This window comes from Stegodyphus dumicola, chromosome 7 (genome assembly GCF_044657685.1).
Source record: "Stegodyphus dumicola isolate Sdum_Otavi_A_Nest chromosome 7, ASM4465768v1".
Taxonomy (NCBI): Eukaryota; Metazoa; Arthropoda; class Arachnida; order Araneae; family Eresidae; genus Stegodyphus; species Stegodyphus dumicola.
Genome location: NC_140774.1, coordinates 143,032,879 through 143,101,401, shown reverse-complemented (window position 1 = coordinate 143,101,401; position 68,523 = coordinate 143,032,879). Strand labels below are relative to the sequence as shown.

The following is a 68,523-nucleotide window of genomic DNA, read 5'->3' as shown; positions in this document are numbered from 1 at the left end:
AAGTATTGTTAAATTAGTTACCATTACAAAGGTAAAGAAGTCCGACATCTTTACAGTAATTATCCTGTAAATCTGTCATCTTTTCCCCATTCCATTCAACTCATGTATTCTTTTGTGATTAATCAGGTAACTGTAGAAAGAATAGAACTAATATATATGACATTTTTTAAAAAATAAGGGCTCAATTTTTAAATCTTATTTGTGTGCGACGACGCACCACCAATAAGTAAAATTGAAGTATTTGACAGGCCGGGGAAGATTTAGACTTTCCAATGAAGGGAAGTATTATTGAGTTTCTGAGCAACTTTATCGCCTCGTGCAGACGACATTTAATTTATAAATGAAATATTGCCTCATCTTAAATAAGATGAACGGGGCCCAAAGGCTTAGCACTATTTATCCTCTTGGTTCCTAAGACCTGTAGGCATTACAACGTATAAGATCTAATTCTGGAATTATATATGAGAGAACGCTTTTGTTCCGCTATTAATTGTTGACTTTGATAAGCTTAAAAAGAGATCACAGTTGCAATGATTTCTATTGAAGAAGACACTTCGAAATGGATTTAGGATGAATTTTGCAACTGTCTTGACACTGTCTAACAACACTTTTCACTATTATGGTACATGTTAGGCATCCAAATATACACTGACTACCCATAAGTATTTAGACACCTATGATAGAAAAGAAAAACTAACTTTATTCAAAATCAATAGTTGGTAGAGCCTCCACGAGAGGTGAAGGAACATAGAACATTTATAATTAGAAGCAGTAAAACTTTAGAGGCTACTTAACAATTTGCAATTGTTTTCATTCTTACATGTCATTGTTTACATATTTGGCATTTCTTTCTGAACTTCTTTCTTCATTTCGGAAATTTCCTCCACCCTCTAAACGCTATAGTGAGTCTTTTGGGCAGTAATTACTTTTAAGTATAAGTTTATGATGAGTATAATAATAACTGTTTTTCAATCTGTCATAATCACTTTGTAAATATTGTAATGAAAAATAAATAATGTAACTTATAAAAGCATGTTTATTTTTCCTCTATGTTGATTTTTTTTAAATTAAAAAGAAATTCTGATTAATAAAGCTACCAACAAAAATCTCATGCTATCGTTTCCAGCCAATTCGTTTCGTCCTCTACATATTTCCTATTCTCTGTTTCATCATATCCATGAAAAACGAACTCGGAGTTTTAAAATGCTGCATAGGTACTGTTTCTTGATTATAATATTAAAGAAAACTTTACCCTTAACATAACCTTAAAAATAATACCCTTAACAAAAATAAGTGTCTAAAATACCCTTAAAAAATTAATTCTGATAATCCAATTTTCGGGAAAAAGGTACATGACTGAAAAAAAAGTGTAAAGGAAAGTAAAAAAAGTACATAGATACATTTAATAACAATAATACACGTTTTTTCATGTCTTTCTATATATTACAATTACTGTGCTTGCATTAAGCATATAAAGAATGTGCAGTAAAGTATGTTAAATCGCTACCCAAGGGGTTGTAAGGAATTTTACGTTAATTAACCATTTATTTATAATTTCAGCCTTTACTTCTTCTTTTTGCCATCGAAAGAACAGCTGACCCACTGAATTAGGCGCTCATCAGCCTTTTGGAAGCGGTCGATGGAATTTAAAAAAAAAAGAAAGCTTAGTACTGTGTTCTCCGGGAATTGATTACATTTAAAGCTTAGTGTTGTGTCCTCCGGAAATTGGTCACTTTAAACAAGAAACATTAGAAGAAGAACCAAAACATGGAAAGAAGGTGCATAGTGGGGACTCTTGAGACTAAGAGCAACACTTTTCACTATTATGGTACATGTTAGGCATCCAAATATACACTGACTACCAATAAGTATTTAGACACCTATGATAGAAAAGAAAAACTAACTTTATTCAAAATCAATAGTTGATAGAGCCTCCACGAGAGGTAATTACAGCGGGGAACCTCCGGGACCTACTTTCCACAAGTCTTTGTATGACAGCTAGCGGTATTTTCTTCCACTCGGCTTGGAGAAGACATAGAAGTTGCTTCACCGATTTTGCACAGGTAGTGCACCCCTGAATTCGGCGATGCAACTCGTCCCAGAGGTTCTCGATAGGGTTCAGGTCTGGACTCTGGGCAGGCCAGTCCATTCGATGAACTGCACCATACCAAGCCTTGGTTAATGTCGAAACATGACAACTGGCATTGTCGTCCTGAAAGTAACAGGGGACCAACCCGTAAAACTGCCACAACGTAGGAAGCACATTGTCATCCAAAATAGTGCAGTAGGCATCGGAGTTGAGCTTACCATGAATAGGGACCAAGGGTCCTAGCTCATACCAGGAGAAACACCCCCAGACCATAATTCCACCTCCACCGAACTTGACTGTTGGCACAATGCATTCTGGCAGGAGACGTTCTCCAGGTAGACGCCTGACCCAGACCCTGCCATCCGAACGGTAAAGGTTGAAACTTGATTCGTCACTCCAAAGAACCCGTTTCCACTGATCTACGGTCCAATTTCGATGTGCTTTGCACCACATTAACCGAGCAGCGCTGTTGGACTTTGTGATCAAAAGCTTATGGGCAGCAGCACGACCATGAAAACCAAGCAGATGTGTTTCCTTACGGATGGTATTCGTTGAAACAATACTCCTGGATGCCTGTTGAAACTCCTCGCGGATGAGGGCCATCAGTTGGGTGCGGTTCTTCCGAATTTCTCTGGGCAGCACTCCTCGATCTCTATCTCCCAGTTTCTTTGGTCTGCCGACTCGGGGCACATTCCTACAATCACCACTCACCTTACACTTCTTATTCACAAAATCCACTATAGATTTTGGGTATTTCAGATCGCTAGATATGTCCCTTAACGATCTGCTACATTTGTGATACCCGATTATTATACCTTTCTCGAAATCAGAGAACTCCGAACTGCGAGGCATCTTGCATGCGATTAAAGCCGTTGCTGTTTCCTACACGATATATACCGGCGGAGTCCGCGAAATACCTTAGGACCGCAGATATCGTCATTTGCATAGGTGTCCAAATACTTATTGGTAGTCAGTGTATTAAGGACAGGGTATAGACACAGGTACAGACGTAAAGATTAAATCTGAACAAATACATTGCAAATCATGATATACATTAAATGAGTGCTGGATTAATCATAATATTAAACATAATTAAAAATAAAACAAAAACAAGCAAACAAACAACCAAAAAACAAGACACTAAGTTGTAGGGTTTATATTTATTTTAACTAAAATTTATTTTAAGTTTAAACTACCTTTCCTTTCAAGCCTTACTTTCCCCTGGAACTGCCAATGCCAGAGTATGTAAATTTTAGTAGAACGCGCAAGGATTCAAATTATCAGCGGAAGTATTCTGAGTTAAATAGAAAGGAAACGAGTTCAAGGTGTGCTGTTCTTACTTCACGAGCGCGGAGGTAGTTAGACAGAAATTGAAGAGTCCCGCGTTTCGGCCTGTGTGCTTGCCTGGAAGTATTGTTAGTCGTTCAACGTGATCTTCAAGTTTGCTGAATTATCAGCGGTATTGTAAAACGCGGTGAGGTTAGTTACTTTTAGAGAGCCTCGTAGTTAGAGTCTTCTCTTTAATTTCTTTTCAGATTATTATTTTTATTTGACCGCCGAGTTGGCGCAGTTTGTGAGCGTCAAGAGCACGCACTTGTAATTTATTTTGAATAAAAAGGGACTTAAACCCTTAACAAGACTCTGTCTTTTATCCAGTTTTCAGAGTCACCTCTTGGTTGCGTGCAAGTTGGAGGCGCGCAACGCTACGTTGACGCCCGAACTCTTATCGAACTGAAATGGCCGAAAATTGGATGGAAGCCGCTGGACAACACCAAGAAATGACAAGCCAATTGGAAGGATTTGGATACCTGGTCCAGACTTTGAGAGCGTCAATCAAGCCAAACGTCCATTTCGACGGAAAAAATTCGGTGGCGGTATTTCTAGAAGGTCTAGAAAACCACTTTCAGCTCTACCCTGTTCCTGAAAGACAAAAAGTTGCCATCGCCACATCCGCACTAAGAGGACAGGCCGCGCTATGGTGGAAGAATATAGGCAAATTTTTATTAGGGGAATTAGGAAGCCAGACATATACATTTGAAAATTTCAAAAAATCGTTAGTAAAGGCCTTCCCCATAGTGAAAGATCGAGCAAGGCTGGAAGCCGAACTATATAGTTTCTATCAACGGGATATAGAAGATTTGACGGACTTTATTCTACGAAAAATTAAGCTGACGGATATGCTGTATGGGAAGAAACCCGATGCGGAAATTATTGAAATAATCTTACCAAGATTGTTACACGCTGTTCAAGACTACTTCGAAATTAGAAACCCAAGCACATTGCAGGAGCTCTTCGAATTGGCGGTGAAGTTTCAAAATCGCAGAATAGCGGAAAAAGCTAGAAGGACAACGTATTCTCAAAGTGCCCGAAGGAAATCTTCAAATGAGGAAACCAGAAATGGAAATCGCTCTTATGGGGGAAAGAGCTATCAAGCTAACTCATCGAAACTCGAAGGTCAAGGCCCAAAAAGAAAATTCGAAGATAAACATCCGCATACCCAGAAGGCACAACTTGAAAGGAAAGCTTTAAACGAGTGGAGGGGCCTGTGAAAGGGAGGGTCCAGACCCCGGAAGTTTTAAAAAACCCCTCAAAAAGACATTTAAATACGGTCATCGTAAAAAACTCACATCTACCAATTATACAAGTCCTGATACCGATGTACCAGTAGAAGCCCTCATCGATACAGGAGCAGAAGGGAATTTTATGTGCGAAAATTTCTTCAAAAAGAATTTTTATAGGGTACGATTATTTAAAACCAAAAATACGGAAATTATAGCGGCGCAAGGAAAAACATGTCACTGCATCGGGAAATTATCATTAAACATACAGGTAACAGAGGAAAGCGTCAAAGTATTAATTTTTGTAGTGAAAAATCTGCAAAACCCTCTTATTTTAGGTATGGAGTTTTTAAGGGCCGCGAGGGCCAAATTGAATTTTCAGGACAGTTCCGTGGTGCTGTAGGACTAAACCTTATCGGTACGACAAACAAAAAGACGTAATCATCGAAGAATATATTCAGGAGATGTTAAAGAATAAAATAATAACGCCCATAAATAGTGAGTACGAGAGTCCACTTGTACTATGTAGGAAAAAGAACGAGTTTTCTCCTTCGGATAAAAGGGCTTGGAGGTTTGCTATCGATTACAGAAAACTAAATAGTATTACTAAATTTCCAGTTTACTCTTTGCCGGTTATAGAGGAAATCATTAGACAGATCAAATCGACAAGATACATGTCTACTTTGGGCTTAACGTCTGGCTACTATCAAATAGCTATGAGACCCGAAGACGTACATAAAACCGCGTTTATAACAAAATCGGGCACTTATGCATTTTTACGCATGCCCTTTGGGTTGTGTGGGGCCCCATTAACATTCCAGAGAGCTATGGACATTGTTCTAAAGCCTGTACTAGGAAAATCAACTTTAATTTATCTAGATGATATAATTATAACGAGTAGTACGTTGGAACAACACATTAATGATCTAGAACAAGTTTTTAAATTATTAAAAGAGGCCGGTCTTACTATTAACGCCTCAAAATGCAAGTTCGCAACTAAAGAACTTAAATATCTCGGTTATAAAATTTCGCAAAAGGGTATAGAAACGCAAGATTCAAAAATAAAAGCCATCAAGAATTTTCCACCGCCCAACACCGCCAAGAAACTTTCTTCTTTCCTTGGGTTATGTTCTTACTATCGGTCTTTCATAAAAGATTTCGCTAATATTGTTGAACCACTCTTAGTAATCAAAAGAAAGAAAGGTAAATTTACGTGGACAGCGGAAGCAAACACAGCTTTTGAAAGAATAAAAGAACCGCTCATCAATGCCCCTGTTTTAAAATTCCCGGAGGGGGACGAAAACCTGGAAATTGCAGCAGATGCGTCAGACTATGCGGTGGGCGCGGTTCTTATGCAAAATAGCCATCCTCTGGCATTTTTTAGTAAAACATTGAATCAGACACAAAGGAATTATACAGCTACAGAAAGAGAAACATTAGCCGTATTAATGGCTGTACACAAATTTCGAGTTTATTTCGGCAAAGCGCCAGTAACAGTCTTTTCGGATCATGCGGCTGTTGGTAGACTTTACTCGGGGAAAACTTAACGCCCAGGTTAATAAGATGGACTTTAAAACTCCAAGAATATAATATCAGAATAAAATATAAACCGGGTAAGGAAAACAATGTAGCTGACGCACTTTCTCGTATAAAACTGGACGATGAAGGAAATGAACTTAAATGCGCTGTGTTGACTTCAAAAATTTTAGATTCTAAAATAGATACGATTATCACTGAACTGAAACCTGATCCTGAATTTGGAAATATCTATGCATATTTGAAAGATCCCGAAATCTTTGAGCACACAGATATCGATGCTATAAGAAATAGAGCAGAAAACTATGAAATAATAGATAATTTATTATTTTATACGAAAACAACAAACGAAAATCTTGAGTATAAACCAATCATCCCAGCCTCGCTTCGATTAAGAATTTTGAAGGAATTACACGACGCGAAAACAGCGGGTCATTTAGGGGTCAGAAAGACTTTAAAAAGGGTACGCGAGGCGGTATATTTCCCGCAATTATACAAAATAGTAACGGCGTATGTCAGGTCCTGCAATCAATGTCAGTTAATAAATTATATTAATTACAGCCCGGCCGGGTACTTAAATAGCATTCGCGCTACATTTCCGAATGAAATTTTAGGCATAGATCTTCTTGGTCCCTTCCCCCAGAGCGAGTTAAATAAAAATCGTTTTCTTTTAGTAAGAGTAGATCATTTTTCAAAATGGACAGAAATTGTTCCACTTAAACGTGCGTCAGCCAAAACAGTCGCAGATGCATTCTTACACAGATACATTTTAAAATACGGTGCACCGATAAAAGTCATTAGCGATAACGGAAAACAATTCATTAGTCAAATATTTGAAAACATATGCAGTGGAATTGGCATACGCCATCTCAAAATGGTTCCGTATAGACCACAGGCAAACATAGCAGAAAGAGTGAATAAAAACATAGTAAAAATAATTCTCAGTTACGTGAGCACACATCACAAGCGCTGGGATGGCTACATAAATGAATTAGCTTATGCTTTAAGAACGGCAAATCACGATACTACGGGAAAAACCCCAGCAGAATTATTTTTAGGCAGAAAGTTAATTACGCCTTTAGATAAATTATTCTTTGTGCAAAAAAGAGAGCAAGAGTTTAAACAGAAAGATGTGCAAAAACTGATTGATCAGGCGCTTAAAAGCTCGGATACGGCAAGAAATAAGCAAAAAACATATTATGATAGAAAACGCCGTGAAGGAGATTTTAAAGTTGGGGATAAAGTATTGAAGCGGAAATTTTCTTTTTCAAGTGCCCCAGACAATTTTACGGCAAAGTTAGCTCCAAAATTTGAAGGCCCCTATGTAATTCAGGAAATCAAAGGTGTCGTATTATATCTTAAGAACGAGAGAGGGGAGGTCTGTAAAGCAAGTCCCGACCAGGTGAAAAAATACTATAATCCAAATGATTTTGAAATCCTTAAAAGTTTCTTGCAGGACTCAAGTCTAAACGAAGTAGAAGGTCCAGAGATAACAACAACTGTTCCACCACCCAAGAAGCAGAGAACTGAAGAGAGACCTAGCCCTTCTACAACCCGGACGACGGTATCAAAAAGAAAAAAGAACTTTCAAGCTCCAGCATTTAAGAAAAACAAGAATACAGATGCACCGCGTAAAGAAACCGTGGTAAAGAGCAAAACACCACCTACAACGGATCGCAGGAGAAATTATACATCAAGGAGAACGCGCCCAGGGCCAGAGAGTCAGGTGCCAGCAAGGCCGCCGTTCCCGAAAATAAAAAGACAGCAGGAGGAACGAAAAGACCACCACCAACAGAAGAAATTCAAGCATGACTCTAGACCGGAGGACGCTAAGACCAGCCGTCCAGGGGAAAAACGGAAAAGACAGCAACACGACGACTACCACTCCAAGAGGCCAGCATGCAGAGGGCGAAAAAGAAAAATTAACGTGGACGACACTCGGAGGACATTAAGGAGAAGACTGACGTCCATGAAACCTATAACTTGGGAACAATATTGCCACAAAAGAATGACGGAGTTTCAAGCATCGAAAACTCAAAGATAAGTTAAAATCTTCTATAATTTTTTTTTCTCTTTTGTTCCGGAATGTTATGCATAAGTACGAAGTTCTATGTTTTGACGAAAGTCAATATGTCTCGGTTGAGACTTAGTTTTGTTTTACTTTATTTAGCTAAGGCGAAAGTATTATTTTCTTTAAGTATAAAAGCTAAGAACAAGCATTTTCTGTTGTCGAAAGACTAATTCTGTTATGTTAAAGCCAAAATTTGGCCGAAGATAAAAATAACTTCGTATTCTTGTATTAAAAAGAATTTTAGTTTCAGTGCCGCCAGCTTGGCGAAGAATGAGTAAAGTAAAAATTTATTTTCTCTTATTCATTTTATGGTAAATTGTAAAAATCATATGTATTAAAATTTTGTAAATGTACGTAAATACTTGAATGTTATGTAAAAGTAGAATTTAGTCTAGAAGCATGCTAAAAGTAAAATGATCAAAAGGAATGAATTCAAAATTTAAGTATTAAACTGTAGATAAAGTCATGCTTTAGAGCGAAAGCCTGCATGTTTAAAGATGAATGAGGGGGAAGTTAGAATGAATGTGTTTTGTAGGGTTCTCCACCTACACTTGAATTTTTAAGAATATTAAAGTAGCTCATTGAGTTGTAGAATGTCGAGTAAGGTGTGTCTATTTGGTCGTTGAATTCTAACAAATCATGGTGGTTAGGGGAAGTGTTGTAAGACTAAAACACGAATATTCCCGTTTGACACCACACATGGTGGAAAGCCAGGGCAAAGTTAAATTAATGCTTGAAAAATTGAATGAATGTGAATTAAGCAATACTAAGGGAAAACGAATCCTTTAAAAACAAAAATTTATTGTGTCAAGAAAGTGTAAATTATAATGTATTTAGAAAGATACTGATACTTATTCCTTCCAGATGCTGGAAGGAAAAGACCAAGATTGATTGATGAAGTCCAGGAAAAGTTGCTGTAAGAAGAGAGAATTATAAGTATACACAGAAATTTAGTATAAAATTTGTTACATAAGACTTTTTTTGTGTAAACGAGGTTCTCGGGAGTTAGTTCAGAATTATAGAAACTTACAACAGGTCGTTGTAGGACCTGCTTCCAAGTTTTCCAAATTCTGGCAGCGGCAAATGTAGGGTTTATATTTATTTTAACTAACATTTATTTTAAGTTTAAACTACCTTTCCTGTCAAGCCTTACTTTCCCCTGGAACTGCCAATGCCAAAGTATGTACATTTTAGTAGGACGCGCAAGGATTCAAATTATCAGCGGAAGTATTCTGAGTTAAATAGAAAGGAAACGAGTTCAAGGTGTGCTGTTCTTACTTCACGAGCGCGGAGGTAGTTAGACAGAAATTGAAGAGCCCCGCGTTTCGGCCTGTGTGCTTGCCTGGAAGTATTGTTAGTCGTTCAACGTGATCTTCAACGTCGTTCAACGTGATCTTTGCTGAATTAGCAGCGGTATTGTAAAACGCGGTGAGGTTAGTTACTTTTAGAGAGCCTCGTAGTTAGAGTCTTCTCTTTAATTTCTTTTCAGGTTATTATTTTTATTTGACCGCCGAGTTGGCGCAGTTTGTGAGCGTCAAGTGCACGCACTTGTAATTTATTTTGAATAAAAAGGGACTTAAACCCTTAACAAGACTCTGTCTTTTATCTAGTTTTCACCTCTTGGTTGCGTGCAAGTTGGAGGTGCGCAACGCTACAAAGTAAATTAATATATACACAGAAGCCACGATAATGCAGTCTCTGCGGCTGTTCGCATATTACTTATTCATAAATGTGTTCTTAAACCATGCCGGCATATTGATTGCAGCAGGTCTTTTTAAATGTGAATTCGCTGCGGGCGGGCAATCATGCAGATAGTGATCTGGGTCACCAGTACTGCCACAAATACATTGGTCACTAGGTCAACTCTGTGAAGATAGGACACATATGAGCCATGCGCTGTCAAATATTGTGTGAGGTGGGAAGAGTCACTATTTAAATTCTTGTTTACCTTTTGATGTAAATTATACAATCTTCTGCCTGTGGTGCTCGACTCCCAGTAGTTTTGCCATTGTTTTATTAATTCACATTTAAGAGTGGTTTTCAGATATGAGTTCGAAGGGCGCCCATTTTATAACTTCGCCTTTCCGTATTCCTCACCAAAGTAGCAAATAAGTAGCCAGAATTTAAACTGAGATTTTTCAATTTTAAGATAGAGCGTGTTTCTGGTATCGCGTGCACGCTACTTGTTAGTTTCCCGCCAGCTCTAATAGTTGCAATTATTCAGTTATGCGTTCTATCCCGGCCGATATTTTAATTCTGACGCTCTGGCAGAATTAATGAGTCAGCTTTTATTATAGCAATTAATTGTATACTCTTTGACTTCTGATCCAGTTTTAACTGAAATTTGACTGTTCTATTCCTTTGTATCACCACAAAATGTGGATATATTGTAGTACAAGAGAATACCTCTGGGTTCTAAATTCTGTTTAAATAAAAGGGTTATTTTTAACATTCTCACGACTTTGTCGTTGTCTCAGACATGGCGTTAATTCATTTCGCATCTAAGACTGATTATCATTACCACGGCAAGTTAGACCCTACAGGGTTATTAATATTTTGTGTGTCAAAGCAGATATTTAAACAACAGGTTTTAGGAAAATTTTCATTTTCTGCTGAGGTAAATATCATTAAACATTTAGCAATAATGATTTTTAAAAATGCGTCTTGAGAGCAAAATTCAGCGTTCTGGAAATTAAATTACTTTATGCAATTAATTTTTCCATCCATTCTTGAAATCCATCCATGAAATTAATTCTTGCACCATATATGAGTCAAACAAAATACTTGTTTAAATATAATGTACTCTAAATGAATTAAATGATGAATGAATTATTAATGAATCAAAGTGTACCTGAGTTTTTTTTCCGTGCATCACATACAGAAGTCAGTCGTGAATCTGGGTAAGGTTATCAGTCAAATCAGTAGTCAAAAATTTCGTCGCTTAATAATCACTTGATTTTGTTTTATCCGGCTATTCATTTCCCCAATATCATATGAATATGAAATCTTCTTTCTTACTAAATGCATTGTCCCAATACTTGCTCATTATTGTCTTATTTGTTTCTGCATTTAGCATGCATTAATTCGCTAACTACAATGTTTTCAAAAATGTTATTTTTATGACATTAAGGCATGACTGGTCTATATTTGCAAAATATTAATAATAGTAATAATAGTTATCAGCAGTCGCATATTTTTTCCACATCCATATTCGGAAAACAGGGTAGTTACCAACTATTTCCTAAGTAAAGTATTCTATACGCATGTCTAAATTTATCTTTACATACTCAAAACTAATTACATTCCATGAAATATCCAATCGATACTGTCCATTACTGCTCAAGTGATCAAACAATTTCTGATATGTAAATCAAGGAGTTACATCGTCTCACGCTAAACAAAGATTTTTGCGCAAGTTTTCTTGGAATACAGGAAATAAATTCTGAAATACAGCGTTTAATATCAGTGTGTAAGAACTCAAAATGGTTTTTAGTAGAAGGCTCCGAAGTATCATTTGGAAGAATCTGGGAAATGGCTAATCGTTAGCAGTTCAGAAGCAGGGCAGACAATAATGAAAGCAATCAGATACAGTCTCTGCGCTGTAAAACCAATATCAGAATTCTAAAACTGTTGTAAAGAAGCCTGGGCAAAGCTGTAAACGAACAAAGGCTTCTTCTGAAGTTCGATGTCTGGCTTTAACTACTCATAACAGGAAGTCTGATGCGCGACAATAAAGTTCAGAGCTCGCAACCAACCACTGGAACTGCTGTATTACGGTAAAGTGTATACAGAAGGGTTAAATGAAAAGACCTTTATATGATCTAAGAACATCTAAGAATATCTGTTTCAATGTCTTCACTACCAAAAAGGACTTCAATTAGCATAAAGAGCGTTAGAACTGGAATGAATGCTAATGGTCCATGCCTTCTTTACTGATGAGTCGAGGTTTAGTTTAGCATGCGATTTTAAACGCGCTTACACGTGGAGGAAGTCAAGAACACCAAATTTTCTTTCGAACGTTATGGAACGTGACCGTTTCGATAATTCGGGTGTAATGATATAGATAGGAATAATGATGAAAGGGTGTACACTCCTAGGCTTTTCAACAGCGGATCTATGACTGGCCAGAGATATCGGGATGACATTTTAGAATCTTGTGTGAAACTTTTAGGAGATGCATATGGATCATATGCAGTTCTCTTAGATTTTGTCATTCGCAATTATGCGGTATGATGTTATGTATCATTTCATGTTAATTCATAAAATTTTAATTCACAGTTTTGTGAAAAATCTGCGATTTCATACATGTAAGGATAATTTTGGGCATGAATGTAGATAATGTCCAGCACGGTATTTACCGCATTATTTCAAACACTCCTAAGTCTAAAACCTCTAGTTCGTTTCTTAACGCAGAAAGCGCACGCTTTAGGATAAAATCAATCCCAGCCGGAAAGAAGTTTAATTAAAGAAGTGAATACATTAAATTCTGTAGTTCTAGCTGTCGATGAACGTTTCAAGATCAGGATTAGATAGTTTCCTGATTATGATTCGTTGATGTGAGAGCAACTTTAGCATACACTCAGTATTTTTCAGAAAGCTTAATCATTATAAAATTTTTCAAAATAATCGGTAAAAATAAAAAGCGTTTTGAGTTCAAATGAACTTTCTGAGCAATAAATTGTTTAAATAAATTCAATAAAAATCTGAAATATATGTAAGGTACAATAAAGTTGATGAAAAATATGTAGCAATGCCCTGAAAGTTACCAAGAATTCACAATCTAAGCATTAAAAAAGATTCTCCCGATATCTGAAAGAAAAAACCTTTTCGTCTATAGCATTTTTACGACATTTAGCAAGTAGTGTGTAGGTAAGATTGCGTAAGTCATACCCCATAAGAAAATGTAGGTATAACTATTAGAATCAATGAAAAAATAAAAATTATGTGTGGTAAAAATAGTAAAAGTATCTTACAATACCATTGCTGATATTTATTACTATAAAATTCCATACAGTCTATTCTGTTGGTCAAAACTGATAAAGTTTATGAAAGTCAGGTTAATACACCAAGCTAATAACCAGCAATCTAAGTCGCATCACCTTTAGTTAAAGGCGTGCTGCGGTTTAAAATTGAACAATTATTATAAAACTTTATTTTTCTTAATTAATGTATTTATATAATTAATTACATCGGTGATAACAAAGATACGTTTCTATTTTCTTGTCAATTCCAGCACATAAGTCGTGTACCCATGCTTTGCATTTTAGGCACTGAATCATATTTTCTTCGCAATCTTCCTAGCAAATATTACAGGCAGACGATCACGATGTGTCAAACAATATGGTTGACTAGGAAGTAACTCATTTTATCATAAAAGACGCAGTTGGTGTTATACTACGCCTCTTATTTAAAAGATAAGACTTAAACTGTGGTACGACTTGCGCAACTTTCCAATATATCTATATCTATCTCTCGTACATTATAACTTGCGTGTGCTTGCGGATAAACTGGATCCGTGCGTCTTCGACTCATGGTTCAAAAGCAATTTAGACAAGCAGTATTTTAAATCAGAAGAAAATACAATATATTCTCAAATACTTTTACTATTTAAATTTATCTCTTTTCGCATGCTTAAAACTTTTACAAATTACAATGTTTCGATCAGAAGATCATCCAGATAAGAAACGGTCTTTCCATCTTACGACCATTTAAGTTTAAATTTATTTATTTGTATATTTATATATGAGCCATCTTAATGTTGCTTGCTGTAATCATATTGCCCATATTACCGTGAAAGCAATCAATTTCACATTAAACCTATATGTGGGCCAATAATGGCTTGTGAGTCGTGTAATAATTTTGCGCTTGAATGCTCTGACGATATTATTGAAGCACGTGATATCGTAGACGACCTTTTGTTATATTTGTGAATTCTATCCTTTTCATATTGTATTTTTAACTTAGTTTTGTTTCGAAGAAATTCTTGAAAATCACTAGGAAAAATAATCATTTTGAATGCTTTAGAATATAATGGTTGATTATACCTGTGGTGTTTCAAAAAGTAGACTTTTGCCTGCGGCTAATTTACATACCTTCAATCGCAGAAAAATCACTAATGGACAAACTAAAAACTTTTTAATGTTAACGAATGTATTATCTTCATATTGTTTTGTTATCTAAATTTGTGACAAGTGGCTAATCATGTACATGTCAGTAGTGACATAAATTTCTAAACACATTTGAAATATAGATATTTGCAATCATATTACTTGGAACCTGCATTCGAATACACTTTGCTACAAAATAAAATTCACTGCATACACACAAAAAAAAAAGAAAAACGTTTTGTTATCGGAAAATAGTTCTCTTAATAATTTCGAATTCGCAATGGAAAAAATACTGAAAGAAATTCTAACTAAATCCATAGAGGCATACTTTTAAAATCTCTTTTAAATATTTTAATAAGCTCAAAACTCAACATTTTTATGGTCAATGTCATTTCAAAAATTCAATAAATTCGCTTTCATTAGATACCGGCATTAAATGAAGATTGCATTTTGGTGATTGCTGTAATTAAAATGGTTGGTAATTTTTGCATCAGTTAAGTTTTCAATGTTTTGATTTCTTACAAAAATTTTATAATAGTTTTAAAATTTTAAAAATAAATAAATTATTATACCTTAGAATATAAAATTAATATTTCGTTTCATTGCCCAGAATCTTTGAAAAAGTTGCTACCGTGTTTATTGACCTCAGGAGCTTTTACGACACACAGTTTTATCAATGTGTACTTTCAGAAGTGTTTCAAGGACAGCTATCAAATCTACCTTTATTCTCATACAGAAATATTCTGAAGACCTGAATATTTGCAAATCTTTGATGGATTAAATTTAAAAAACATATTGCAAACTTCCACGTGTAAAATTCACAATAATGTTCGAGAACAAATTTCCTGACTTCGATCATTTTTCAGTGTATGACTTTCACCCCTTTCTGTAAGACATTCCTTAAAATGTAAAATAAACTTCAGGAGCAATTACAAAACAAATGCTGCTCATTTTGTTGTTTTCTGGCTCTATATTTTTAAAACAGCACTAACATTTTAATTTTTAGCGATTCTTTTTCTAGCTTCATAAAAGTCATAAATGAAATAACTAATTCTGTTTTATCCAATGCAAAATCTCCAAGAACAATAATATTAATATATTACTAATATTATAGTTATAACTTTAAGTGTAAAGACGTGAAACAGTTTTCTTTTGTCATTTTATAAAAAGTAGTAGAGGAATGATTTATATCAAAATGATAATATAAAATTCATTTAAATTTCCTCCTCATAATTGTGATTTAAATATCTTCCATTTTTATTAATTTAGTGCTTTTATTTTTAAAATGTAAGTTCATTTTAAATGTATGATTTTGCTTTTATCTTGAACTTCTGAGGGATAATTTTTAAATTATTGGGCATGTTGTGATTGTTTAGCTTAAAACTCGTTCTAATGTTGAAAGGGAATATGGATACGAAGATCATACAGCATTTGAAAAATGGATATTCTGTTCTTTCATATTTTATTAATGTTTAACTTTCTAATTTTTTAAATGTACAATCTACTACTCTGCTAAATTACAATCTGAAGATAAGAGATTACACAATAAATATTTTATTTAAGGGGACTCATACACCTTAAAAGCCATAAGATGTTCGAATAGGTGACTGTTGCAAGAATTGGGAAAACATATTTATTTTAAAAGCAATTACTACCAACTTTTAACAGATGACTACATAATATAGCTGCTTTCGGAAATAGTAATCAGAAAGTTTGTGTTGCCACAAATATTTTTATAATTTAATCCGCTTTGTGACAACATTTTACGTCATGTTTCCAACTTGCACGCACAGTTTAAAACATTCTGTTTCATAACCTAATTCCATATTTAATATATAGCTTTTATAACGTCTGGAAACTACTGTGAACCTAAAATTCTAAAAATTTCATGTTAAATTTTTATTTTGAGTTGAGTTTATAAAATGTATTTTATTAAAAAAATTTGTAATGTTTTCGTCCATAAAATTTTTCAATATTAAAATATTCATCATATTGTTGGTTCAGTTAGAAAAGAATGCCCATATAAAGAATTTCATCAAATTTTAAGTATGTACCATTAGCCATTTTTAAAATATCATGCGCGCAAGGTGGAAATATGGCGATATATTTTGTCACAAAGAGGATTAAATTACAAAAATATTTGTGGCAACACAAACTTTCTGGTTACTAGTTTTCAAAGCAACTGTATCATTAAGTCAGCTGTAAAGTGTTGGAAGTAATTGCTTTTAAAATAAATAAAATATTCCAATTCTTGCAATAGTCACATATTCGAAGATCATGAGGAGTTTAAGGTGTATGAGTCCCCTTAATGTAAATTAGTCACTAACTATTGTTTTACTTTCTTTACATTTTCCCCAGATATAGCATAGTTTACTTCTGCTCTTAAATGAAAAATGAACAAAAGCACTAAACATATTATTTTTAGCAGGATAGGTTTTTTTTATTAAATTCGTTGTTTAAAAGCATTAATTGCTTTGCTTTCTTAAATTTTATTCTACTTTGATCACTTTTACTTCCTTGTACGAAGTAAAAAGTAAGTATCGTAATCGCGAAAATTTTCGGGTATCATATTTCAACGAAATATCAATTTTGACCACTATCCAATGCAATTTAATGATGTTTTTGCGTGATATCCGCAAGTAAGGACAGAATAAAGGATTCCTTTTCCCCGAAAAATTATAAAACTAATTTAAAATGAATTCGGAAGAGAATTTTTCGTGGCGTCTGTGCGTACGTACGAATCTCGCATAACTCATACACGAGCAGCTTCAAAACGTTGACATTTTGTATGTAGGACTGCTATAACATGTAGATGTGCACCTCGTATTTTGGTTGCAATCGGCCGCACCAAAAGTGTATAAATAATATATGTATATATATATTCACTCCGTTACTCGACTCAGTGAGCTCAGTTTCTTTTTACATACTTGTACGAAGTAAAAAGGAAGTATTGTAATCGCGAAAAGCTTCAGGCAGCATATTTCAACAAAAATATCCACTGTGACCGCTTTCGAATGCAATTTAACGATGATTTTGCGTGATATCTGTACGTAAGGACAAAATAAGACTCTTTTCCTCCAAAAAAACTAAAAAACTGCTTTAAATTGAATTCTGAAGAGACTTTTTCGTGGCGTCTTTACAGACGTATGTACGTACGTGCGTGCGTACGTACGTATCTCGCATAACTCAAAAACGAGTAGCCTCAGAACATTGAAATTTGTATATAAGACTACTATAACATGTAGATGTGCACCTCGTATTTTGGTTGCAGTCGGCCGCACTAAACGTATATAAATATATTTATAAATATATCCACTCTGTTACCCGGCTCAGTGATCTCAGTTTCTTTACTCTTATATGTTTGTAAATTGTACATTTTTTGCTTTAAAAATGATTGAATTATGTTGTTTTTATATTCCGGTTAAGGGTTTTATTCCTTTAGTAAATCTGTATGCAATATTTTTAGAATTATCAACAATTTTAAAATTGTTTAAGTGCCGCTAAGCCTAATTTGATGGCGGCCATTGAGGTTTACATTTGATACAGGAGACTAGTGGATTTGTTGCCAATTTAGAGAAATTAGCTTCGCAACAACAAAGATAACGCATTCATTTATTATTGCCAATTAAATCATGCTTAATCCTTTCTTGAATTTTTTCGAGGAAATAAGCGTTTAAGATTTACTTCGTAATTTTTAATACAGATAATTTGAGTTTTTATGTATTTTTGCCCTGTCGCGAAGTGAGAACTGAATTAATTGAATGAGAAATACTCAATCGTCTGTGAAGAACTGTTTCTTTTTTGTTTTGCTTGCTTAATTTCTTTTATAATTCGTTTTAGATTTATTATAGTATTTGAATAGAACATTTAGAGAATTCTTCAAATTAGAACGATTAGAGAACGATTCGAACGATTAGAGAATTCTTCAAATGATATAAATTTATATGCATTCTGAGTTATAATACGGACAAAATGTAACGCTCTCAAGTGGAGCTAGTGTCAGAGTGTCTCTATGGTAAACAAATATAGTGACTTTTTAAAACGTGCATTTATTCTATTGTGGTTTACGCGCTATCGACGAAGTAGATTTAATGCAATCTAATAAGTTTAAATGAAATGCTATAAAAATGAGTGTAATTTAATATCCCGTGCAAGGAAGTCATGCGGTGTACACATCAGATTTTTTATTTTAATACTTTGTATAAAAATGAGCTTCCTCGGACATTTTATGCAATTTCCAATTATAGCATTTATTAAAAAATTAAATTTTTAGCAAAGAAATCCAAAAAAAAAAAAGTATTTAATGTGCATAGGTTATTGGTAATCTTTGTAAAAATTTTAAAGAGGATTTTTCATTACCATTTGTGCTCTAAGAGTATGGAAAGTTTAAAGCAATATTAAGCAATAAAAATATTTTCATTTTAACTACACTTAAAATGCAGATAGATATTCAAACAATTGTAACATTTCTAATATGTACGATATCGATGTGGAATGTACAGACTAGCTCAGGAATGGACAAACGTTTTCGTTCGCAGGCCAAAAATCGAAAAAAAATCTGATGTGTACACCACATGACTTCCTTGTAGGGAATATTAAATTATACGCATTTCGTTTAAACTTATTGGATTGAATTAAATCTACTCCCGCGACAGCGCCTAAAGCACAATAGAATAAATGCATTCTTTAAAATTCACTCTATTTGTTTACCATAGCGACACTCTGGCGCTAGGTTCACTTAACAGTATTATATTTCGTTCATATTATAACTCAGAATGTACAAAATTTATATCATTTAAAGAATTATCTAATCGTTGCCACATGTTCTATTCAAATACTATAATAAATCTAAAACGATGTTTAAAAGAAATTAAGAAAACAAAACAAAAAAGAGACAGTTTTTCACAGACGATTCAGTATTTCTCATTCAATTAAATCAGTTCTCACTTCGCGACGAGGCAAAAATACATAAAAATTAAAAATATCTGTATTAAAAATTACAATGTAAATCTTAAACACACATTTTCTCGAAAAAATTTCAGAAAGAATTAATTGATTTAATTCGCAATTATAAATGAAGGCGTTATTTTTGTTGTGGCGAAGCTACGTTTCTCTAGATTGACAACAAATCCACTACTCTGCTGTTTCAAATGTAAACAAGCAATGGCCGCCATCAAAAAAATTATTAGGCTTAGCGGCACTTAAAATACTTTAAAATTGTTGATAATTCTAAAAATATTGAATACAAATTTACTAAAGGCATAAAATCCTTAACCGGAAGATAAGAACAACATAATTCAATCAATTTTAAAGCAAAAAATGTACAATTTACAAACATAAGAGTAAAGAAATTGAGATCACCGAGCCGGGTAACAGAGTGGATATATATATAAATATATTTATATACATTTGGCGCGGCCGACTGCAACCAAAATACGAGGTGCACATCTACATGTTATAGTAGTCCTATATACAAAATTTCAACATTCTGAGGTTACTCGTGTTTGAGTTATGCGAGATACGTTCCTAGGTACGTACATACGTTCGTTCAGACGCCACGAAAAATTTTCTTCAGAATTCATTTTAAAGCAGTTTTATAATTTTTTTGGAGGAAAAGAGTCTTTTATTCCGTCCTTACGTACAGATATCACGCAAAAACATCGTTAAATTGCATTCGAAAGCGGTCAAAATGGATATTTTCGTTGAAATATGCTGCCTGAAACTTTTCGCGATTACAATACTTCCTTTTTATTTCGTACAAGGAAGTAAAAATTTGGCGGGCCAAGATAAATTATTTAAAAATTTTTAAAACAATATGCAAGTATAATATATTAGTATATTTAAATATGTTAATGAGATGAATGAAACTGTGATTTCATTTTTAAAAGTTCTTTATATTGAGGTTCGAAGTGATATTTCTTTATATTGAGGTTCGAAGTGACTAATTCTAAGGAACGAGGCTAAATGCTTATCTGTGAGTCTACTTCTAAATAATTCTTTCTGAGGTTCATAGTTGAAAACACTTGTTCTCATATACAAGATGAAGCCATCATAGCACTTATTTTCTGGGCGTGAGATATTAAATTTGGGAATCTTGCTTTTGATAATGATTCGTAAAACTCGTAACTTAGACAATTTTAGAAACAACTTTAGAATGTTTAGAAACAACTGTTCGAGATGATTGTTAGATTGTAACTCAATTAATTCAAGCTGCAAATCTGACCTCACTGCTTCACAATTCACATTGAAAGGTATGGTAAAATTATCCAATTCTGTTTTAATGTCACTAAAATCTTGAGATCTGGATACTGTTTGCCTTCTTAAAAAAAAATTGTTTGGCCTGATAATTTTTTACAAAGACGTTCTGCATTTTGTTTTCTTTCATATTCAGACATTGCTTCCTAATTGGAATTCTTATGCTTAGGTGTGAAATGACGAGAAATGTTACATTTCTTTGAAGACTGCTACAGCTTCACTGCAGTTGAGACACACTGGTTCATCTTTTACAACTGTAAAAAAATATTTCCAGGTCCATTCATTATTAAAAGTACGGCACTATGAATCAACTTTACGTTGCTTAGTAGCCATTTTGGGGTTGAAATATTTTACGAATAACCCAAACAAGCACTAGCGCTCTATACTTTTAATTAATTTCACCATTATCCCCAATGATGCTATATGTCAGCATTCTTTCCATACGCAATCAATAATATAAGAACTCGTTCCAAAAGAAAACGCCGCTGGCCAGAGCTTCTGCCACATGTGAGGTCTAATTCACCTACATCGGATTCCCATATGTCTGCTCCCCGAGAAAGAGATAACCCTTGTTAGCGCCAATCTATAGCTAACAAAGAACTTCCACTTTTAATACTTTACCGATTGAAAGCTGTCTGTGCTTGCTATTTTCGTCGGTTTATGTTTTGAAGAACAAAAATAGAGAAAATAAAAAGATCATCAGTCGTTTGAAAAAAAAAGGAAGAAAAAAAATACTTAAACAAAGTAGAAAATGTGATGGATATATAATATATAAATATATATTTCTTTTAATTTGCCTCTGAAATTCAGATTCTATCCGCGGGCTGGACAAAACCTTGCGGCGGGCCAGAGTGGTCCGCGGGCCGTAGTTGGCCCATCCCTGGTCTAGCTTTACTCATATTTTAAAACAAGTTCAATTAAAATTTATATAAATGCTCTACCATGGGGTTCTTAATTCAGAAGTCAAACAACAAAAATCAGCGTTAATTTACAAAATTTTCACAGGACTAGTTTCGATGGTTCGGTAAAACCATCGAAACTAGTCCTGTGAAAATTTTGTAAATTAACGCTGATTTTTGTTGTTTGACTTCTGAATTAGTATTTATTCGGCGTGTTATTGTGTCTTAATCATGGGGTTCTTCTTTAAAAAAATTATAATAGACAAAAATGAATGACCAATTTGTATTCAAACACTGATATTTATTCAAAGAAACAAGTAAACAAATAGTCTAAGTAACTTCTAGTTTTAAAGCCCTGTCTAGAATATTTATATGCCTTATAATTCGTACTTAGAATTGGCTCATCTAAGGACAAGACTTTCCACTAAAAGCCGCGGTAAAAATATCTCTCTTTGCTTGCTTCCTGTTCCTGGGATCAACAGCAGTTATGAACCTGTCGTTAAACTACAAGTACATGTTGTCCTAAGACTGCTATATAATCGCTGTTTCGTGTCGATTACGCCCTTAATCCTGGTTTTCTGGCGTCCGAAATCCCACGAATCACTTCTAAGAATCAGGTCCAATTAGTATTTGCAGGGAATGGAAGTGGACGTTGACAGAAAACTTACTTCTATAAGAATTACCTTGAAAAGAGTTTCCTAAACTGCGGCGATTAAATGGGTCTTTGTTTTTATCACCGGAACTATTTCCTGCACGCAGTCTTGTGTTTGTTGACTGAGATCTACTATCTGATCGTCAATCTCTGGCTGTGTTCCTTTGTTTCGGTGCTACTAAGTACATTTTTTTTTTTTTTTGTTTTACCAACCGAAGAAGTTTTCTTGGTTTGCTGCCAAAAGAATAGAACTTAAATAAAGTTATGGCTGTTTCTGAGTCACTTTATAAGAATGTAAAATATTTTAATACTGCTAAACACGTTTAATATTGTTAAGTGTAAAGTATTTTTTTGTTTTAAAAATACAGTATATTTTAAATTTTTAGTTTAAAACTTTAAATTGTAAGATTTGTGATGTGCAACCACGAAATAACTATGGAATCAATTTTATGACCTCACAATAAATTTTTTCCTGAAAGGTAAATTATTTGCAAAACTACAAAACACAATTGTTTTTAAAATAATTCTTCAGAAGAAATGGAAGTTTATAATGTGTTCGAGCCATTCTTTTATTATTATGGGAAGTATTTTAAAACTAAACACTTTTAATACTGTGCAGGTGAGGTATTTTTTGCTTTAAAAATATAAGATAAAACATTCTTCATTTTTAGTTCAAGAATTTAAATTACATTTATGTTAAGATAAAACACCATGAATCATCAGAATCAGTTTTTTATCTCACAATAATTTCTTTTTGAAATATTTACAAAACTACAAAGCATTTATATATATATATATATATATATATATATATATATATATATACATGGGATGTTTTACAGGTTGATGGCAGGAACATAAAGTAGCGTTAAAGCACACAGATAATAGCAGTTATCAAAGCCGATTGAACATAGTTTATTTCTCACGACGCACATTTTTAATTTGAATCACAAAGTTAAATTAGTAAAGTCTGCTTGCCTAATTTAAATTAAATTTAGGCTTTTTGTGCATCATTATGAAGATACAATTGATGAAAAAGAGATAAGTGGTGACATGTTCGTAGTACAGAAGGCAATTACAAGAATACGACATGTCCAAGATGAAATTACCTTTCGGAAGTATTTAGTTTTGGTTTACTTTTACTTTGGTTGTTTAATTTTTCATTTATGAAATTATCATTAGCTGAAGCATTGTGCAAATGCCTGTATCTTTATAATTATATAAGAATCATATGACATGGATTATTTTTGGCATAACACGGTACATAGAGATTCATTATAAGCTATTACTATTTTTTGGACAAAACACAAATAACCAAATTAAAATGTAGAATTAAGGAACTATTGTAAACTAAAGTTAGAATTTTGATCTAGATATTTTTATTATACTTATACATTTAGTTTCACCGTTTTTGGCGCCAAGTATGCTACCCTATGAGATCGAAATTTAATGAAAGAACTGGCTAAGCTAACCCTAACTTGTGCGCTGAGAACTTAAAGTGCTTCCAGTGAACTTCAGGTAGAGCTGTTAAAAAATAACATTTTAGGAAGATTATACCTTACTGTGGAAGACGAAAACTTAATATCTTAAGAAAAAGTAAATAAGTGAATCGGTAATTTGCAGTGATCTTAAGGTTTATAGTTTTAATCCACCTTAATCAATTAAGTTATTCACTGACCCTTTTTGTTAATAAGAGAGAGAGAGATTTTTAAACAAGCTATTCAAGATTATTACACATTGTAAGGCTTTTGATAAGAACTTCTAATTCATTCCGTCAATATATCCTGTCTATACCGCCGTAATGGCATAGGTGTAGCCTATCATGATAAACAACAGTTTAAATATGCAGATTAAAGTGGAAACTGTAATTTAACAAGCTGCATTTTAATAAATTTATGATAATTTTTTTTAAATCTTACTACTTTAATAAATAATATAAATTTTTTTAGAAAATTTCGACTTTCAATATAAATATATCTAATACTTTTGATTTGATTAATAATATTTGCTATTTTTATGGAAATTGATTGCTAATTAAGACTATTTTATTGTATTGAATTTGAATAGTCTTCTTTTGCAAATGTTATTTTTAGCCCAAAGGGCATTAGCCCAAAAGGATTATTAATTTCGTTTTAGCATTTTACGTTGAATCACTATAAACGGCGTATAACTATTCAAATTGTTGCCAGCAAATATTATCGCCCTCCACTCGAATATAGACATCTGAAAGCCCGAATTTGGAATTTCTTTTATTATCCATTTCGTATTTCAGAAAACTTTAATGAATTTTTGATTGACATAATTGACGATTTCAAAGCGAGAAATGGAATCAGTGTACGAAAAAACAAAACACATTTATCTCCAGCGCGCAAGACTGTGTAACGGAAATTCTAAAGATAAGCTCTTTTGAAATTATTTTGTAATAGTACTGTAGAGTTTAATTTTATGGTTTAAGTGCGAAGAACATGATATTTTATAAATAAAGGTAACATACAAAATGTTAAAAAAGCCCTTTTGTGCGTATTATAAAATCTGCAATCTTTCAGATTTTTTTGTTTTATTTATTTATTTATTTTTGAACATATATATATATATATATATATATATATATATATATAGGCCTATATAATATGCATCTGTATCATTTATGAAAGATTTTCTTAGTTCTAGGCATTTAGGATATACGCATTGTTTTCCATTTTATTGCTACTATTCTAACCTTTTATTTAGTTCACTCATGCTGTTTCCCTATGGGTAGAGTACTCGTACTGTTTAGATTACTTTTATTTAATCATTAAACGATTTTTCTCATATATCAATGCGCAAATTAAGTATATAAGAATTTTGCTGCTTGTACCATCGAGTAGAGAAAAAAAAAAAAAATTTTAATGACACTTGCATGAAAATTGTAATTTAATGTTAGAACTTTTGGCGGATGTTTGAAAACAGCACATTTTTTTTTTTTTTTTTTTTTTTTTTTTTTTTTTTTTTTTTAAGATTTATGGAATTTTCACAGATTGTAACTCTCTCTCTCTCTTTTAAAACAAGAATGGTAAAAAATGTTAACCGAGAAATTTTCTAAGAAAATATATTGCAATCTAAAGAAAACGGGAAAAAAAAGCCGTCATGCACTTAATGATGAAATTTGCCCCCTTAATAATTACCTCTCTGAATTTGTTTTACGTTTCTAATTTCTAATAAGTATTTCCTTTCTCATATTTTCTAAAAATCTTCATATAATCAATCTAAGCCGATATTTATATCGTCGTGTTAAATTTTCTTTCGTTGAATCTGGTTCAAGAAATTTGCCAGATGGCAAAAGATGTCAATGTTAATTCATGAATTATTCATGGAAAATGCTTCTAGGGCAGTGTTGTTCGAAATAAGAAATATTATAATTCATGAATGATAATATGTACACTCACCTTCGAAATAGTACCCATATTGACACATATATACTTTCTCAGTTTTTCTGACATTTCTCAAAGCATTCAAAGAATGCCTATTTCAGTAACTGTCATAGAAAAGCCGTTACGTTATTTTGAATAGCTTTAAGTTGTCTGAAAGTATTACTGCGTGGAATCATCTTTATATAAGAGAACAACGAGGTCAGAGAGGAATGCGTCTGGTAAATCAGGTGGTTGAGACATTATAGGAATCAGTTTCTGATGGAAAGAATCCAGGTTTCTTTGTTCCAAAGCTATTTTCTCGAAATGCGGCATTGCGCCATATATTTCAAAGATGCTTTAATTATAGCACAAACTATGTTATCCCCAGCAACACCAATTCACACATTTCTTCTAAAGAGAATGCTCTAACTCTTTGTCTAACAGCTAAATTTAGTTATTATAAGTTTCACGTACAGTGGTTCACATTTGTTTTCGGACACGTGTTTTTCAGTTTTATTTACAAATATCAGTTACTAAATATTAGAAGAAAGATTTTATTTTTGCTTCATATATGCTATAACACTTGCTTGTTTTGAAAACAAAAACAATTGCTGAAAGCGTTTTAGTAAGAAAAAAGGGGAAATGAAGTAAATATAAGTATTCAAACATTTTGAACGAAGAGTTTACATTTAATAAAAACATAAAAATAACAGGGCATTCAAAATTTCTCAGGCTACCCTTTAGCTTAAATTACACATTTCCTGTACTGTGATATGTCGTTGGCCGTTAATTAAATTTTATGAGTGGCCGGTATTTAAATTTTATGAGCAACTCTATCATTAATCCATTCCAAGGTACTCTATAGGAAGTTGTTAATAAGTATATGAGATTCAAAGTGCGATCTGAGTCCCGTTATAAACCACCGAAAAATGGAGAGGTTATTTTACAGAAGACTCTCACATTATCAAATAAGACTTACTTATAACTCTGAATCTCTGCTATCTCTGAGTACAACGTCTATCTAAAAAGCGTGAGGGATTATGATGCTGCAATGGGTGTTCTCTCTTACTTGATGAGGCCTACGTCTTCTATGAAACCCCATGAGAAATGATGACTTCAATGCCAAGCAATTACCAGAACTATGTGCAAAGGGAAACTGAAGAACTTAAAATGAGCAACAAAAAGCACAGGACTGACATTGACACACTGAGAAGCAGGTGTCCCGGTCAACTGGGCGATTACAGATGATATGTATACTTGTAATGTCGCACCTAAAATACCTCTATCACCCCAAACAAATTCGTTTCGCCGAGTCGCAAAACAACTGAAGATTACTTCTTCCCAGAATTTCCTGCCGGTAATATATTGGCAAAACTTAGTAATACTGAAACTATGGACATTACTCAGCTTACTACAGAAAATACAAAGGATGGTTATACATTTTGAGAATGATTTCAAGGCCGTTTAACCTTAAATGCATGTAGATGCCATTTGTCAACATACTGATATTTAGTCACGTAATTAAAATCAAAACACAAATTTCAGCACACTGCATAGTGTAACCAATTTGAAACATACTGTTTACGTATATAGTTTTAAAAGTTTCTGTGTGGTGTAACGGTCATTATTGTGAGTTGAAGTAAAGGGTGTTTACGGCATTTGTGTTTACGAATTTTTGATTTTGTATTTGTTGTTATTTTGATGTATTCAAGGTTTTAAAATTGTTTGAACAAGTTTGTAAGGTATATGTTATTATATAAAAGATTTATTACACATTTGCCTGTCATATATATGTAAAATATAAAAAAACACGATGGCTTTGCTCTATGCGAACAAGCAACCTCTAATTAACTTTCCGCAATTTCAGGATCTTCCCCCTAGACCAGTACTTTCGAGAACATTCGAGCATATTACGTAATCGCTCCTATAACTAAAGAATTCGCGCCATTTTGCGTCAGAGAGAGACCGCTTTCTTTTTCTGCTGTTAAGACCTATGCTGCTGCTCTTCTCATCTGCCTCCCTTTGTTCGAATAATATGATGTAATAATATTTAAAGTTAATCTTATCTTAGTAAAGAATAATGTTTGAATTGAATAAAGATATGGAACTGTAAATTTAAATCCTTCTGTGTCATCATTGGATGCCGCCTTACACTTAGCCACTACAATGTCCAGAATTCTGATGTGACCAGATTGCCAAGCTTCACTTATGTGCCCGACTGCCAAAATATTACGTATATATATATATATTTGCATAATGTAGAAAGAAATAATTTTTTTCAAAAACTAAAATGAAAGCTTAGTTTAGATTTTTCTAGCATTTTCCCTAATTTATTTGATATAAATTCTAATGTATTTTTGACATAAATTAAAAAATAAAAATAAAAATTCATGCATTTAAGGGTTAATTAATATTTAAAATGTGAAGAGTCTGTTTCAAATGTTCACAAATCAGATTTTTTTTCTAGTGGTCTGTGGCCACATAAATTCAAAGCTCTGAATCTCTATATATGTGTTATGTATTAATTGTTATTATTTTCAATCTTTAAGTTTTTGCTTACTTAATTCAGTTTTGATCAGTAATTGAAGTTATTAATTTTTGCTCTAGTTGTTTAAAGTTGGTTGTAAGTTTAAACTGTAACTTTTTGTAAACTTTAGGTTTCGTTGCTTTAAACGTTTCCTTGAGTTGAATGTGTTTAATTTTAATTTGAGTATAGGGACTTAAGTTTCTTGGTTTTGTATTTTGTTGTTTTTGACTCTTAAGGTTGGTTAACATTTAACTTTAATTATTTTAAAGTTTTTTGCTGCACCTTTGGTGTGCTAATTTTTTAATTTTTTTAACTTAAGGTAACTTAATTTTTACCCCTCTTTCTATTAAAGTTAATCGAATTCATATTTTCTGACTGGTGGTAAGGTCAATAAATTGTAAATGAAACTCAATCTGGATAATGAGTGTGTTTATGTAAGTTCTCCTGAAAAAAGAATTTATATGGTGTTCACATTTTAATGAACTTAATTGTTAAATAATAGTTTAATTTTTACTGTACTAAATCGGGTTATTGGTATTGAAAACTATGCACTGGTTCTGTAAATTTTCACATCCAAAGTTGCCGGCTGGGAATTCGTTTCTCAGAATTCCTTATCTGGAGATTTCTGCACCCCGAAATTCTTTTGCCAAGCGTTTCACCACATGCGCTGATTTCTTCACCATCTGGAGTTTTTTCGTAAATGGGACTCTGTTTGCTCTGACATCTGGTCTGACATCTCTGTTTGCTCTGACTCCCCGTAGAAGAGAGATGTTCTACGGGAAGTTTGTTTATGGGGAGTGAAAAGTCGTCGGATAGGATGCTCGCTCTGGTGGAGTTGCACCCCGGTCGAGGCTAGTGTTCCCCCCTTGTTTCAGCAGAGAGGTGGTTGATCGAGCAGTGGCCTTGAGGTCTGCACTGTTGAACTGCGTCGTTCGCCAAAAGCTGGTAGTCGGGAAACCCTTTCCCGTGAAGATTTCTATATATGGGGTTGCTGTGCTTGGCGTTCTTCCGATCATCATACTTCGCCAATTATTTCAAGATCTCGCCAGGTACAAAAGTTGCTGCGCAGTTGGGACGAAGAGTCGGAGAAAAAGAAATTTCGGATAGACGTTGGAGAATAGCTGCGGCGGTCTGATTTGAAAAACATGCTTCCTACTTCTATTGCTGCCTTGGACAGAAAATTGGAGCCAGACAACCCTCTACTTGTATTTCAAGGTTTCAGTGTGAATAGTTCATTTTACTCACGTACGGTTTGGGGCCCCACTTGTAATTTTGTTATAGGTATATGATTTTTTTCCTTTTCTAGCGGTACTTCTGCAAAGTATGCTAACCAGCCATCTCTTAATAATTGTAATGAATATTGTGATTATCATGACTCTATCAGTATTGTAACCTAATCTCTTTATCACAATGAATAAACATTTTTTACACTGGACCAATATTCTCTATTCTTTAATTTGCTATTTTTTTTACACGATGCAACTTGCTAATATATATTGACTTGTTTCTTGAATGTGATTTACACTGTATTGATGTCATATTGCATTAAATACTCTGAGAAATATTACTGATGTGGAGAATTTCACACATTTACCCAATACAATATTGGCATTAACCTGAATTTTCAATTACACAGTGATGATGTTTAGTTACACCTATTGTATATGACTTATGTTATAGTGTTCTATACTCAATATAGAACATATGTATGATCGTATGTGCCTCAGACTGTGAAAAAACTACAGCAACTAGGGCCACCAAATTTTAAACACACTTAGTACTCCATCCAAGAATGTGCACCTCAAAGCCTAAACTTTGAATTTCCAATTTGTTTTTGATTTTTTTAAATATTTTTTACGAATTTAATGAACTTTTCATTAACAAACTCAGCGATTTGAAAGCAAGAAATGGAACGCTCTTTGAAATAAAATATTTAATCTTCCGCCGAGCCCGACTGTTGCCATTCTGCGAAATGTAAGATATTTATCTTTTAATTTTAATCAATAAACTGGGCTATTTAAACGTAACGTGTAGTCAGAGTCTAAAATTTAAAAAATAATAATCTTGAGCATTTTGTCATTCGATAAAGCGTAAAATATTCACCATTAGCAAATTTAATCTGCTTTTTTTTAATTGACAAATAAAGCAATTTATAAGTAACAAATATAGCTCTTAAATAATATCTTAATAATATTTTTTTCTATTTTTAATCTGATTTATTTAGATAAAAATACATGTAAATCTTGACATATTTAGAATGCTTAGAAATACCAAATATATTTATGATATTACAATGGCTGGACTCATTAAACTCATTATATATTTTTGCTCTGTTATAAGTATTTTAGGATGCTGGCCTCGCAAATAGCTAGTCAATATAAAAAGTCTCACTTTAATTTTCTGCGAAACACCTTAAATTTTGGATATCCCTTTGTCCTACCAAAAAATTAAATTTATAATTATTTAAACTTGTTCATATCTACCAAGAACTTTTCGAACAGCTTTAAAGTTTGGTTGCTATATAATTTTGATTTTTATGTCTCTTTAATAATAATATTCACAGCCTTCCTGACGAATTACATAAGATAAGGAATAAACTGTTATCTACTTTTACCAGATGTCGAGTTACCTATTTGTTATCTTATATATACTGCTACATAGAAACTGTTGAGGTATTACCACAACCAATAAATGTAATTTTGTGAGCGATTAAACATCCTTATTTTCAAACGGTTTGACAGGTATAATTCAATACACATGATCTCTATGTTTTGTAAAATATAGAATTTTATATTTAATATATGTTTAATATGTATCCTTTTCTTTATTAACCCAAAGCCGCGATTCTTTAACGAATCTAATAATAAATCTGTAATTTCTGTAACGAAATTGCAACGTCAGAAATTTTAAAAAAAAAAAATTTGAGTGCTTATTGATCTCTACCAGTTTGATTTTGATTTTTGATTTGACTTACCAGTCTGATTTGACTCAGAGTTTCGAAAATATTACCTGTAAACGTTTGTTCATTAAAAATGTATTGTTCCAAAAGGGTTTTAAGCCCACCAGCGGCCGAACGGTACCAGTGTTCAGCGGTAAAGACGCTGAACACTGGTAGTTCGGTCTGAGGTTCGAATCCCGCGAACGGGCTGCCTGCATGGGCGTTTTCGTGGTTTTCCCCATGTGTAACGTGTATACGAGCCAGTTTCCTTAAAAAGTCCTCAACGAAAGCATCCCTCCTTTTAGGCAGATAACCCTCGTGTGCTTTGCCATTAATTAAATAATCCAATCCAATCCAAAAGGGTTTTATTAAAACTACTAAAACAATTCAATGGCAAGCATCAAAGATTCCATTAAATTATATTTGCTTGAATCTATATTTATTTATTTATACATATTTTTAATCTTGCATTTATTTATAAAAAGTATATATGCATTTGAGCTTCCGTTTTTGGTTTTCATCTCAGGTTTTCATTTAAATTCACGCGAGCTAAAGATATAAGTAGCCATATATTTATATATTTGTACCTATAATGAATCAGTTGTCCAATCAGAGATTAACAGTAAAAAATCTAATAATTAGATATATTATACAAATTTTTAAAAAAATTGAAAGCTTTCAGACTTTATATTACGCCAAAGGGACTTTTTTAACATTTTGATGTTACTTTTATTTATTAAATACCATGTTCTTCGCAATTAAATCACATAAAATTAAATCCAACAGCAATATACACTATTTAAAAACAGCATAGCTTTAAAATTTCCAATAGGTAGTCTGGCACGCTGGAGATAAAAATACTTTTTTTCCGTACAGTGTTGTTTGCTCTCTTTAAAATCGTAGAATTTGTTAATCAAAAACTCTTTAAAGTTTTACAAAATATTGTTACGAAATGTCCAGCTGCTTCCCCGTAAAGCGGGTTTAGGGTTGCCAGATTTGGGGCGAAATCGCCCATTTTGCGACATAATCGGCGACATGCCATAATGGGAGCGAACACATTCTGTGGAACGAATTCTTACCGGTTTTCTGGAACGAATATTCTCGAAGACAAGTCAAAATTTATATAAACCCTGCTTGTACGCAGACTAGCAGTGTATCGTGAGTTTTATCGTAAAGAGTATCTTGAGGGTGTTGAACTCAGAGAGCAATCGATCGATTTGGAATCTGTATTTAGTATTTTGTCGTGAAGCTGTCTTCACTATTACAGCCTGATAGCCTGAAGGCTGTGTTGCTGATTGTTTCAGCTGGCTTTCCGTAGTTTTTCAACAACTATAAACGTATTTTTGGCGCTGTCCTGAGTAATACTGGCTAATAAATTGGGTTTTCATTCTTCATAAAGTGTTATCGTCAAACACTCCAAATTCACAAACCCGTAGAAGACAACATTATAAAATAAACAATAAAACAAATTCGTCCTTCGAAAAGCCTATGATCGGGTGGGAAATTACGTTCTTCAAAATTTGCTGGCTGTGGAAACCGTCGCTTTTACACAATGTTAGAAACATACATGCATTCATGCAGATACTTCATTATTTAATTTCTTTAAATATGATACAGAGTGATAATATTTGGCGGCAACAAAATAAAATGTGAAACGCCGCTTAGTGAACCAACGCAAAATGCCGTTTCGAGACTAACAGTCCATGTGGGCTAAAAGTTTAAATTTCTTTTATTAATTTTAGATATATATTATTTTCTCATTATATTATATTCTTCATTATATAATATTCACTTCATTATATTATATACAAGTTTAATAACTGTAAAAAATATAGGTAGAATTCTGATGATTATTCTATTTTAATATATTTAAATAGATAATTTTTCTCGAAAATGAGCAATTTTAATTTTTTATGGAAATGATTCCTAAGCTTCAGATCAAGACGCAGCGGCTGCGCTAGACTCAGTATCCAAAACAGAATGAACGTTCATAAGAAGTTTAGCCATACTTTTCAAATACAAAAAAAAAAAAAAAAAAAAAGTCATACAAATAAGTACTATTTCGGTTATACGTCATTACTCCGTTCCAGATTCTTGGACGCACACCAGTCAAACTATTACAATAAGAAATAAAGGGAAAATAATTAATTTGTCCTTTTAAAAAATCCTATTGTTATTATTATAACACTGTTTCGTACAAATACAAATAATTCTAAGCGAAATGATGAACTTGTTTCCTAGTTCTTAATAAGATATAAGTGATAAGATGCTATTGCGAAGCCTAACCACAAACTGTAAATCATCTCTTTATAGAGCACGACAGTTAAAATCTTATGCTATGTACTACACATTATGCAATACATATAGATATACATTATAAAGTACATATGTATACATTATTATATAGCTATAGATATATATGTACACTGCGCAAAAAATAGGGGAGACAGTTATTATCTCCCGTTCTACTGGGCCGATTTACGAAATTCAAATTGCGTTTTTCATGTCTCCAAAGCACGATTTAGGATATGTATTAGATTTATATATAGCATTGCTCTAATATAGGTATTTTGACAGAAAATCGGACATGCCAATTTTTCCCATATTTCGGTTAAGACTTAAATTATGCCAAACTGTCAAGTTTTGTAAAAATCGCACGTGTAGTTTCTGAAACATTAGCTCTCAAAATTTTAACTTCTCCATGTTCATTGAATTTGATATATTTTATTAATATCTCTTTTCTTTATTAAACTTTCTTTATTCCTTCTTCCAGAATTCGAAATTTAGGCTTAATCCAAATATAATTCCCACATTTTTTTGTAATTTATTTATGATATTTTTAAATATTTTTTTAGAAAAATAAATTTTTCGAAAAAATGTTTTTTATTACATAACCTATAAAATTTTTAACATCATCTTAAAGTAGATGTATTTCTAGGTACACCTGAAAAAAAGTTGAGTTTTTTATTCACAATTTCCTAAGATATACGTGAATTTACATATTGGCGGGCTTTGAAATTTGGTATATTCGTTACAAGCGATAATAACACCAAATGTGGTCCACGCACAATGTTAAAATTATTTGAAAGTAATAAACGTGACCCTTTTTCCGCTCGTTTTCATTGAAAAAAAGGAAAGGAAAATAGGTTGCTATAAGTTAAGAAGTTCGCCACGGGAATTATTCTTGGCGCAACTGAAAAAAATTCACGTAGAAGGATGTCATTTGGCTGCTGAGACTGTATGTCATTAGGAATGGTTCTTTAAACTCCCGGAAATACATAAGTGAGATCCTAAATTCATTTGTGTAACTAGATTTTCTTCTTTTTAATGGGCATCACTTTATCAAAAGACTAGTCCCTAACTATTTGTAAAATCAGGACATCCACAAAGTGATCTGACCTAACCACTTCCTAGACATAAACCAAACTTGGAACTCTTCAGATTGTGACTTCTGAACTTCTTTTCACTTTCTATCACGCTTCAGAAGTTAATAAGTGCCCAAAGAAATAATAAAATGGGTTCCGTAATTTCGTTTTAGAATTTTTCTATGAAATATGGACAACCATTGTAATTTTATTTTAATATTTTTCAAAATTCAACAGCATATATTCAGTTTTCATTTGAGTTCGAACAGGTTTTGGAAATACAGTTATTTGATCTTCCTCTTTACTACCTTTCATGTGTATCAAAACTGGTTTCAAAATTTTATAGTATTAATCAAACATATGCTGATTGTTTTTCAATTTTATGAACTAATGAAATATAATTGTTTTGTAAAAGAATCATACTTTTGCTTAATATAATTATAGGTATTGAGTTTTTCTTTAAATTACTGAAAATAATTACGACGGCGTATTCAAAGTCACTTCGCCCCAAATAGTTCGATAAATAATTCTAGCGTAATAGCAGTTCGTCATTATGAGATTTCTGTTACTCAAGGATAAAGTGTAGTTTTTAAAATGTAAAATATGTATCTGAAGCAGTCAACAGCTTGGATATGTGGATTATTTAGTAAATAGATCAAATGCCTTACCGAAGATTTTATTAAAAACTGCAGTTCTTTAAAGGAAAACATTCCAGAAAGATCTTAAGTGTGAATTTAGTGTTTTCCCATTTAACACACAAAACATTGGATTTACATATTCCCTTCAAATATTTATTTTAAAATGTATCTCGTAGATGTTTTAGACATTAAGAAAAAGTTTACCTATTAGAAAGGCGTTAAACAGATGAATACCTATAATTGTTTTATACAATTAAACTTTTATTCACGAATGGTTTTAATTGCTTAGCTTTAATGATCAGAACTTAATTGTTGTTATTTTAATGCACAGTCATAGGAAAAAGTTTTTTGAAAGTTCAAAACTAAGTGTTTGTTGTTAAGTGTGCTATTACGTATGGTTTCAAGTTCTACTATCGTAGTATCCGATGCTGCGGAATATCGAGCAATTTATAACAGAAAAATACCGTAACTGTTTTATAATTTAAAAACTCTTATTGGATATTACAAATAATTCTATCTTAAGTCGGCAAGTTATTTATATTTAAATATGCCCGTTTACTCGAATGAAATAAGCTTGGTAAAAGTATTTTTGAATACACTTGCTAACACTTCTTGTGCCAGACAAAATTTAGACACGTAAAATAATCGTACATAAGCTCATTTTGCGAAACACAGCTGCGTTGTTTAAATGTGTTGCGTAATCAGTTGTCTGCAATCGAAGTAACAAAAGTTTTAAAACCAACTGCACGTAATCGGAACTGATTGTGTAAAAACACCTGGCTTTTTCTTATTGGTCATATATATGGCTATCTGAAAAATAATAAAATATTAAAATGTTTTTGCAATCTAATATAAATTTCAACTTCTTATTTTTTCCAGGTTTATTTATGAATTAAAATTGGGTGAGCACTAATAAATTTTTACGATTAACTTAAAAATTAGTATACTTAACATAAAGTATATTTAAGTATAATAGTATATTTAAGATGGTGTTTTTATTATTTTAACATTAATATATTTTAATGTACCCACAGATTATTATTAAGAAAGATAATTAATATAATTTGTAATATTAATAGCTATTTACTTATTCACATAATTTAACTTTATATCATACAGAATGTGCAACATGAATATCGTTCAACGTATACATCATGTAGGGTTAGTTAGTTTACAAATTAGCAGAATTTGTATTACAAGAACAATTAATCACTCAGAATTTATTAATTAACTGTATTAAATACAAATATATTTAATTAACAATTCGTAAGGGGGAAACGTGACTGCAAACTTTATTTTCGTAAATACTTGTCCAGGAATTTTTGAACTACAAACTTTTTGATAACAAAAAAGGAAGTTTTTGAATGAAATGTCAAATATGCATGTACTATAGTTGTAGTTGGAATGGTTATGCAGATATAATATCGAAATGTTATATGACAAGCAAACTTCCAAAGAGTAAAACATTAATTGTGTTTCAATAAATTAAATATAAAGCATTCTTTAATTCATACTTGAAATCTATATATGTAACTGATATTTTTATTGGATTATCTAGAGATTTAACAATCATTAACTTTAAGTCATTCATTGCCAAAAGGAGATATAATTAGTTTTGTGCATTCTCCATAAATATGTGTGTATGTGTATGTGTGATTATGGCAAAGCCTCGAGGGCTATCTGCCTAAGGGGAGGGATGCCTTCGTGGAGGACTTTCTAAGGGAAACTGGCTCGTATACACGTTACACATGGGGAAAATCACGAAAACGCCCATGTAGCCAGCCTGTTCGCGGGATTCGAACCTCGGACCGAAGTATTCAGCGACTTTACCGCTCGGCCGCCGCTGAGCCCTTCATAAATATGATTCAAACGTTTTAAATTTTCATCGATACTCGACACTGAAAAATGAACTAAATGAGTTATCTCATTTTCGAATATGCATGAAAATTTAATATACAGTGAGATCTCCGAACGTTATTAGTTCCCAAAGGTCGCTTCTTATCTGAAATGTTCATAATATTATTTTCCCCGTAGGCATTTATGCAAAGTAAAGTATGCCATCCTGGAGATGCATCATTGCTTATTTAAAATTCGGAACGGTACTTTTGCACAAGTCTATAACACAAAACCAATAGAAATCATTGAATCTAAGAGAGTAAAAAATTAAAAAGAAACATAGTATTTAACAGATAAAATAGATGAAAATGTCATTTATTTTACCCTACTTGAACAAAGAAGAATGCCCAGCATAAATGGAAAGTGATAAGGAAATAAATAAATGAAATGCATTATTGTGTAGAGACGAAATTCCATTCTGCGACTTCCATTCTTATAAGCATCAAGCCACTGCCTTTCGGGAGCCTTTTTTTTTTTTTATATGTCTCTTGGGGCCACTTGTGTCTGCTTGTGACTGAGCCTCCTTTCGTTCGTTTTCAAATGTGATTTGCTGTTTTCTACATTTTAAAATATTCCTAAATTAGTTTTTATTGAAAATTTTTTGCTGTAGTTGGCTACTGCTTTTCCAAGGTGATATTAGTGAAACTTAGCACTTGACCCTATTTTGCACAAATTTCTTGAATCAAAAAACTAGATCAATCTTCCCTTCCTTCTGAATTCATTTCTTTCACAAACGCCTTTTATTGCTGCTTTTGATAGTGTTCCAGTTCTTTCTTGTCGGTTTCAGCTTAATGGTCCTATAGCAGCTTCTCATGTCTTTACTGTTAATTTCTAAGCATGCAAGTTTGCCTATAGACACAAGATCACAATAAAAAAAAATATTCTATGTGAAAACTTCAAAAATTTGTGCCTGCAACATAATCTTGCCATAATTTTCTCCAGTGTTAACAAGTTTTGTTAACTAAATTTGAATAACAGCAAATATTTAAATGAGGTTTTCTAGATGTCCCTGAGTGTTGTAGTTTTAAAGCATTCATTATGCTTCAGTCAGGTAAATACCAAAACTTTGATCCTTTTCTCGTTCTTTCACCAAATTAAATATCACGGTTTTCAGATAGAAATACTTGAGAAAGCAATTCTCCTCTTTCCAGTTGTACTCTCGCTATACCGTCCATCACGAGAACTTGCACTGACTTACTGGTTGTGCTTACTGCTGCGCTACAGTGATTCACTAGCATGATATTTTAAATTCCTTGTAGACGACGAGTGGAGAGTAGAGAAAGAGTCAAGTGTAATTAAGGTTGTGGTTAATTATTGCCCATAGCATATTAGCCCGGGTTATATCAGATTAAAAATTATTTGTTGTTTTGCAGCACGAAACATGAATCATCAAAACTGCATCAAGCCGGGAATACATCCTCAGATATTCTAATTGCTATTTAGATATGGTGATAACTACAGACAAACGAGGACGATGCTTTTCTAGCTTTTGAAAGGGCTTTAGAATAAGGTAAAGAAACTTAACAAACAAAATAAAAGTGGTCACTGTTTCTTGTCTGCCAGATACCATTTCATTCACCACAGTAGAGTCGTTACATTATTTGTGAACAAGGACTGTGACACACCAGTCATCTCTCACTAGGAATTGAACCCTAGATCTTCAGTTACTAGCTGTTCAGTTGATAAACTGTACACCATTAAGATAAATGGGAGAGAACTCCTGGCAACCGCAATAAATAAAAGCAAATTGAACTATCAGATTGCCGCTGCAATTTTATTTTAGATAATACTTTCTGTCAATAAAAAAAGTGAAAATATGTGAGTTCCATTCTCTATATCCAAATACCAAAGGAATATTTCGGTATTATTAGCACTTTTTCTGAAGACGTATACTGCAATATATATTACTCTGAACATCTGTTGTTTAAATATATATAATATTATTGATGTACAACATTTCCTTACGGAATTTATATAGATTAAATTAAACTAAAAAATAGATGAAGTTATTCATGATTAAGTAAATTCCTCAAACTATCTGTTATATTAAATCAAATTATTTGAACTAATTTTGGATTGTAACTAATACTGAGAAAACTAAATCACGGTATTTACTCATGCATTTTTCAGCCTAGATCCTTAGAACAAGGTTTTGAAAAATTTTTAAATATTCATGTAAATCTCTCCGTTTTCAGATCCTTCAGAAAGCGAATTCTTATAAATTTTTATATAAATTCATTCACGTACTGATTTTTATCAACTTACTGATTGATGCTTCAAGGAAACAGGGATATCTAATGCTCTTCATCGTTCTGAAAATCATTGCACGAGCTAAGACGGAATGATGACGACTTGCAAACTATCGCAGAAGAAGTAGTTCCAATAGCTGAACGATTTGAAATTAGGAAGACACTGTAGACAACAATAAGAATGGGCGTGATTTTTTTCATATTATAGGGGAAGTAGAAATGAAAATATCTTATTAGACATTATAAATTAAGACACAATAACACGCTGAATAAATACTAATTCAGAAGTCAAACAATTTTGTAGGTATAACGCTGATTTTTGTTGTTTGACTTCTGAATTAGACATTATAAAGTTGTTATTACTATGTATTTCTATAACAATATAGATTTTTTTTAAATCTGATGTGCACACCACATGACTTCCTTGTACGGAATATTAAATTATACGCATTTTTCCTTGCATCTCATTTAAACTTTATTGGATTGAATTAAATCTACTTCGTCTATAGCGTCTACTTCGTTAAACCACAGTAGAGTAAATGCACTCTTTGAAATTCACTATATTTGTTTACCATAACGACACTCTGTCGCTCGGTTCACTTAACAGCATTATATTTCGTTCATATTATACCTCAGAATGCACAAAGTTTATATAATTTGAAGAATTATCTAATCGTTGCCACATATTCTATTCAAATACTATAATAAATCTAGAACGATGTATAAAAGAAATTAAGCAAAAAAAAGGAAACAGTTTTTCACAGACGATTCAGTATTTCTCATTCAATTAATTCAGTTCTAACTTCTCGACAAAACAAAAATACATAAAAACTCAAAATATCTAAGTCATAAGTAAGTCTTAAACACTTATGTCTTCGAATAAATTCCAGAATGGATTAAGCATGATTTAATTGGCAATAACAGATGAAGGAATTATCTTTCTTGTTACGAAGCTTAGTTTCTCTAGATTGGCAACAAATCTGTTTTTCTGCCAAGTTTCAAATGTAAATAAGCATAGCCGCCATCGCAAAAAAAGTTAGGCTTAGACGCACTTAAACAACTTTTAAACTGTTGATAACTCTAAAAATGTTGCATGAAGATTTACTAAAGACATAAAACCTTTAACCGAAAGATAAAAACAACATCATTTTTAAAGCAAAAAATTCACAATTTACAAACATATAACAGTAAAGAAACTGAGATTACTGAACCGGGTAACAGAGTGGATATATATATAAATATATTTATATACGTTTAGTGCGGCCGATTGAAACCAAAATACGAGGTGCACATCTACATATTATATCAGTCCTGTATACAAAATTTCAGCGTTCTGAGGCTACTCGTTTTTGAGTTAATGCGAGATACGTACGTACGTACAGACGCCACGAACGATTTTTTTCAGAATTCATTTTAAATCAGTTTTATAATTTTTTTTGGGGGGGGAAAGAGTCTTTTATTCAGTCCTTACGTACAGATGTCACGCAAACATACAGCATTTGATAGCAGTGAAAATGGATATTTTCGTTGAAATATGCTGCCTGAAACATTTCGCGATTGCAATACTTCCTTTTTACTTCGCAAAAGGAAGGAAAAAAAGATATTGTGATAGTTACCTGTAGTTTATCTATGAATACTTTTTATTTGTTATGCTCTTACTATAACCGCATCCTTTGAAAATTAAATTATTCTCATTATTTTATCCGCTCGATTTACGACCAATAAAATCGGTAAAATAAGAATGAAAATACTCGCGTAATTGCGGTAATGGAACTCATATTTAGTATTAGTATCCAAATTTTTTCACCTTCTGACGAAACTGAATCAGTTATAAAGTATTTTCTCCCTCCTTTCCGCATTCCTTCGTGGTGTAACTGAAAGCACACTCGACATGCATTCGCGAGGTTCGGAGTTTGAACCTTGGTGAGGGCACTGCACCTTTTTCACGTTCCTGCATCGATATAACCTAATGCCTCGATACACAGTGAGCATTAGAAACACAGCATCCAATTAGCATTTTAGAACATCAGCTAAATCATTTCTTATTACAAATTAGGCAATAAATAAGTAATAATATAAACAAGAATTCCATTATTTATAAGAAATATATCAAGCTTGTAGCAAATCCAAGGTGTTCGCATTCAGTGATCAAGCCATTAGTCTTTGATTTAGTACATCATGAATTTCAAAACACGTATAACTAAACAATTTTACCATTATATTCCTATTTTGTATAATAAAATCAATGAAATTTGGCTATTTTCATTTTGGATATCTTTGTTCGTTACCTAGTGCTTTGGCTATAATCCCCTTTCTCCTTTATAAAAACATTAAGTTTATATTCGACATTCTCATTTGTAAATCTCTGTTTTATTATGTAACAATCAACCAAACTTTGTCAAATTCGTAAACAGTATCTTTTCACAAAATGCATTCCTTTCAGAAAAAGTTATAAAGTTGCTTTAATTTAATACATTTTTAAATAGGTTATCTTACATAAATCTAATATAAAAAACATTTATATCCAGCAAGTGTTTTTCTCTCTCGACCTTGTGTAGCAGCATAAAAATGTGTTTTGACTTTAAAAACTGCACCAAATTTAGGATATCCTTGTTTGTGTTGCTATTCCACGCTTGATTTACATTGGAAGTGTCCCATTGACTTCAGGAAACGATACATAAATTCCAAACAACCATGAAAAATCTCTTCAATAACGCTGGCTGTTAACCTTTCAAGGAATGGCTCAATGAGTTTTGAAGAATCATTAGTGGCCATGAAGCTTGTTGATGGAAACATTTTTCTTCTGCATTTTCTTTCTGCGGTATAAAATTTAAGATTTTTCGCCGCTGATATGTATTTGTACATTTTGAAACGGAGAAGGAACAATCAAAGGTTTTTAGGGTTATGAAGACTCAGGTAAGGTTTATAAAATAATGCAATTTTCTTATGTAAAATCGCTGATTTACTGGCAAAGATACTTTTTTACTGTAAAAATTTATTTTAAAAGATAAATTTTAATTTAATTAAGAAATAAAAGAAGGCTGCTGAAAATGAACTTTTTAATATAATGAAAGTTTTTTATTTTGCATTAAATTTATAAATTAAAGTAATAGTTCAAAAAATATTTTATCAATTTTTAACTTCCTTGTACGAGGTAAAGGGAGTATTGTTATTGCGAGGAAGTATTGTTCTTATTGAGTTTCTGATTTCAGCAGAAATTTGTCCTTTCGCGAATCCGTTTTGACTATTTTCTTGCGTGACATCTGTACGTACTAACAAACTAAAGGACTCCTTAATCCAAAATAGATTGTAAAATTGATTCAGAATAAATTCAAAACGGAGTTTTTCGTGACGTCTGTACGTTGAATGTGTGTACAAGTGTAATTAACTGTTTCCCATAACTAAGAAACGATTAGCTGTAGAGCTTTGAAATTTTATATATAGGACTGTTATAACATCTCGTTGTGCACCTCCCGTTTTTATTTAAAGTTGTTAAATAATTTCGGCTTGCTGCACCCTTTACCCGGCTTACCGAAGTCCTTACCCGATCTCTATTTTCATAATCGTTGGTCTTTGACAGATACTTCCAATTACAGAAGTGTTTTAAATGACGAAAATATTCATGTTTTTGCAAAGTCAAATTAAGAAAATTAATTTTGGGCAAATAACAAAATCTAACTTTTAGTGCGGTCTTCCGGTTCCATACTCATATTTCAAAACGTTTTACACTCGCTATGAAGAAACAAAAATAAAAGTAGTTTGACTCCAAGACAAAAGTTGACCAGGATATTTAATTTCAAAATTTGAAATTTTTTATGTTATTATCAACTTGCATTAAGAGATTGGTTAAGTAAATTAGAATAATTGGAGAAAATAAGTTTGAATGAAGTTCAACTAAAAATATGTATAATTTAACAACAGTGAAAGAAAGTCGTGTGGTGATGGCTGATTTGTATATAAAAACAACCTGTTACATTGGTTACAACATCGGCTTTGGCCAAGAAATAGTATCTGTTAAATATAAAATGTACAAATAATATTATAAGATCTTATGTCGTTTTGTTAATTTAATATTATAAATGCTTGTGCAAGTCGCTTTACGAAGGTTTACTTTACAACATTTCACGTGGAAGAAAGGCCTGCTTGACTAAATGGAATCTAATGAGGATTTTGGCTTTTAGGCAGAAGACAAAAAACTAAAATATAATTTATAGTTTTTTCCACACTCAGTGCTTGCAGGAAATCACTAGTATAAATTTGAAAGTACAAGGGAAAACACTGTAGGACTAAATGATATTTCTGTAAAGATTTGTGTATTAGAAAATCTGTAGTTTAGTATTAGACAAAAAATTTTAGTATATTTCAAGGCTTTCATATAGTCACAGAAACCGATCAACTTCGATCTTTAACATTTAGGTTGGTAGAAAAAGAAGTTACATAATCGTCAGTAGCCTGTCCTTTTTATTCTGAACTCAAGGAAGATATTAACAGACAATTCTTTAAGTCTCAATTTTGAAGCCTAGTCTCCTGCATTCTTACATCAAAATATAATTCAAAATCTAATTTCAGGTATAACGTATAACCGATTGTTAAAGATAATAGCGAAATGCCAAGGAAATGCCTCAAGAGTGGTGTGCTATACAGGGATCACGTGAAGCGATTTATTAAATTTGCCTGCAATTTATGATCCCCTTGTTGTTTTTGTTTTTTTTAAGACAAATACATTTATTCTACGTTAAAGTCAAATGCGTCTGAAGGATTAATACTGAACGCAAGAAAAAATTCACAAATTATCACGGGAAGCTGCTGAACTGCCTCTTGATGTCATTATAAAATAGATTATTGCAACAATGTTTTTATAAAATAGAAACTAAAAGTACTGAAGAACTCAAGAGGAGGACTTAAAACTGAATTTTAGTGCCCATTATCTATAAACATGGGATATGGAAGAAGTAGCATAGCATGTTCATAGCCAATAGAAAACAAAACGATATGAACTAATTAGTTTCATATTAAAATTTGAAACAAAAATAAATGAATTACAGGGTTTTGTTTAAATGGCTGTAACAGGAAAAGTCTACAATGGAATTCGTAATAAGTATAAAGAAATTAGCTAAAGTCATTAGACAGACTGCCTGTTATTGTAGCTGAAGTTAAATGATATTTCAACTCGATGAAAAATATTTCCAAAACAAGATCTTTCTTGAGTGCACAACGTATTTCAAATTTTAAAACGATCCCTTTAACCCGGAAATTTTAAGAGAGTTTAAACCTAAGCTTTATATAAAATCTTTTTAAAAAAATCATTGCACGGCCTTAGAACTTACTTAGAAATCAGCTGACATGAAAGAAGAAAATAATGTGTCACAGCTTCCAAAATAATTCATTATTTTTTATAATTTTTTAGGTATTTTTCAATTTTTTTAATTTAAAGTTTTATTTTTAATTAAAAACTTCTTTGTCATTTATGCTTTCTGTTTTAAGTAAAAATATAAAGCCTTTAATTATAATTTGATATTTTGTTTTTATAAGATAAAATGCAAGCCCTTCATTAAAATTTTCGTTGCTCACTACCAAACAAAAATCATTTTATTTTGAAAATTTGACAAGAAAGCTATTTTTCATTGAATACTGTATTAAGATGAGAAAATAGAAATTTTGTAGATATCTGGAATTATAAAGAACACAGCTTGCCCACATTGGACGTTTTTAGTCTTACTATGTATAATACGTATAATAATTCAATTCAATTTTTATTCAGGAATAATTTATTTGTATACTAATTCAATGTACGTTTATGCACCATGATGCCAAAATTCCGCAAATCACAAAGAAAGCACACCATGTCCTTTAAAAATGTTAGTAAACTTTTAATTATACTTTCTAATAAATTCCATGTTAAAGTAAAACTTAACTAAAGTTTCCATCACATGGAACTATGAAAAATAGAGCATTTACAAGGATGTTTCTAGTCTCCATGTGTATAATATGCATAACAACACAATCTAAGTATCATATAGTATTAATTAAGTATTAATTTACGTATATAATAATCCAATTTAAGTTTATGGTTTATGGTGTCGAGATTCCATAAATGGCAAGGAACCTACTCAACGCTTTTGTAAAAATGTTGGTATACTTCCATTCGTCTTCTTTAATAGCATGCTCAGTTTCAAATCCATAACTTGTCTCCAATGAAGCATGCGCGAGGACTGGAAGACACATTTGCCAAGCTTTCATACTTATTTGAGTGTATTTTGTACACCTAAAATAAAAATAAATGAATAAAAAGAAAATCTGGAAAGATTAATATTTTAAAGTGGCACCGGAGTGTTTTTTTAAGTATTTATACTCTCGCTAAGCTCGCAATTTATCTGCCTACTCTTGGACACACTTCAGCTAACGCAACGTTTTTTGTCTTCTAAATGCTATTATTAAACATCGCTTTCTTCGCTTACACCGCACAAAATTTGATAGCAAAATCTCAAAATTTTTAAAAACAACACATGTTTAGAATTTTCAAACAATATTAAGTATTGCCATATAATTTTTAACTTAAAAGGGTACCTCACATTTGCATCGAATCATTTTTGCTTTCTATTTCACTTTTGAAATAACTAGCCGCTGGCATGATCATACGCCTAAAATAGTTACAATAATATATATATATATATATTGCTTTAAATTAAACTCAATTAGTGTCCTATCACGAATCCATCTGGTAATTAATAAAAGGGATAAAGAAGAGCCGCTGTAAATCGCATATTTTTTTAATAAATAACAGGCAGATTTAACTTAAAAGGAAAATCAAGTATCTTACACTTCGCCAAATGGCACCAAACTGGAGCGTGGAAGCTAAAAATATTTTATATCGACTATTTATATCGGATTGGATTGGTGCAGTCACCAGTGTACCTGTGCCCGAGACACAGTCACTGTCGAATAATTTGTTTTTCACGAGTCATGCGAATTGAAAGAATGTCCATCATGATAGGTCCTGATAAAAAATTTATGTAAAAAATTCAAAATGTATTCAATCATTCTAATTTTCTTTTTTTAATTAAAACATTCCGTTTTTTAAAATGTTGCTTATGTTTAAATGTTGTTGTCATTAGAAAACGGATTTAAAAAAAAGAAAAAAAAGAAAAGAAAAAAGAAAAAAAAAAAAGAAAAGCACAGTCACTCTGCGCAATTCAGTTTTTAAAATACCTTTTTTTTATGTTCAGTTTAGTAATGACTTAGGAATGTATGCTTTATTTATTAAATTTTTTTGCAATTAGACTAAATTAATTGTAATTTTCTAACGTAGAAGATATCTTTAAAATATATGCATATCTTTTACTTTTTTCATGTTTTAAAACTCTTTAACGATCTACACATTTTTCTTTTCCAAATATGCCTTCCTTGTTTACCATGGAAAACTTAATTACCAATTCTTTTGGTTTTAAGCTTCTAATTTGTGCTACTGAAGTGATAATTAAAGTAATTGTTCCTGTTCCAAACGCGTTTCGCATTTCATTCCTTATAGTTTTATGCAATTAATTAGGAAGTCAAAGCAAGTATTTATGAGTAATTAAAAAATACGCAATTATTGTTCCATAATTACATTGCTTAATAAGGTTAAGAGTAACATTTTTTTTTCTCTTAATAAAAACATGCAATATAAAACGTGTTACGGTAAAAAAACACAAAATTTAAATTGTTAAACGCAGCGAATTTAGAACTTCTTAAACAATGTAGATATCATGTTTTGGTATCAAGATAGTTCAACTAAAAGGTCTGTTTATTGTTCCTATTGTTAAATGACAGGGCATCACGTTATTGCTGATGGATAATATACAATACCCGTCACTTATTAAACTCAGTGATCAATAAAATCAGTCGCTTGGTCGAGTCCAAATGTTCAGGCTTCAAAGCTTTGGTCTATGCATTTTCATAGAATAAATTTTAAAAACTTTCATAATATCGTAAATATTTTAATTTTAGCATTACTTTTTCATTGTTATTTAAAATATTAATTAACAGATTAATTATTAGCCCAAAGGGCGTTAGCCCTTGGCTATTAATTTCGCTTTGGCATTTTGCATTGATTCACTATAAACAGCGAATCACTTTTTAAATTGCCACTAAATATTAGAGCCCTGAATTATGTTTAAAGGAATTAAATAATGAAAAATCTCCCTAAATGCATGCATATTTCTCTCATTGTGATGAAACAACGGTACCTAGAGCCATCAAGTTATGAATAAAGTAATCTTATGGTCTTATTAATCTTTATTTTCATCTGGAAGCCCAAATTTGGAATTTGAAATTTGTTTTATAATTGATTTCGTATTTTGTAATACTTTAACGAATTTTTGATTAACAAATTCGGTGATTTCAAAGCGGACAATGGCAACACTGTACGGGGGAAAAACATTTTTATCTCCAACGCGCCGAGACTCAGTATCAGAATTTCTAAAGCTTTGCTTCTTTTAAAATTATTTTGCGATATTGGTGTTGAACTGAATTTTATGGTTTAAGTGCGCAGTACATGATATTTAATAAATAACGGTAACACGCAAAACGTTAAAAGAAACGCGACTTTGGGCGTAATATAAAATCTTTTTAGTCCAAATGGCGTTTGCCCAGAAGTGCTATTAATTTCGTTTTGGCATTTTTCGTTGATTCACTACAAACAACGAATCACTTTTTAAATTGTTACCACCAAATATTAGAGCCCTGTATTATATTAAAAATTGTGATTAAACGACTCACACTGTGATAAAATAAAGGTACCTAGAGCCATCAAATTTTGAATAACGTAGTCTTCCAACGAATAGGGGAATCAGGAAGCCAAAATTTAGAATTTGGAATTTGTTTTATTATCTTTATTTATAAGATTATTATCTTTATTTATAAGATATGTTATAGATAAAACTGTCTACTGTTTATTCTGTAGATTAAAAGCATGACCATACAGTTATATTAAGACACAATAACACGCCGAATAAATACTAATTCAGAAGTCAAACAACACAATCAGCGTTATATTTACAAAACATTCACAGGACAAGTTTCGATGGTTTTTGAAACAAACACATTTTGTTTTCCAAAATAAATATTACAGGCAAACTGAGGGATTAGCCATGAGAAGCCCCCTCAGTCCCATCCTGGCTGATATCTACATGCATTATTATGAATAAAAATTGTTTGAAACTTTAAACTTCCCGGCATGGTTCCGCTACGTAGACAATACTTTTACTCTGTTTGAAGGTAATAAAGTTGATTTAAATAAAGTTCTTTCAACAATGAATTCTATTGATCCTGCTATTCAGTTCACTTTTGAACTTGAGACTTGCAATTCTCTTCCGTTTCTCGACATTCTGGTCACACGTAATACATCCACCTTCAGTACTACGGTTTACCGTAAACCTTCATCGGTTTGCCTTCCACCACAATTTAAATCATGTCATCCGACTAAACAAAAGTTAGCTTCATTTTATTCCTATGTTTTCCGTGTTCTTCAAGTTTGCCCCTCCAAACTAGCCCTTGATGAAGAACTAAGCTATAAAGTTGCACATATTTTGCAGAAATTTAACTTTCGAGTTGTTTATTCTCCCATCAATAAAATTCCGAGTTCCATACTCAAGAACCCCATTCCGGATATGAATTCCTGGGGTATTTATAGGATTCCTTGCCAGTTTGGTTTAATTTACATTAGCCAAACTAAAAGAGCCTTAAAATTTCGCGTCAAGGAACATGAGGCATATGTTAAAAAAAAGGAAACACAGAAGTCTTCTGTTGCTCAACATTGCTGGTCCGAAAACCACACTTTCAATTTTTTTGCTGCCAAAATTATTCAAAAAACATCTCCATTGGAGAACTGGATTTTCTAGAGGCATTTCACATTCAGAAAAATCTTTCTGTCCTAGTTAACGATCCTAATTCCAATTCAAATTTGCCTTCAGCCTTTAAAGAAATTATGTTTTAGTTCTGGTTTCACTAACAGATGGCGCCACTTGCTTATTCTTGTCCAGGCTTTCTTATCTTATTTAATCATTATTTCCTATCTTGCTCATTTGCGGTTTTGCAGCTGAGGATGGTGGTTCGGTAAAACCATCGAAACTAGTCCTGTGAAAATTTTGTAAATATAACGCTGATTTTTGTTGTTTGACTTCTGATTACAGTTATATCTCTTTAAAAAATTTTAGTGACAGTGTAATATAGCAGCTCTGCTTGCTATTCTGTAAACGTTATGAAATAATATGCAGAGTTAAAGAACTTCATAGATTTAAAGAGCTTAATATTTTCTTTTAACCACCTTTTAGACACTTTTAGTTTTCATATTTTATTAGATCAAAAACTGCATACAAAAACTTACGGGCATCATTTTAGGAAATAGTTATTGCTTTTTATTACAAAGTCACAAAAATATACTTGAATAAAATCGTAATACTAACAACAATAAACTTTACTTATTCATTACGAATATAATGAAATGCCAATTCAGAGGTGTTTAGTTGTAGTAGCAACTAAATGGATTCATTACTTTGTGATAATAAGAGATAAAACTGAACTAGCGATTATTTCTATGCAGATTAAACTTTCATTATATTGCAAAAAATGGTTCAGTAATAAAATTTCAAAATATAAGCACATCATAAATTTCCAACCTCTGTTAGAAAGTATAAAAATTCATGAAAGAAAAGATGCATATACATATACTTATCATGTACATATTACATATATATATATATATATATATATATATATATATATATATTTAAGACTGAAAAAGAAACAGAAAAATGTATGCCAACACTTGACGCTGCTTCGGGAAATTTATGCTAAAATATGCTGCTAAATTCTAAAAATTCTAAAAATATGCTGCTATGCTGCTTTCAAAACTTCTGTAATTTTGCCGTTGAAGTGTATATGGCGTTAAGTGCGAAGAAAACATTGCTTAATAATAAAGCTAAGAAGTAAAAAGAAATGAGGTAGCAAGGTGAGTGCAATAGGAGACAGCGCGAGCTTAAGAAACCCTAACAAATACTTTTAGGCTGTCGTTAAAATCTGAAACCTTTCAGACTTTTCTTTCTTCTACACTAAGTGTAAAATTTAAATGTGCGAATCGAACCCTCATGGCGCATGCGTTCTTAAAATTAGAATAAATAAACATGAAATCTGTTCAAAGTAAAGGCTAAATACATGACTCAAAATATTAGCTAGTTTTTAACTTTAACGTAGATAAAAGTTACATCTGTTGAAATATCTGAATTCAAGTACAAGAAAATATTTTATATCTGCTGCATGTAAACTTCTGAAACTGCAGATTAAAAGCCAATTAAATTAAATATATGCTTAGGGGGGGGAAACGATATAATTATGTTTATCTTCAATGGTTTAAGTAAAAACTGTAAAACAGAGTCTCCAAAATTAAATATGCGCTCTATCTTTATTGTTTGGTGTTATGAAAATTTCAATTTACAATCTTCTTTCTTCAAAGTAGCGCTTTTTAAACTCAAAATAGCTATTAAGCCGCGTCAAAAAATTCTATGATTATAAAGAAACTAATTCGATTAGCTTCTATACTGGAATTTTATCCGAAATCCTATTAACATTTGTTCCTCGACATTTGCTTTCCAAGCAAAAAATTTTAACAGTTTTTTTAGTTAGCATTTTTAACTAGTACATATACTTACAGAAAAATATTAATCCTCAACCTGCAAACATACGTAGTATTTGCTAGAATTCTCTCCGTATCACTAAATCATTCATTTTTGTAAGTTATCAGAAATAAAAAGCTTTAATGTTCTCAATTAACTGTAGCATAAGTTTCTAATTTTCCGGCAATAAAATTGTTTTTTTTTTCTTGCCCGTTTTTCTGCAGTTAACATTTGTTTGACCCCGAGTGTGTACTTTATTTTTATCCCATTTTTACTGGACTGATAAAACAAATTAACTCCTTTTCCTTTTTCTGTCTATATCGTTAAATACAATCTTGCTCTACATTTAAAAATAAAACATATTCAAACTTCCTTTTTAAAGTAAAACAGTCGTTAAACCTTTCTAGTCATTAAATGAATAATTTTATCAGCAATTTACATTCTTCACGAAGTGTCGTTTCGTGAAAAAAGAAATTAAAGTCAATGCAAAGGTAAAAGTAAAATAAATCGTTTTCCACTTGCAGGTGCAAAATTCTTTAAGAGGTTCAGTAATTTTCTAACCGTAGTTGAAGAATTATTAAATAATTTTAATGGTATAAAATCTTGAAAAAGGTTCGGTAATTATCTACCTGTGATTTTAGAATTATTAAACAATTTTTAAAGGTGCAAGATCTTTCAAAAGGCCCAGGAATTTTCTAGCAATAGTTGAAGAATTACTAAATAACTTTAAGTGTGCGAAATCTTGCAAAATGATCAGTAATATTCTAACAGTAGTTAGAGAATTATTAGATAATTTGAAAGATGAAAAATCTTGCAACAAGTTCAATATTCTTTTACTAGTTATTACTAAATAGTTTTAAACTATTTGAGACAGCTCAGACGTTTAAAAGAAAACTCTACAATTGATATATATTAGAGAAAAATGCATAAGTAAAATTATTTACTTTAAAATCTTACTTGTATTCGTCGGACGATGAAAATTGTAGGAAGTGAGTCACTTCTTATGTTTACATATGTATGACTACACATATACCGTATTTCCTCCCCAGTTTTCCTCCTATCTTTTTGCCGTTAGATTCTGAAAATTTGAAAAATGTTCTCATATATTTTCCGTTCTTTTTATTTCCTTGTACCAGGTAAAAAGGGAGTATTATAATCGCGAAAAATTTCGAGTATCATACTTCAAAGAAAATATCTATTTTGACCGGTATCGAATGCAGTTTAACGATGCTTTCTTGCGTGACATCTGTACGTAAGGATAGAATAAAGGACTCCTTTTTCCCAAACGAATTATAAAACTGATTTAAAATAGATTCAGAAGAGATTCTTTTCGTGGCGTCTGTACGTACGTATGTACGTATGTACGCCTCGGAGCGTTGAAATTTTATATATAGGACTGCTATAACATGCAGATGTGCGCCTCATCTTGCCTGCCCATCGACCGCACCATAGATATATAAGTATATGTACATATATATCCACTCTGTCACTCGGCTCAGTGAGCTCAGTTTCTTTATTCTTATATGTTTGTAACTTGTGCATTTTTTGCTTTAAAAATGATTGAATTATGTTGTCCTTTTCTTCCGTTAAGGTTTTTATGCCTTTAACCAACCTGCATGCAAAGTACAGCTAAGCCTAATTTTAGTTTACCATAGCAGCCATATTTGTTTAAATTTGAAACTTAGCAGAATAGCAAATCTGTTGCCAATCTAAAGAAATTAAGCTTCGCAACAGCAAACGTAACGTCTTCTTTTATTATTGCGAATTTAATTATGCTTAATCCATTCTGGAATAATCATTTAATTATTTAAGTTATTTAATTATCCGATTTATTGACCCAGCATAGCGTCCACAAAAAATTAAGTCAGTTTCTGCAGCTTCAGTCTCTCTTTGCCGAACGAGAGTAAAATTTCAGTTTTATGCACCGAAAAATCTGCCTTCTTGCCCGCTGGCTGAATTGCTTGTTGTTGCGTAGAAACTCTAATTTTAATTGTAAAGAAAAATTTTATAATTGTTTTAACTGTATGTAGTGTTTTATGTTTTTCTGTATCTTTCAAATTTTAATATAGATATTTTGAGTTTTTATGTATTTTTGCCTTATCGCGAAATGAAAACTGAATTAATTGAATGAGAAATATATCTCTAATGAAATTTGAGGAAATAAGTTTAAATGAAATGCAGGAAGAAACGCGTATAATTTGATATTCCGTACAAGGAAGTCATGTGGTAAACACATCAGATTTTTTATTCATAGTTTTCCCCTCTGAAGGCTAGTTTATTGGTAAAATGTATCCCCTCTTGATTATTTCTATTTTTATTCCGCATATTCAATCTGTATTTGCATTTTTGTATTAGCATTTTATCCGTTTTCTTTCCCCTTTTATTTATTATTTGAAACGCATTTTGTGGAGATTCTTAGTTAAGATACCGAACATGGTTGGTGTTCTCAAACTTAAAAAAAAATCTTCAAATATGTAATTTTACCTTACTTCTATTATTTATGTTCCAGCTCATTGTAGGCTTATCTGTTGCTGATGTGTCTGAATCCCGTCTTTCTTTTGTCTGTTTCGTCCCTCCGATATTCCTCTTGATAACGGCGGTTAAGACTCATTCATGTGAAGCGTATCTGGGGCTATACAAGGGAACTCTGCTCATTTATCCTCAGATATCGACTCAATATCCATCAGATATTGTTATATTAATATTACCATATATTACTATACATTTCAATGTAACTTTTTTGTGAAGAAATAATATTGTAATAATTACCAGTAGTTTATCCATGACTGCTTTTCATTTGTTTCATTGTAACTGCATTCTTCGGAAATTAAATTAGTCGCTTAATTTTTCCTTCTATGCATTCGGACGATAAGATTAGTTTAAAAAAAAGGTTAAATACTCTAGTAGTTACATATATATAAGAAACTTTAACGAAACAGATAGATAAATACGTCAAAAGAGGTGAAAATACTACGTAATAAAGATAGGCGCGGATATATCAATATGAAATCAATATGAAAAAGCTTTTTACCTTAAAACGCTTCCTAGTTATTTTTCCTGTTTCGCAAAAAATGCTGCATTGTTCATTACAGCAGAGTTTGCTTATTATAGAACTGCCCTTTTTTAAAAAAAAATTGCGATTGTTAGCCAATATAGAGTTCGTAAACAAAAAGCGTATGTTTCATCCACTTTATGATCGATCACGTCTTTTATGATCGTAGAAGATGAGTTTGGCTAAATGTTAGGAGTGCTGCTTTTAGCACATAATTTTCTCATCAGACTAGATAATGTTGTTCGGTAAAGAATTCTTGGAAAGTATTTGGTTCTCTGAGTCTATAATTTGTTACGAAACGTCTAATGTTTAATGATTTTATCCTAGCGGTCTATTAATGGAAGCTGAGTTAAAGTCTTTTATCGGTATTGAATGGGTTTCTCACGTAGCAGCGATTCCTTTCATTAATGACAGGGGCAGTTAAAGCGATTAGAGCTTCTGATCAATAGTTGGGCAAACTCTTCCGATAGATTAACAAGTTATTCTGAACTGAGCGAATAACTCAGAATTTCTTGACACCATTTGTGTACAATCAATATCAATTAAAGCTTAACAAAATATATTCTGTGAATAGGCAAATTAATAATCCCTGCTTAGGGTACGTATTCTGATTAGCTATTCATGTTATACGCGATCTGCTGCTTTTTTATTAAATTACTTATTTATTTTTCAGGTGGTATCACTAAAATTGATTGTTGTTTTAATGATTTCATTTTCCCGCTATTTTATCGCACATTCGAATATGAATGCTAATTAATTTTTATTTTATGAAACTATTATTTTTTAATTATAAAAACCATTGAAATTTACACTCTGTTAACTGTTTTTCGCTCCCATCAACAGAGTGATCTGTTTTCGCATAATTACATCAGAAAATTACGCAGACTCGCCATCGAGCAGTGTCGGCATTGCTCACATTAAATATCATACGGATTATTTAACACATTACTGTTATTCTCCCCATTTACACAGCAATAAGTTTTCACTTAGAAAAATCAAAGAATTGCACAAACTCGGCAACGCGCACTGTCTTGCCAATGCGCACATTAAGCATTACATATATTTTATGCGTTATGGTTTTTGCTCCATGCACACAACCATTTGTTTTCGCTTAATAAATCAGAAACTTGCACAAACTCGTCATTGCGCACATTCTGCCATTTTATACCTTAAACATTATATTGATTACATGATATTTTAGAGTTATTACATTAATTCCAGTAATAAAAAAATTTTAAAGTTGCCAGTATAAAATCTTACTAAATAACGAAAAGGTAGTTACTAGGAAACATCATTATCTAATACGGAAATTGGTAAATTTGGAGTGCGCCTTATTCTTCGCATAGCCAGTTTAAATTTCAGTAATGTCACAATTCAGTAACTATACATTCATTAAAAAAAAACTTCAAGAGCTGTCATATTCGATAGTGCGAGCAAAAAGATGATAAATAAATAAAAGCAATAGATCGCCTATTATATGATTATCGGTATTTTGTTATCCGTGTCATGATTATTCGGTCCAAGTTCTTTTCTGGAAGAAGCTTGAATGTTTCTCTCTACTGCGTGGGGCACGTGCACAACTGAAGAACTCAAAATCCTTTCGAGAAGTTTGGTGGTAGAGAAAATAGGTGAGAAACCTTGGATTAGTCCCCTTCCGGTGTAGCTTCCTTTTCTCGGGGCTATAATATCGCTCCTCCGCTGTACGAATCAAAAATTCGTTTTCGATAACCAAACAACTAAATTATCGGTGAGTTCGGCCTTTCCTGCTGAATGCTTTCTTTCTTTATTTTATTTATTAAGTGCTCCGGCATTGGGCACTAGACGGAAAGGGAGAGATGCTCCATGGAGAACTTTTTAAGGCAACCTGGCTCGCATTCACGTTGCACAAGGGAAAATTCATAAGAATGCCCATGCAGCCAGCCAGTTCGCCTGGATTAGAGCACTGAATGGAACTATCTTAAATAAATGGAGTAAAATATTCACCTATTGAAAAATGTGAGAGATATAAATGTAAAACACAGAACGTAATTCTTATGCAACCTTGCACACTCGCAAAAATTTTACATTTGAAGTTATATTTCTACAAAGCAGATAAAGCCAATAGTATCCAGGGATTCGAAAGTTCTGCAGGAGATTTCGTACTAATTCTTTTCAGTATGCAGGGATTATACCGGGATACTGAATACTGAGTATCCACGGTATCCAGGGATCCCTGGATATCCAGGGATTATACCAGGATACTAAATTTTGAGTATCCAGGGTATCCAGGGATTATACTGGATACTCAGTATTCAGTATCCAGGGATTTCTTTTCGTATCCAGGGATACGAAAGTTCTGCAGGAAATTTCGTACTAATCCTTTTTCAGAAAATATTTACCTGGAACATTTTATGAAGTTCACATGAGATAACAATAACTTAAAAATGAAGCACTGTTTAAAAATTATTATAAATGTGTAGACAGAATAGTAAAGGCGTGTTTTTGTTTAATTTCTATGGGCAATTTTAAAAAAATTACAGTTATGCGATTCGAAATTTCAATATTTAAACCGAATTAACATCGTAAGATTTAAATCACATTTTTAACTTTTCTATAAGCACTAAGTTTCTTGAAGCATAAATTTTAAAACCATCATTTTTCTATTTTGTGTATTATTCTCGAATTCATAATTTCTGCTCTAAAACAGAAAGAATTAATAACATTAAAGGAATTTTTATCATTGTATCAATGATTTCATAGGCACAATCACTAACAGCTTTCGGTGATGGAATGACCAAATTACCGATGGTTTCGGCCTAACCATCTGAATGCTTTCTTTTATTTATTATATATTCAGGCATTACAATAATCTCATAGGCACATTAACATCAAAACCACAAACACTTATATACTATTATCTAAAAAATTAACTTTTTATTATTGGATTTTCTGTTTTGAGGTAAGGAGATATAAAAGTGTATTTCCTTTTTTTTACGACAGTTAATTGCAGAAATATTAATACTTATTAATCTGTAGTCGCAACCTGCTTCTTTACAACGTTTGTAATATTTCTGAGGTTGAAAGCAGTCATCTATGACGAAATTCAAAAAGTAACAACACGGTCAAAATTCTCGAAACATTTTATATGTGATAATGCTCGTCGGATAAATTTGAAAATAGATCATTTGTTTTCAATACCTTATTAGTAAAGTCATTGTGTTGAATATATTCTGCTAAGGCCGAAGACCAGTTGGAAGACCAGTTTGATCCAGTTTGGTGTTATATAATATACCGCAAAACAGAGTTCAATTCGAAATTGTGTACTGTCATTCAAGCAAAAAGTATTTAGATTATAGAAGTTAAAAATGTTTTGGTGTAATTGATTGTTTTTAGAATTAAAATTAGGAATTTATTTCTGTAAACTTTTATTATATATATTAGCTATTTTTAAATAATTACAAAAAAGTAGGTATTACATTGATAAATTATTTATATAAATTGATAACAACCAAGTTTTAGAGGACGTAGTGTTAGACTTAGGAAAGGAAAGAAATGAATTGCTTTAAAGTGTTTGCCAAATATTTAATGTAATTTGTGACAATTTTACAACAAACAAAATTATAACATCATTAAGGTCTCCTTTTAATTATATATAACTTATACTGTTTTAAAACTTCCATAAATTTTCTTCAAGTTTGATAAATAAACACTTTCCTTTTCAGATTTGTGCCATTACTTTAATCCTCATATTTGCAGTTTGTGCCAACGCCGATTACATTGTCAACGGCATCGGGGGAGATGAAATCGCAGGGTATATCTTCTCCCCCGTGACGGGACTATCAAAAGTGCACCTCTTCCGAAAATTTCATCAGAAAGCACTTGTTCATCATCCTTTCATTATTCCTCCAGCGTATCGTAAACTTCCTCCAATAGGCGAGAATTATTTTGAAATTGATGATGACGAAGATGGTAATGTTTTATAATTATTGTATGATAATTATTCAATATTGAATGTATTGATTCTACTTGCCCCAGTAGCACGTGTTTTCCTATATAATGTGATGTGGAATTTTTAATGATGTTTTATAAGAAAAAGAATTATGGGTTCCTTGTAAGACAATATATTTGCTCCTGTGTTGAAGATGTTCATCAAGAAAATATTTAAGTGGTCTAAGTATCGCCCTTTGAAGCAAAACTAGTAAATATGTTTTCCTTTACCGTCACAGTAAGGGAACAAATAATAGTTAATATGATTTGTAAATTTTAGGTTGCAGTCGCAATTTTTCTTCCAGATTGAAAGTACAGGGTCTGTTCAGAAAGTAATGAGACCGATTCCATCAAATTCGTTTATTTCAAGCTAACTTTGTATAAACTTAATATTCTTCAAAATAGCCTCCTCCTGCATTAGTGCAACGTTGCCAATAACTCTTCAACCCACTGATGATCTCTTGGAAGTCTTCAACTGGAATGCTTTTCAGAATGCGCGTTAAGTTCTCCAGATTATCAAAAGATCGAACTTGAGAGTTCGATGGATTTTAACTGGATTTTAACTGAACTGGATTTTATTTTAGCTGGATTTTAACCGAGGGGAAAAAATCTGGCGGTGACAGATCTGAGCTGTGTGGTGGATGTGGCAGCGTTGCGACTTTGTGTTTTTCCAGGAAATGAATCACATTAAAGTATGTGATGCAGAATCCAATTGTTTGTGAGCTCCGTGTAGTCGCTCATGATTCGATTCCTCAGTTTTGAAGCACTTCCTTGTAAACCTCTACATCAACTTCCGTCCGGGTAGCACGAACACTTCGTGCACTATTCCCTTGATATCACAAAAGGTAATGAGCATGGATTTCAGTTTTTATTTGCTCACTCTGGAGCGTGTGCCTCTCTGCATTTTGTCTCTTTGTTTCGGTTATTGCTGATAGCCTACCACCCCTAACGCCCGCAAATATCGCCCTTTTGTCCTTCTTCTTGATGCGAAAAATTCACTCTCATTACTTTCTGGACAGGCGTATAATGTAATTCAAAGCCTCGAAAACTCTAAAACAAAATGTTCCCACCTTTATTCATTCTTTGAATCATTTGTGTTAAAGGTACAGTGTTAACTTGCAAGATTCCGAAGTTACAACAACAGTAAATGAAAGGAATACTTTTTTATAGAAGTTACTAAAAATGACTACCGTGTTTTTCAATGAAACACAAATTCACTCAACGGAGTATGGTTCTCACCATGCCGTGCAAACTCTCATTAGGATGCCATAGATGCCTATTCTCGATGTTATTTCATAGATCTTTCAGCTTCTAACATAACAGCAAATTTCTGCTTTCGCATGAGATTGCATGAGATTCTTTTCTTTCCTGGAATTCGCAGGAGCACTTCTTCTAAGAAGTTTATCCTAGAAAAACCACTCCGAATGATTTCCATTGCTAAAATGAATAGTATTTAGAATGAACAGTTCTGAAACTTCTAAGTCACTCTGTGTATTAGATGTGTTTTTATACCTACCAATACGATGCTGTCTAAGCGATATTTCATTAATTTTTAGAGAAATGAGAAGTAGAGTAAACAAGTCAGACATATTAAATAGTATTTATTAAGTACTTAAAAGAATGTTTATTAATTTAGAATTTAAAACTAATAGTTGACAATTCTGCTTGGTATAAGAATACTTAGCTAGCATATTTGGAATTAATTTGTTGTAAAACATAAATTTTATTGTTTTCTCTTATGGAAAATAATCTAAATCTGGGGATTCTGAACTCTCTCTAGCACTGAGCCCTTTTAAGGGAGAATTTCCTTCAAAGAACGCCTTACATTTTTGTCTGCATGCTATCCAGCATATAACATAATCATAATACAAATATTCCCACAAAAATAACAGACTAAAGACATGAAAACAATATTTAGAAAAAATTATTTATTATTTTTGTGTTATTATTATTTTTAATATTACAAGCAAGCTTTCAGACACAAAAATCACAGATTCTTTGCAGAGAAATTCACTTTTAATGAATGTGATGACGGCCTTTGATGTAGTGATGCAAATTTGTTAACATTTGGTATGAAAATGGTTAACTGAAACTTTAAATCACCTCATTCAAAAATATTCGATTTTTTTTCCAAGTAAATTATTGATTTGACTAAAGTCTGTATCTGCTAGGTAAGATGGGGTCAATAATGTTGGTTTGGCAACAATTTTTATTTTGAGATATTTCTTTAAGATAACTTTCTTTTAACTTTTAACTTTCTCTAAACTAAGTGTAACCCGTGTAGTTTGAATAGGACTTATACGCATATGTAAACATCCTCCTTCAATGCAATCAACTTTCTTGGATCATAATATTAATTTTTAACTATGTGTTTTTGCGTTTCTGCCTTTAATTCTTTTTTTTTCCTTAAAACATTTGCATTAAAATTTTTATTTCTTAAAATATATTATTAATATTTAAATATATTGAGCAATTTTTGTGTAGTTTTCCTCTTATATTTGTTTTATATAATTTCTTCCTTCCTTTAATAAAAAGTTAACTACCAACTTTATTAATAATTTTTGGTAATAAGTTTAGATTGAGCTCATGTATTTGCTGGTGCATATTTCGCTATTGACTCCAGTCGACCCCTATAAGTAATTTTTGTGTATTTTTCCTCTTATATTTAATTTATATAATTTCCAAATTTTTGGTAATAAGTTTTCATTGCACTTATCAATTACTGATGCGTATTCAGCTATCGACGCCTATTCGATCCCTTGATCATCATTCACCCTCTTTATGATTTCATTGACCCCCAGGAATCAATACAAATTCCGTTGGGATTTGGTATATTTTCACGGTATACTTACGGTCCAGTTGAGATAATATATAATGAAATTAAAGCCTCAAATGAATGCGAAACATATCTAGAAATGAATGAACGCACTCGTTTATGCATAATAATCAACGTCGTTATGATGATGACATGTTTATCAACCTATAGTTCATTAATGGCTTAACTGTATAATGCTAAAATCTAATGCATGATATTTAATCCTCTTATTACAGAAATTTAATGTATTTTTTGATTCTAAAGGCTTGATGGATACAATTAGTCTTTTAACAATTTACTGACTATTGAATGCACTAAAATTATTTTAATAGAAACTATATGTATCTATTTTTACAACTTCTTCGTTTGTAAGAATTTTATGTTAATTAACCAGTTATTATGATTTGAAACCTTTATTATAACTTCTTCTTTCCGTAATTCGCACCAGAGTGCAAATTTGTTGCTAAGTATTTAAGCCGAAAGTTTGGATGTTTTAGAGTTAGAGCTTTTGACAACCTCGCTTTCAGTTTACGTTCCGCAGTTTTGTTCCGGCTTTAGCCATTTTGCTGCCCGATGTTTAAAGCGCGCCGTTAAATAACTGAGCCAGCTTAAGTAGACCATTTTGTGTAGTCTAATGGTAAATATTCAAATTAAATTAATTAATGTTTAAATTCAAGTATCGTAGTCGCATACTACAATACTTGAGTTTAAATTTCAATTTACGTTATTACAATTGCCCACGAGTGGTGCAGTTTTGTTTCGTAAGCATAAGCGATGCCTTCATTTAAATTTAAATAATTAGTATAAAAACTTGTTTAACCTTCGCAGGACTTTGTCATTTTAGTTCAGACTAGGGAGATTAGAGTTCTTCACCATAGCGAGGTTCTCAAACACTTTTGATATTTAGTTTAACTTGCAAAAATTTTCAACTAATGTTCTTTAAACTTTGCAACTCTTCTATCTTTAGAAAACGGTATTTCTGCAGAAACAATTATAGCAAAATCAAAAATTCACTATAATGCCACTTTCTAACTTCGTAACTGACAAAATGGTTCCTAACTGGACATACCCATGAAATATAATATTTAATTACCTTAAAATTCGCATGCCAAAGAAACACATTTAGTGTTATCGAATTGTGAAGGATATTTTTTCAACTAACTTTAGTTAAAATAACACAAGAAAAAGAACATACCAAAACGTAAATTCCGCCCACCAACCCGGCTCTTGTGTATCTTGATTTTTGAGGGAGATCTGAATTTCAATCAGAGGCGCAAGTAAACTGAGCTGTTGCCTATTATTGTAGAACTGATTCTCAATATATCCAGAAAATTTATTATTATCCTATTATTGTAGAACTGATTCTCAGTATAGCCAGAAAATGTATTATTATTCTGAATTTAATTTATTAATATTTTATTTACTTCTTTACATTCATTTAATTTCTTAATTGGTCATTATTTATCTTTTAGTTACATATTATTTTATTTTTGTTCACTATTTCTTCCAAAAATTCTGGCATTTTTAATTCTAGAATTTAATCCCTGGAATTTTTTTTTTTTTTTTTTTTTTTTTTTTTTTTTTTTTTTTTTGTTAGTCACACATGAATCTTCAGGAATAACAAGTTTTCACCTTCAAACACTCTCATAATTCGCTTTAGTAGGATTATCTTTATAAGGATAATTGATCTTGCGGTATTTTATTGAGACAGTATGAAAAATGCATTTAAATAGCAGTTTAGCAGTTACATTTCCCTAGTAAAGTCATTTTCAACATTTCTTGCTGCTATGAATCCCCTTTAACCACTTAGAGATCATTCCTCTACCTCTTCTTTCCCAAACTGAAAAATACGTACATACATTTATTTAGCTCTAATATTTTTATAAAATAAAAAAAAAAAAAATTAAAAAATCAATTGTAAAAATCAAAGCGCCTTTTTCTCTTTCAGATGGAATTTATTGACCATGTGCTGCCATCTACTGAAACGTAAAAGAACTAAAGAACTTCGCGAATGCCGCCTTTGACAGTTCATTTGCAAAGTTAGATAATTTTTAAAATGAACGGAATGAAATGAGGCTAAAATGAAACTGAACTCTCTGTGTAATTAAGTTATTGTTTAAATCTATTTATTATGTATTTGTTATTTATTTAAATGTATCAATAAAATGTAGCCAAATTAAAATATAGGTGCTTACTTATTTGATTGCATTTACATTTACAGTTCAAATAAATCTAGACTTTTATGGGACTAATTTTTTAGATCCATGTAACAAAAATAAAAAATCTTAAATTTAAAATCTTTTTGTGAATCAAAAGTATATGTTTCATTAGTGATTGAAATTTAAGTAATAAATACAGGGTAGGGTACGAACTGCGCCTATTTTGATCGAAGATTCCCGTCCCCCTCTTTTCTAATCCACGAACTGCGCGACGTTTCTTGTTCCCTATTTCTTTCCCAAGAAGATTGGGTGTTAGTATGAGTTTTCGCCATTTATCGCCATTAATGGAACATTCTATTGAGATTTCAAGCCCTTGTTTTCGTTTATCAATATTGTAAAAATTGTGCATGCAAAACAAATATTAATTTAAAGACTGGCGTTATATCAGTTTTGAATAGTAAAATTGATAGATTAATCACATACACAAAACTGATACATAATCAACCTATCAAATATCGGATTTGTAGCTCACCTTAAATAAGTTTCTTGTCTAGATAAATATTAACAAATCTTCTTAGATAGCAGAATGTTTTTAACTTTCAAATTTACCTAAAAAGGTAAACAGTTCTAATTTAAATTAAAAAGTTCTCTTTATTAAATCTAAAAATTGGACTTCTTAAGTCGTTCTAAACTCATACTAACATTACTGAAATATATTCCCATATTAAACTTTCCATTTTTAAGTTTGATGTTATTTTAAGGTTATTTAACTTTGTTACAAATTCCCCATTTTAATACTAGAAACTTTTAAATATTTATTCTGTTTTCCCCCTGATGTACTTTGGAATACATTTAATTTCTAATACACATTTAATTAATAAATTAATAATTATGAGCATCTACAGAATTTTCATAATTAACAAAAAAAATCGAACTCCCTTATATTCATATCCTGGGATTTTCAGTTCCCTTTTAATCCCTTCCTTTTTCACATATTGTTGCACTGTACTCAAGTTTTCATGTATGTAGAATTTATATACTTTGTATTGTATTTATGCCAATTTATATTTAAATGATAATTTTTACAAATTCTTGCATCACAACTCTAGTTAACAGAAGATGTTTCTAACACCTTGGCAAAGCTTAATCTTCAGCATGTAGCTTATTTTCTAACCTAGTTTCAAGTTGAATTATTTGTAAAATTAATTACTTGAAATTATTTGTTAACAAAGATGGTCGCTAAATCACGCTAATAATATTTCTAACTGTTGAAATTTATAATGCAACGAGTTCATGTGATTTATAATATAATTCATTTATAATTTTTTTCAGCAGTACTGAAATTAATAACAGATACTGATAATGTTTTACATTTAGATTACAATGATTTAGATTTCCATTGCCGTCTTCATTGATGCTTTCAATGCTACATTCCTAATATTTCATAATGGCATACAAAGAAGTTTAAATCATTTACCAAACATGTAAACCTATAATTCAGCCCACTTTTGTTCTTACATGTGCTGTATCGTTTTTGTTTTTTCTTTAATATAGTGTTCAGCCTAATTTCAAAAGGTCAAGCAGAAAAAATGATCAAGCAGAAGAGTCACTAAACATTGGTAGTTCGACCCGAGTTTCTAGTCCCAGTGAAGTTTATATGGATATCAATAAATTAAGGATTATTTCTCCATCTAATTTTCTTAACATGTTTATTCCAGAATTTTCTTTCCACACTGTAGCACTTGACTTTATGAGTTTTCTATAATCATTCAATTTCTCTAGCCATAGCAACTTTTCATACCTTCTGACAAGTAGTTATATTTTTAACCACCGTATTTTAATTCCTGTTGACTATCAGTACATTATTCAATTTTCATAAGTGCAACTTATATTTTATACGCAAATCTACGTAAAATAGCATTAAAACTTCAGTTATGCGGAGCTCCTGATCGATTGCTTGTTTTAGATTGAATGAAATTAAGCTTAATGTTATTGTTAATTAGCTTGTTATTAATTTAATTATACATTTCTAATTAATTATATGTTCTGATATTTCCCAGTATATTACTCAAACTTTTGCAGCCCAGTTTTTAATTTTTGGTTAAAAAATAAACTTTTATTTATTGAGAGGCCTGATTGATTATACTAATTAAAAGTATTGTTTATCTAATTCCTTTCTTCTAGATAAATTTTAGAAAAAACTACTTAGCATAATAATTTAAATTTATTTACAATTTATACGTCAGTGTTCTAAATGAATAGTAATGTTGTTATAATAGATTTCATGATAACCTTTTTTTAAATTTAACTAAATTTAATTTCTGCAAACATTTACATGATTACTTTAATTAACAAAAGATATTTTTAGCACACTTTGATATGGAATAATTTTTTGCACGCTTGTGAACTGTATTAAATTTTCCGGTCTAGTTCAGAGATGTTGACTATTATTGATGTAATTTATTAAAAATATAATTTGTATGCTTTATAATTATTTAATTTATGATATTATTATAATAAATGAAAGATGTTTGTAATGCTAATATGTATGTTTACCAATACCTTTTATTTTCTTTGTTAGCTTTCGCATTTATTACTGTTATTCAAATAATTAACCTGATTGTTAGATATTTTTTACTTGTTCTTGTGATATGTAATTCTATTTATTTATTTTTATTTTCCTCTTGGCTACAATTGGCTTCGAAAAGTTAAATTGTAACCCTGTAGGCAGCAGGGGGAAGAAATTTTTATTGGCGCACTTGGACTACAGCTCGAACCGGGGGAGGGTTCATTAGCGCAGTTGGAAGTACACCCAATTACAGTAAGGTTTCTTACTATATTGCAGTCTGCTTCACAACACAATTTTACTACTCCTATTAGAAAATTGTCATTATTTTAGAAATCGATGAAATATAACAATATTAAGTGTAAATTTATAGAAAATAATAAGCAAGGATTACTCTGTGATCACTGTATTTTTTTATATTTTCGAGAAATAAAGAGTAATTTCCTACTTCATTTTTTGCTTCTTAGCTGGCTAGTTGATACTGTCTACACACTCAGACATTATAACAAAATGTATAGATAAATACAGAAACAGACCAACGCATTAGTAGACAAAATTTTATAACAGTTTTTTTCTTTAAATATATTACTAAAAGCACTTCAATCAATGATGACGTGATTATTTTTCAGCCAATAAATGACAGATAGTCTTTAAGCATTCTCCAAGAAAGGCCGAATCCATTGGTCATTTCATTGTATTATAGGGGATGACTGATATACACGCGCGAAGAGGTGGATTACACAATTACACACAAGCCTCAGCGGGAGTCGAACACACATCGTTAGCAGCTAGACTTCAGTCTACCGTCTAATCATTCTACCGTATTCAGCGTCAATCAGGTAACATTGAAATTTATATCGTAAATGTTGCACTACAGATACCATTATATTGAATACACAAACAATCAAACAAAATTTTCACACTCTCAACTTTCTCTCTATATATATTGTAATCACTAGCGTAATTTTCCTTCTCCCATTTTTTTTTTTTTAATAATTTTATCGTCTGGTAATTGAGAGAAGAAATTATGCTATTTATTTCCGAAGGAATGGGTACACTAGAAACATAGAAAATAAAATGTAATCATAGATAAACTACAGAGCACTATCATAATATTATTTCCTTAGAGAAGCCTATCTTCCATTAAGAATGCATAGTAATATTAACATGATAGCATCTAATAACTTCAAAATCGTAAAAACAACCTTGTATTTAGCGTAAGTATATTCAAACACTCAATCGATTTCGAAGGCAACTAAAGGTCCCTCCTCATCAGAAGAAAGAAATACCTGGAAAGAAGAAAATAAGGGGGAAGGAGTCTCAGAAACACGTGGTTATTTAATCAGAGTTGCACTGGCCGCCTACTTTTACTGAGCCAGGCTATCTGATCAAGTATAAAGGACAAGAAAAATTAACGAAGTTAAAAATAGGGAGCGAGGGGTAAATGCACGTTCAAGCCCAAAATCTGAACTTCAAATAATGAAAAGCAACCACTGAACGGATTTTTATACCCTCTGGTAGTACCAAACGCGAGGAGGTACCGCCTTCTGTCGGCAAAAATAACTGAATTAAGATAGGATTTTAAAGGCATTAGGAAGGACTGGATTGTCCATTTCGAAACAATATGCTAGTACGCGTATCTCTAAACAGACAACTTGCATATCTGTAGGATATCTGCTCGTACTTTCATTTATTTATAGATATTCCTTTTCATCCTAAGTGGTATTAACACATGTTTGTGATATGTTTTATGTTCAGAGTGATTCCTTCATTATTATTAGATAAAACTGCTGAAGTAAATAGATGATGGTCATAACTTGGCCAACTTGTCTTCAAGATAAATATTATAAGCCATACGCGTTGGCGATACCGAAAATAAAGGTAGAAAAACGTTCCCAGTTAAAGTATATGTTTCGAAAAATGTTATCATATAAATACCGGAATTTCAGTATACAACAAGATTATGATTGTGTGATGAAAACCAGTGTTAAATGTTTGGCATATATTTTTCTATTTTTTCAGACTTTTCTCAGTTTATATCAATGTACAATTTTCTTAGTAAAATGCCTTGCAAAATATTATTCGTCTTTTTATTATTAACGTTTTATGAGTTAAATTTGTAATTAAATATCATGTTCTTTGCTCATTCGCCACAAAAATTTCAGTTGAATATCAAAATCAAAAAATAGTTAAAAACAGCATATTTTTAGAATTTCCGATATACAGTCTTGCGAACTGGAGATTACAATGTTTTTACTCCGTGCAGTGTTGCCACTGCTCTTTCAAATCGTTGAGTTTGTTGAAAATTCATTAAAGATTCACAAAATATGAAACATAAAATTCGAAAATTCACACTTCCTGGATGCATATGTTCGGCTATTTGATGGCTTTTAGGTACCGTCGTTTTTTCTCACAATGCAAGAAATGTACATACGTTCATGCAGATTCTTCATTATTAAATTTCTTTAAAAGTAATACAGAACGATAATATTTCGTGGCAACAGTTTGAAAAGTGATTCAGACATTTAAAGTGATACGCCGCAAAATTCCGTTTCGAGACTAATATCTCATTCAAGCTAACGCCCTTTTGGTCTTAAATAAAAATTGTGTGAGGAGAAGTAAATCAAAAAACACATTGGTAACCTGCGATGCTCAGCGATAGGATAAAAAAAACCTTAACAAATCCTCTAGCACGACATTAATGTCTGAATCATTTTCAGATTTTCTCTCGTTCTTTTTCTTCCCCCCTTCCCTTTTTTTTTTTAATAAAACAGTGCAAAGCACGCAATAGCCTCCCCAACGAATAGATCCCAACAACTCAACACACTGCCTCTAACATAACCAACCAGCATTTCATAATAACATAGATCAGAGCACACGTTGGCAGCAAGGGCAATGACGAAGTGGATTCCCTAGTAAAAGAAGCAGCTAAATGTATGAATGTAACGAAATTAACCGTTCCATGGCCAAGCTCCCACCTCAAGATGCAACTCAAAAGTACATTTCAAAAAGCATGCCATCACTGGTGGTATTCCACCGAACAGGGCAGGAGCACATACGACCTATATCCAAGAATAAACTCCACCTCAAACATCGTCAGTAGATAAATAACATGGCTAATTGTAAGCCACAGTCATTTCCCCACATA

General features: G+C 31.9%; 1 long non-coding RNA gene across 3 annotated transcripts; it reads left to right on the top strand.

Annotated features, from left to right (window-relative positions):
* Nucleotides 1-30,754: 30,754 nt before the first annotated feature.
* On the top strand, nt 30,755-62,834 carry LOC118188837 (uncharacterized). Of its 3 annotated transcripts, none has more exons than XR_004758179.2 (3): nt 30,755-30,824; nt 57,571-57,817; nt 62,599-62,834. It is a non-coding gene; the product is annotated as an uncharacterized LOC118188837 (long non-coding RNA). The 3 variants fall into 3 exon arrangements; XR_004758178.2 differs by lacking the exon at nt 30,755-30,824 and adding an exon at nt 35,863-35,926; XR_015041915.1 differs by lacking the exon at nt 30,755-30,824 and adding an exon at nt 41,960-42,085.
* Nucleotides 62,835-68,523: the final 5,689 nt, after the last annotated feature.